Raw genomic sequence first — 72,089 nt, 5'->3', positions numbered from 1 at the left:
ACAAGATAAACGTACTTGTTCGCACCAATTTGTCAAGGTGTCATGTCGAATCTAATTCTCAATTCAAGCTTCTTATCGTCGAGTCTTAATCTAAGTAAGAGCCACATGAAATTTTCCACCACTCAAGTATAATGGAACTTAACGAGACCTCCCGCGATCAAGTTGACACTCCATTAATTGCTCGCTATAATAAATTTATGTGTTACCACTCCACATTTGTTCAACTTGAAACCGGTTTACGACTTATCAGATAGACATCCAATGTTAGTGCATCCCTCATTTTTTTAAACCCATTTCATAACTTACAGTTCAAAAATCTAAAAACCAGTTTTCTTATTTAAATACAGACACTACCGTCGGAAATTTTGATCAAAAAAAGTCAAAAAATTATGATTAATATTTACATGACAAAAAATGATCAGTCAAATGTATAAATCGTCGATTGAGGGCAGAAACACGCCAATTCAGGCGAATGTTGAGAAACATGACAATCTAAAAAATATTAGGGAAACCTGCCATTCTAGTGAAGATTTCAAAAACATACCATCTCAGATGTGAAATTTTTGTTGATTGTTTTAGGTTGGTAACATTTTCTTGAGAATGTTATATTATAGTTAACAAAATTTTATTCTTGAAATCAATATTAAAAATTAAGAAAAGTATAATTATTAATAATAAAATTATTAAAGGTTCTACCGACTTAGCCATCAATATTCAACAAAATATTAATTAATTTGACTCATCAATTTTTCGTTTACAGTGTTACCAATCTAAAACAATCAACAAAAATTTGACATCTGAGATGGCATGTTTTTGAAATCTTCACTGGAATGGCAGGTTTCCCTAATATTTTTTAGATTGTCATGTTTCTCAACATTCGACTGAATTAGCGTGTTTCTGCCCTCAATCGACGAAATCTTTTTAATTACATAAATCAGAGAAGTTGAAGGTTATCTATTTATTTGATTTTTAAAAATTACATTTTGTTGTAGAATTGAACTTTAATTTTTTGATTTTTTTCAGACAACTTTCACGGTTTGCATACGCAATGAAAGAATGTGTAAATGAATTGTTTTAAATAATTTGAATTGTATAACAAAATACGATTCCAATGTGCCCAAGAACGTTTAAAAATATTAATTTTTGACAGAGAAATGAAAAAAATAGTAAAAAGATTGAAAATTGGGTTTTTCTTAGATGTCTAATTGAAAAATTGACATATTCTCTTTGTCAAGGTGTCTTTTGTTTCAGAATTTTATTAGCTTTAATAAAATAAAGAGGAAAAAAATTTAGTTTTAATATTTTTGAAGATTTGAACAGTTGTATAGTTGTTGAAAAAGCAGAGGACGCAAAATTTCCGACGGTAGTGTAAAATTGCAATTATAATGCATCTTTGCAAATTAAAAAGTCATACATCTTTCTTCCTTCTTGGAAATATAAATACCAATAATAAAAAGGTACATTAAGATTGTCCTCATTTCAACAATTTTCGAATTGTGATATTTCCCGGACAAAATTTTGTTTCAAATGAAAAATAAATGTCCTGTGCAGAAATTGTCCTACTTTGCCTCACTTGAATAAGGGCATTGATGAGGTGTCAGTTAGGCCACCCAACACTAGTAATGTCGAGAAAGGCAACCATTAGGCGCTGAATAGAATGCTTTTTACTTTAACTAGAAAATATAGGCATGACCCCATTAAATAGTATAATTAGACAATTATTAAATTCCAACTATTGAATATTAATGCAGAAATTTTTAAGAAACATAACCTCGATTGTAATTTAAACCTTTTATTGACATGTGCATTGCGTGTGAATGTCTATAAAAAGTGATTAAAAATGGATAATAGAGAAAGAATAAAAATGCAGAATAGAATTCGATCAAAAGGACATCGTTCTTTAATCAGAATTAAGACAGGAAGAAGGCAAAGAAAAAGAAGAATCGTTACCACAAAATTCTGTTCCTTAAGAGTGTCGAACGGTCATTGATTTCAAAATACTTTTTTCTCGAAACGCGGACACTTTTTTCAAAATCGGACAAAATACCAAAGATCCTTATCTTATAAATTTCTTAAATCCGAAAGATTGTGTAAATCTATACAAAAACGCGTTTGTAAAATGAAAAGTAGGAAAGTAATATCATAACAGCTGCGACATTGTGCTCCCTGCATGCTTTTGCCACCTACCGGCTGTAGAACGTAATAAAGCTAAAATTATATTAAATTCCTACTTTTCATTTTACAATCGCGTTTTTATATTGATTTGCACAATCTTTTGGATTTAAGAAATTTATAAGATAAGGATCCTTGGTATTTTGTCCGATTTTGAAAAAAGTGGCTGCGTTTCGAGAAAAAAGTATTTTAAAACCAATGCCGAAGAATTTCAGAGACCGTTCGACACTCTTAATATGAGGTTATCGAATATTGAGAATCCACACCATGCCTGAACCAAAAAAAAGTTTGACTAAAATGGATCCAAAATCGGGTTTTTGGGGATCATTCCACATCATATCAGAAGTAAAAATCCGATTAGATCAAAATCTTAGCTGCTCCTTTTTTCGAGATATCGGTATTTTCGTTTATTTAATTTTGCGAATATTCTAAAAACACTCAGTTTGGAACTTGTAACTACATGTAGGCAAACAAATCTTACAAAAAGTATCTTAAATATATTTTTTATACGTAATTACATGTAAAAACCTTTAAAATAAAAACTCAATGAAGAAAATTGGTTAATATTTGTCAATATATTAGGTTTTTTTATATTGAGCTCAATTAAGAGTCGATTTTGAATTTTTTTGATATTTTAGGTCATACCTATTTCCAAAACCCTTTATATTTATGTTAAATATATTTTTTATATTTTAATACATTTTGCACAACAAATTAATTTTTATGATTTAGGAAGAACGAAACAAGTTTTTTTATTACAACTGGTAGAGAATGATATTCGTAAAATATCATAAGCAAAATAAGAAGTGGAATAATTTTCAAACTGAACAATAGATTTAAAATTTTAAAACAAAAATGTATATAAATGGTTATCTTGCATGAACTATAATAATAGTCAGTATAATACAACTCACTTAAAAGTAACGAAATAAAAATTCGACATTATTCGCATAAGTCTCAATGAATATTTTTAATTTTTGAATTCATTCCGTAGCGATTCCAACTTTTAAAAATCCACAATGGACCAATTCACTAATATGTTCAAAAGAATATAACATATTTAATAAAAATTTTTTTTTTTTAAATTCTATTAAAAAAATATGTTTTATTCTTTTGAACAGATTAGTGATTTGGTCCATTGTCAATTTATAAAAGTTAGAATCTCTACGGAATGAATTCAAAAATTAAAAATATTCATTAAGACTTATGTGAACAATTGTCGAATTTTTATTTCGTTACTTTGAAGTGAGTTGTATTATTCTGATTATTATAGTTCATGCAAGATAACCATTTATATACATTTTTGTTTTAAAATTTTAAATCTATTGTTTAGTTTGAAAATTATTCAACTTCTTATTTTGCTTATGATATTTTAGGAATATCATTCTCTACCAGTTGTAATAAAAAAATTTGTTTCGTTCTTCCTAAATCATAAAAATTAATTTATTGTGCAAAATGTATTAAAATATAAAAAATATATTTAACATAAATATAAAGGGTTTTGGAAATAGGTATGACCTAAAATATCAAAAAAATTCAAAATCGACTCTTAATTGAGCTCAATATAAAAAAACCTAATATATTGACAAATATTAACCAATTTTCTTCATTGAGTTTTTATTTTAAAGGTTTTTACATGTAATTACGTATAAAAAATATATTTAAGATACTTTTTGTAAGATTTGTTTGCCTACATGTAGTTACAAGTTCCAAACTGAGTGTTTTTAGAATATTCGCAAAATTAAATAAACGAAAATACCGATATCTCGAAAAAAGGAGCAGCTAAGATTTTGATCTAATCGGATTTTTACTTCTGATATGATGTGGAATGATCCCCAAAAACCCGATTTTGGATCCATTTTAGTCAAACTTTTTTTTGGTTCAGGCATGGTGTGAATCACCGAATATTTCTTTTGAATCTGTTGAAGGTAATAATAATTTATTTATAATGAAAAATAGAATTTTCTCTTCCAAATGTTTAATTTGGAAAGCAGTAGATTCGATCAATAGGAAGGTCAGAAACATAAAAACAAGTTTATGTCATTTTTTAAAGTTGCGACGTTTCGATGGTGTGGTTTACCATCCTCTTCAGGCTACTTTATTTAAAAACACCAAAAATTAACAAAATACACAGTACAAAAAGTAATAAAAACATAAGTAAATAAAATTAATAGTATAATACCTAAATATTAAAATATAGTTTACATTGCAACTACACAGAAAGAAACTGAACTTAGAATGAGTCGTGTAGTCAGATAATTTTGATGTGCAACAAAAATAAACAAGGTTGGTGGCGCCACTTTCTATGTCGTTAAGATTGGTTCATTTTGAGTTGCAACAAAAATGAGAGTAGCTTTTTTCTGTGTAATCAAAGATTTAAAAAAATTGTATAAATAAACGAAAAATTAAAATAAATAAACGCAACAAACACAAGTACACGAGGAAAGCTATCATTTTGATACAACGATCAAGTCAAAACTGAATATAGTATTAGAAAAGACCATCTTAGTTAAAATATGGAGTCAATGTACTCAAAGGTAAATACGTCAAATAATCACGTAGCATCTATTGTGAATTTAATTTCCTAATAAGGGGAAAATAAGTTTTATTAAAGAAACAAATATCTTTTTTCCTATTATAATAGTTAAATCATTGCTCAAAATATGTATAATTTCAGAAATAAAAGGTTTTGTATAATTTGATTACTGATCGAGTATACTGACATTACTTCAATCAAAGTCGGGTTTGAAATTTAATTGATGTGCACGTACCACAGGTGTGTCATTTTTGTAATTCTTATGTTCGTTAATACAAACTTTAAATGTACGCTTCGTCTGACCTATTTAATTCGCTGACTAATTTTTACAATTGAATTTATAAACCACATTCGTTTCTTGCCATTTCTCAATGGTATCTTAACCCAATTTTACAATTGACTTAAAATTTTTCATAACAATTGGGATGGAGTGATTATTATACAATCTCAAAGTTTTTGATAACTTAGTGAAATTATAATTATTAAATGGAAAGCAAATTTTAGGAATTTGTTTGTATAAATCTGAACGACTTTTTTTAGAAATGGAAGTCGAAAAAACGAGATTCAATAATCAAAAAACTGGATTTAGAGTTGGAGTAGTCAGAGTTGGACATAGTTTTAACTTTTCTCTATAACTTCCCCTGTAGGCCGAATTTCGAGATTTCTCGCATATGGTTCAAATGTTCTATTAAAATGCTTTGTTTTTGTTGAACATTGTAAAATTATTTAACAAAAAGTTTTGGAGTAGGCAATTAAAAAAACAAAAAAAGTAGTAGGGTTGAGCCACTGTAAAAAATCAATGAAATATGAAGATAAATGATAGAATGGCCCTCAAATAAACTTGGGAATAAGTAAAGGAACCACGAAATTGAAATATAAAGCCCTTATTGTGTAATTTTAAATTTTCACTTTTATCGCGAAGCTGGTCTGAAAAGTGAAAAAAAGTTATCAAAAATTTGTGTATTTCCTTTTTTTCAATGGAAATAAAGTTTTAGACACCTCTTTAAGTCGACAAATGAATTTCCATTGCAAGAATGTTTCATAATTGCAAAATTTTGGGCGGCTCAATCCTGACTCACGTGTCGGTTTTGCGTCACATATCACACACAAAATAAACGCTTCATGCTAACACCAAATCACACTCCATATTTTCATATAACATCTTTATGAACAATTTTAGTCAACTTACTTTGTCTTTGACATATTTTTTCTGCACTTAATTGTTTTATTTTGAAACAACAAAAAACTTTTTTTCAACGTATAGCACTGACTCGCATAATACGTCTTTATTGTCCGCACACTTCACTGCAACACATGTGAAAAGTTCCCTGACATTGCTAACGCAAGAGTTCCCTAAAAAAATGTATAGGACATTTTTTGTGAGTTAAAGAGTTTTTCAAGGAATCAAAATATCAATCGACACTTAGTTACGATGCATATGCACAATCTTCCAACTATTGGTATCAACCAGTTGAAAATACCATTTAAGAGATGAATGCATTTCGTTAGTCGTTAAATAATGCTAGTACTATAGATTATACTCAAGAATCAGAAATCATTGACTTATTAGATAATGATAAGCAGAGTGCCTGTCAGAGTTCAAATATTTACCCTTCATCTTCAGAAATTGTTCAGCCAAGTGATTCATTTTTTTAATGAAAATATAACTGACTGCAATAATTTTTAAAAGTAAAACGATTCCAAAATTACGATATTCTTCCGGCTTGTCAAAATTGTCGACTAAAATATATTGAAAGTGTATCTGAGCAAGAACGACAACAAGTTAATTCTGCATTTTGGAAACTGAATTTTTTAGAAAGAAGACATTTTATTTTTAAGCACGTTAAAAATATCCATGTTAAGCGACGGACAAGTAATTCAAAATCTCCACGAAATAACAATTTTAATTATTTCGTTTTCAGTAAGAAGTATAATTGCGAAAAATAAGTCTGTAAATCTTACTATTTAAAAACTTTAGGTTTGAGCAACAACTTTGTGATAAGAAGTGCATTAGCAAATGTTGATCCAGTCACTTTACAACCAAATTCAGATGGTCGAGGAAAGGCTACGAATCCAAAAAAAAAGTTGTTCGTCACGATTTGATAAGAAAACACATATACTCGTTTAATCCCAATGTCTCTCACTACTGACGCAAGCACGAGCCTAACCGACTGTACTTGCCAGACACGTTGACGTTAGTGGAAATCCACAAGGATTTAATAGAAACAAATCCATTAGTATCTCGCAGTTATGACTTATATAAGTTAGTTTTTCAAGAAATAAGCATTTCAAACTGGGTTATGAAGAATGCGAATTGTGCGAGAATTTTCGACATCATGACGAAAGTTACACGAAAGAGAGTTTAAATGCCGTCGGTTCTGTGTGCTGCAATTGGAGCATCCATCATAACAATTCTATTAAAGCTCGTGGAAAATACGCCAACCATGTAGAAAATTATTATACTCCGTCCGAGACTGTGTACTTTTCAGCAGACTTGGAAAAAGTTATTATGTTACCGAGGTTAGAACAATTCAAACTCGCTGCCTTCACTCGGAAAATAGTAGCTTTAAACCAAAGTTTCGTGCCGATCTGTTCAAATAAAAAAAGTCATGAACCTATAGCAGTTATCTGGCATGAGGAGATTTTAGGACGCAAAAAGGAGGATATTGTAACTGATAATAATTCTTTTTTCCTGAAACTTTGAGACACCAAAAAAATTTTCTTTGGCTCGTGAATTGTGCGGGCCAAAATAAAAACTGATGTTTGATAACGTTCCTTGTTTATATTGTCAATTCAACCGAGATCGAAACACAATCCATAGAGTTAAACTATTTCGAAACAGGACACACCTTTATGTCGGCAGACTCGTTCCATCACCAAGTAGAATTATCTCTAAAAAAATGAAAAAGTGTACGATTTTGAGCACTTTTCAAAGTTTTGAAGAACGGTATTTCTGTTCCTGAGCTGTACAATACTTGTAGTGTCATTCCGTAGAAAAAAAAGAAGACATTATTTAAAAATTGCTTCCTCATATGCTAAAAAGTAGGCATAAGTTTTGGAATAACTTAACGGTTTCTGACAGTCTAGATTTAATTGATAATTATGACAAAAAAGAATAAAAAATATTCTTATTCTGGAAGTTGTTCTTTTTCGAGTTATTTTGTTATCAATGAAAAGTTGTACATTGCTTTTTAGTAACTACAAAATATTTATTTAAGATCGACTACAGATAAATATTTTAAAACATATAGTTTTTTAAATCGTAAAAAGTTAAAAACGTCTCATATTTAAATTTAAAAAAAAAATTTCTGAAGAAAAATGCTACGAGGTGAAAGATAAATTCAACAGTATTCTGTGCATTTTTAAGGGGCTATACCAGTGTAATCCATGAAAAATTAGGCGATTTATGGGAATTCTTTTAAAAGAAAGTACCTGTGGGAATGTTTTGGAGTATTTTGGACATGATAAGGTATATTTTCAGTTATATTTTAAGTTAAAGGTATTTCTTATACAATCACCTACCTACGATTTTAGAAAAATATCAAAAATTAACAAAATGGCGTAGTTCTGAAAAAAGTGTCGTTTTTTTAATGCCAAATTGACAATTTTCAACCAATCAGAAAAATCGTAGGTTATTGTATAGTAAATATATTCAAGAACACTTAGTTTTAAATTGAAGTTGATCGGTCAATTTCTCGTTGAGTTATGAGCATTTGAACCTTCGTGACGTCACAAATCATGGCGCATGACACGCAAACTTCTCAGGTATGTGAAAAACACAATTTTTAATATTTTTTAAAAAAACCTTTTGGAAAATGTTCAGAATAACATAGACTCTGTCTGTTATGTGCGGAAAATTCAAAATTTTGCGTTTAAAACGTTTTTTAAACAATGTTTAAGTTGGTTGTCACAAGTAAGGAAAAATACACGAATTGCTTATATGTAGGCCATTTTTGGAACTTAAACATTGTTTAAAAAACGTTTTAAACGCAAAATTTTGAATTTTTCGCACATAACAGACAGAGTCTGTGTTATTCTGAATATTTTCCAAAAGGTTTTTTTAAAAAATATTCAAAATTGTGCTTTTCACATACCTGAGAAGTTTGCGTGTCATGCGCCATGATTTGATAACCAACTTAAACATTGTTTAAAAAACGTTTTAAACGCAAAATTTTGAATTTTCCGCACATAACAGACAGAGACTATGTTATTCTGAACATTTTCCAAAAGGTTTTTTTAAAAAATATTCAAAATTGTGCTTTTCACATACCTGAGAAGTTTGCGTGTCCTGCGCCATGATTTGTGACGTCACGAAGGTTCAAATGCTCTTATGATGTCAGCAATTTTCAAAAATGTCGTTTCGAGAAAAACGCTTTTAAAGTCAATCTATTGCGAGCGGTCGCTCTTTAAGGGCCGTCCATAAACTACGTTACCTATTTTAAGGGGGAGAGGCTCAAAAAGTCTAAAAAGATGCATTTAACACAATGGTAACGAGGGGGAGCGGGTTTAAAAAGAATGAAAAATTGGTAACGTAGTTTATGGACGGCCCCTTAGAACGCTACCTTCAAAAACTATTCGAGATACGACCTTACCGCTTTCACAGAATATTTTTGAAAGTATAAACTATCAAATAAGTCAAAAAATCGATTTTTTGAAAGTGTCACACTGGTATAGCCCCTTAATTAGTGCAAATTGTTCAATGCACTTTAAAATTTTTAAGATATTTATTCAAACTTAAATATTATTAATTATAGACAGCATAGACAACTGTTTGAAAATAAATAATTTTGTTAAAACAATGACAAATAAAAAATGTTTTATAATAATATTTTGTAAGAACAAAGATTCCCAAAAAATGCTGTGATTTAAAGTGATACAAATATAACTTACTGACAGTATTCTATACATTCTTACATAATAAACATTGTTTCATGAATTTTAGTATCTTAAAACGTTACAAAATAGAAATATTGTTTTGTAATAAATTTTTGTAAGAAAAAAGATTTTTAAAGGAAAATACTGCAATTTAAAGTAATATAAAAATAACAACAGTATTCTATGTTTTCTTATTTAATAAATATTCTTCATTGTATCATTATAGTAACTTAAAGGTGATTATGAAGGCTGGTAATAGGCAATAATTTTGAAACAAAAAATTTTGTTAAAATGTTAAAAAATAAAAATGTTCTCTTTATTGCGTTTCAGTGGTTTAAACATATATTATTTTTATTATTTAAAATTAACATTGTCTAATTGATTCTTAATACCAGAAAATTTATTATAGCAGTGTTCATGTACTTTTAAAATGATTAATAAAGTTCGGTTGTTCTAAGCGTTATATTTTATATTGATAAATAAATATATTACCGTAAAATGGGGTAAAGTCGGCGTTTGGGGGTAAAGTCGGCCGGCGCTTTAAATCATTTTAAAGTTTAACTATTACTTTTTTCCAGAAGAAATCCGAGTTTTATTAAAAATGTAGTTAGAATTAATGTAAATTAATAAATGAAATACAATATTTAAGTGTTAAAAGCGCCGGCCGACTTTACCCGCAAACGCCGACTTTACCCCATTTTACGGTACTTTAAGAATAACTAAAAATTTTAATTTGGTAATTTATCTTTATATTAAAAAAATATATAATCCATATTTTTCTTCTCGTAAAAGGAGTTTTTCTACTAATCTTATTTACACCTTTAATTATTTAAATATGATAATGATTATGATTTCCGTAACGTTATGTTAATAAATTATTAATATTATTAATAATTCCTTAATACAATACATTAAAACGAGATTACATTTTGCGATGTAACATTCAATTAATAACTTAAACTTAAAGGAAGACAAAACTAAGTTGCTACATTCGAGATGTAACCATTCCCAAAATAAAAGTGAACTTTTGAGACAGTTTAAATACTTTATTTTTTATTTAAATAATTTGTAAAATATCGCACATTGGAGAACGTAGTGTTTGCAATATTTTTTATTATTTGAATTGAGTTTTATCGATTGAATTCAAAGATATAATTCCAAGAAATTCCTTAGGTAAATGTCGTAAGAGTCAAACTGTTTACTTCGTATTGGCATTCGGAAAAACAAACAAGTGCATTTTTTCATATAATTTGTTTAAACAGTTAACAATTTATTGCATAATTAAACAGAGGACCCTCATTTTAATTAGTATGTGAAGTAAAATTGAATAATTTTTAAATTTATATTAGAGTTCTGGAAGCAAACAGTTTTTCCTTATTTTCTCCCTTATTGAAAATCCCTGTGCAAGATTTTGTACAAGAAAATATACATGTTCAGCAGCTGAACTTGTACCTGTTCTGGTGATAACATGTATAAGATCTTGTATAATTTCGGCATCAGAATTTGAAACAAGTTCTTGTATTCTGTTTGCAACCCGCTGCAGATCTATCCTGTTTATCAGCAAGTATTTTTCGAGTTAACTTTATAAAATACATTCCTGTTTCGTCTGCATTAAAAATTTAACATGGTAACAAATAATTGCTATTTATTATCTTAGGTGCATCAAAATTTTAAAATTTTTCAGATGCTTGAAATAAGATCTTAACACAAATAAATAAAATTTTGTATTCAAATTGTAAAATAAATTCTTTTATATCATTATTTGCACACTACAGGTATCAATGATATTTGGGTATTAAAAAACAAGTAAAAATCACGAATTTTTTTTTTATTCAGAGACCCCAAAAAACCTTTATATACTAAGTTTTATAAAAATTTGTCGACCAGAATTTATTGGGAATTTTAGGACCACAGCCTCAATTTTTTTTCTAACAGTGAAGGGGTTAAATATCTATCATCTTTTACAATTTTGAATATTTTTCATTAACAATTATTTCCACAACTTTTTTAATGATTCTTAACAATCTGTCGTATTTATTTTCAAAAATTTTAATAATTTCAAAAATAAAAAATTCTAAAATTGTCAAAAATTAAAATTTTGTTTTCTTGACCATTTTGTATGTTTTCAGGACCCAAAAGATGCAATAAAAAAATATAACTGCCAGCCATCATTAAAATTTAAAGGACTCAAAATAAAGGAGGTGCCTCCCCTTAACACAACGTGAAATAAAATATTCCTCATTATAATTTTTCACAATATGGAATGTTTTCAAAATCTATGAATGAGATAATTTATAATTTATTATTATGTTTAAGAATGACAGTAGTAGTATTGCAGTGTGTGTTTTTCGTTCAGTGTTCAATAAAGGAATACAACACTGATTCATGAACTTATATTTTTATTTTCTTCTTTGTATTTGCTCACACAGCACAATAACTTGCTGTAAGCTTCCCTTGAGTTTAAACCTAAGATTCGCCTAACGGTCCATCTATTGTTTCTTTTAAATTCCACTTTTTTATCATTTTAACATCTGTTTTTATTGCGGTAACAATTTTCCTTTCAGATACAAATAATGAAATTATATGTTTGTACGTCAAGGTCATGAAAAACTATTTGATTCTTTTACTCGTGATAGACAAAATAAACCATTTCCTACTTCGGTGTTATATAAAATGTTGCCCAATGGTGAAAAAGTGGAGTAAATGCAAAAGTGCCTTTTATTGTTTACCATGTCGTTTGTTGAGTGTGAATCCGACACGTTCTCGTTTGTGCAATTCTGATGGATATAAGGTAAATGCACTAGTAATCGTCAGGGCATTAGTTATCGGCAGCTAGTACATTATATTGTAAAAAAATAAGATCTATGTAACTTTTTTGTGTTATTAATTGTATGTTTTGATAAAATCAAACCTTTCGGCATCGAAAGGATACAAAGTAAAAGTGAATTTTTAATTAAAAAAGTATATTTGTTCGTGACAAGGCCATGTACTGACTAGATCAGCGACATTTCCTAAAGTTCTGGTTAGGCGAATGACAGATACAAAACAACTTGTGATTAGTAGTGCAAAGTAAATTGAAAGTTTAGCTTATGTTTTTATCATAAAGTAATGAAAGTACTATTGATGGTTTGAAAAAAAGTTAATATTTAAATTTTTATTTTATTATTAAGGAAAACGATAACTAAAACTCTAAATTCACCGTTTGTGAGTAATCGTCAGAGATGACGATAACTAAAAATTTAAAAGTACATAAACAACTGACTTTTTTTATAGAGTGATGTTAAAAACCTTTGTTTTCAATGTAAAAATAAATTTTGTATATTATAATATTAATAGATTTTAGTTATCATTATTAAATTTAATTAAAAAGTAAATTAAGAAAAATAGTTTTGTTAATGTTAAATATGTTTTATTATATTAAAAATTTGTTCATAATTTCATATTATGGATCTTTTATAATTTTTTTCTTTTTTTGAAGTTATTTATTTTTTAAGAATTTTATATTTATTTATTTATTATAGAAAAGTAAAGTGCATTAAGGTCATGTGACTGTTAGATCTGTAATGTTAAATAAATATTAAAAAAGGTATAAATATTGTTAGAAAATCAGACACTCCTAACTCACATTTTCTAATTATTTAGAATTATTTTATTCAAGTGTTTTATAACAATTATTTAACAATATATCAACATTTTCGCGCTTGACAACCATTCTTTTTATCATATTTGGAACTCCTCTATAAAATTTCAACTCAATCCATTCAGTATTTTACGAGAAAAGTTACCGAAAATTAACATTACATACCTAACAATCACATAACCTAAAATTAAATGTAAATGTTCCTTCTTATGAATTCACGTAGGCTGCTGTTGCGGTTCCCTCCTGATTTTTTAATTCTTATTTTCTTTCATTAAACATCAATGTTTTTCACATATAAAAACTCAGGGTAAATGGGGACAGCTTGTTATTATTAACCAAATTAACAAAAATCAAAAATTCAAGGGAATTTCTGTTATAGGAGTCATAAGGAATAAGAAAAAAATTTGGTATGATTTTTAAGCCTGTTTTCTTAGAAATGCTCGACAAAATACTAAAACAGTTTGACTTTGATTTTCAAGTTTTTATGCATTGAGCGATAACTTGAACTATCTTGCAGCCAATTGTCAAGATAAAAGCTCGGCAATACTCAAAACCTCTTGCAGGTGATCTGAGGTTAAAATATTGACGTTAAACTTAATTTTTAAAAAAACTCCCCATTTACCCCCTGTCCCCATATACCCCAACTGACCTTATATTTAAAAATTTTATTTTTTTGATGAAAAACTCATTAATGCCACTGTAAAAAGTATTAAAGGAATTTTCCCTGTTTGAAAGAGGGAACGATTATTTCCCACTTTTAATGTGTCACTTTTACATAAACAAGTGATTGTACCATATTAAAAATGTCAATATTCCTTGGTTTGGTAGAAGAAAAATTCCCATCTTCTGGATACTTGACATTTTCAACATGGTAAGGTTACGTTTCGGCAACAGAATTTTCCCATCTGTTGTAATTTCGCCGTCATTGGTCATTTTACCTCATTGAATGTGGGAACGATTATTACCCTCTTTAAAAGAAACAAATTTACCGTCAAGGAAAGGAAATTTACCGCTGAGTTGAAAATACCAATATTCAAAATATCAAAATTACAATATTCAGTATTTTTTCCATTTTTGCATATGTATTTTCCCCACATTAAAAGTAGTAATGTTACTAGAGATTTTAAAAGGAAAATTGCCGTCGCTGGAAAATTTTTTTTTAGACTTTTTACAGTGTGAGAATAATAAAATTTATTAAGCCCGCGAAGGTCATTCGGGCACCCTGTTTTATTCCAGGTAAAACTGGTAGGTAAGGCTGGTGGAGAGAGGGTACACCATTTCCTTTCACAAGAGTTAAACGACTGCTGACCGAGGTCAGATTATTTTAGACACCATTAATCACTTTTTTGGACAAAAAAATTAAATTTGTTGTGTAAAAAATTTTTTGGTTTAAAAGCAAATTTCGAATTTTTGAAAAAGTTACAAAAAAATTGTGTGGATATTTTTAGAAATTCTTCTGTCTGATTTTAGATATTGATAACTGCAATAAGCCTACAAAATTTCAAGACAATCTATCGAAGCGTGTTTGAGATGATTTGTACACAAAAATGCTTTTTATAAAAAGAATAAAAAAAGTAATAAAAATAAAAAACAAAAAAATAAAGGAGCACAAAATCCTAACACTGCAGCCTATTTGTGGCGTGCTCTGGGTGGGCAACATATTTTCCAGTGAATGCTGGTGGGTTATTGTCATGAAAACTGACATTAAATTTTGTAATCACTGACTCTAAAATCTCCGATTAAGACAATTCTATCAAATATAATCAATTTTTATCATTTTTCCGCCATATTGGATCCGCCATTTTAAATTTTGAAAAACTGATCTCGGATTCGTAATCAGCGACCCCAAAAACCCCCGAGTAACAAGTTTCATGTGAATTCATTGAACGCAGTGTTTAAGTTAATAATTTGATTATAACAATTTACTAACTTGTTCTGTAATACAATTTTACAAATCACAGTATTTAAGAAATATGTAAATAACATTTTCTACTAAAAAATTTTAAATTTATTGATTAATAGCTAAGCAAAAGTGAAACGCCATTGGCAGAAAAGTATTAAAAATGACAATTTGCAGTGTCCAAAAATCAATGAACATCTCAAAAAACAACATTTTTATCATCATTTTCGTTTTTCTTTGTACCCAAAATATAGAAATACACTGTTAAAGTAAATTAAAATTACTTAAACTCTTTAAAAAATCAAGAAATGTCGGAACGCCATTTTCACATTTTCACTACTTCTGGCCAGTGTAGTGGAACGCCAATTGGAACGCCTCACCACCGAAGTAGTTAATTAATTAATTAACTAATATCTCGAAAATAACAAAAAAGGACATCTCAGTATTCTTTTAGGTAAAAAGGAACATTTTTAACTTTAAAAAAAAAATAAAAATAAATTCAAAAAAAAGACCAAGCTTAAAAAAAAGTCAAAAAAAATTTTTAATTTTCAGAAAAAAGGGTCAAATTTTGAATTTTTTGAAATTTTTTTCTCACCAATCGCAAGAGCACAAAAAAAATTTTGGAAAACATATGTCAAAAATTATTTTTGTTTACTTACATAATATTTACAATTTTTAGTTAATTAATTAACTATTAAGGTTAATAAAAAAATGATATATTTTACAAACAAATAAAGTTATCGTAATTCTGACGTTACTAAATGAAAGTTGACATAATTCCGCATCCAACGAGCCCTATATGAAGTACTTTGGGTTAGTGGATTGTTAATAAACAATTGGCTAACATGGCAATTGTTTATAGAAAATCCTCTAATCCAAAATAGTCCATATAGGGCTCGTTGGATGCGGAATAACGTCAGCTTTCAATTGGTACCTTCAGGATTGCAATAACTTTATTTATTTGTGGAATATTTCATTTTTTATTAACATTACTTAATATCTCGAAAATAACAAAAAAGGACATCTCAATATTTTTTGTGGTGAAAGTACACATTTTTAGCTTTCAAAAAAAATAAATAAAAAAAATAAGAAGGACCAAACTTAAACAAAAATTCGAAAAAATGTTTCATTTTCAAAAAAAGGGTCAAAATTTGAATTTTTAAAAAATTTTTTTGCACCATTCAAAAGAGCAGGAAAAAACCTTTCGAAAACATGTAGGATAAATTTTTCTTCTTCTTTCTGTTTAAATGTTACAAGTCTTCAAATATTCACTGTTTAAATTTTTCAAAAAAATTCAACCCTCTCCCTCTTCGACAGTTTTTGAAAAAACCTAACAATCCTTCGTGGTTAAATTACTCACCCCTAGGACTAAACTATGTGTAAGTTACTGCCCGATCCGATCAACTTTTTTTTCACTTAGTTCGCTACAGGAATTTTACCCCATATATAAAATTGACATCACAAGAGAATAGTCTATATCATGTTAACTGTTATGTTAAATAATGTTCTTTAGAAGCTCGGATTCAAAATAAAATTTCAATTGCTAAATCAATTGATTCAAAATATTAAACTGGTTCTCTCCACAGTCTTCTAGAATTAAACCTTTTAAGCCATTTGGTTATGGGAAAAATTCGAATGTATTTTAATGGCTTTAATTTAGTTTAAGATTTTAACTATTATCAATCAAAGAACTGTTATTATGCAAGCTAAAAATGCTACAATAGACGTTGAAGATGCACATGTGGAAGGTCTATTTGCCTGATCTAAAGATGATACGAAATCAATGAGATGGAATTTTAAAAGAATGTAAAATAGTTCCAAGTGGAATTGATAACATTTACTTATTTTAATATAAATACATTCATAGTTATCCTTGATTCAGTGATAGGAGGAATAATCAATCGATTCAAAGCTGTAAAGAATTTAAATTCGACTTTTTCTTTTTTGTGTCAAGTTACAGAATTAAATGAAATTGATCTTGAAAAGACTGCTTGAAGTTTTGTTAAAAAATATGAAGTTAATGTATTTGAAGATTTAAATAATGAAGCAATTAAATTAAAACGAGTCTATGAATATACTTTTGAAGCGCGCCTTTCGCCTATTGAAATGCTGAATTTAATATCTTCTTGAAACCTTGAAATTATTTTTTCAAATCTTTCATAGCCTTGCGAATATTCACTACTATAGTCGTTAAAAAAATTCGTTTTATCGAGGTTGTTATTATAACTGGTCTACTAAGATTCAATATTTCTTGTATTTATAAACATTTATTTCAATGATTTATTTATTTATTTATTGAAAATATAGGGGCAAAGCCCATTCGTATAGAGTACTATAGAGATACATTGTATGTGGTTTGCATTAATTGGCTGCGTTGTTGTTAAGGTCATTGAAAATCAAAATTAGCAAATTTTTAATGAAAGTTGTGAGTGAATTACTGAAAAAATCAATGCTGTTGTTAAACTGGTTTGCCTCATTGCTCAGTCTGTTGATTACTGAATTTGTTATATAGTTTTCTTTAATAAAAGGTAGTTTAAATAATGCTGGGTTTTTAGATGACCTTTGCGGCACATAGAAATCGAATAAGAACAAAAGGTCTGAGCAGTTAATACGACCGTTGATGATTTTAAAATAAAAAAAGAAGATCAGCAAACAAAAATCTTTCAGACATAAACGGTATATTGAGTTTACTTCCAATTTTACTATATTCATGACTATTATAGTCTAATGGTAAACCAGTTTGCCTGACAGCAAAATGCAGAAATCTGTTTTGAACTCGCTCTATCAAAACTATATATTCGTTCTGGTGAGGTCGCCATATTATTGATGCAAATTCAAGTATCGGTCTGACCAACGAGAAGTTCAAGCATTTCAAAACATCGATGTTTTTGAAGCGCTTTGAATTTCTGATGATGAAGCCCAAGACTCTGGTGGCTTTATTTACAGTATATATGATTTGATTAGTAAAGGAGAATTTATAATCAATCAGCACACCCAGATCACGTATAGAAGTTACTCTGGCTAGCACCTCATTACACAGCCCCACAAAAAAAAGTGTCGTGCGCGGCAGACCAGACTAGTCATTTCCTATGTATTTTGACGCGCTGAACACGAATCCCAAGTCCGTTTTGCTCCATCACGTCAGGATTTTTTTCTAACCTCCAAAAACCTGTCGGATTTTGAGAGGTAGGCTATTTTTTTTTAAATTGATGGATTTACTTCAAACTTGGTATCTAGGGGTTTTTTGGGTCGCTGATGACGAATTTGAAGTTAGATTTTCAAAATTCAAAATGGCAGCTCCAATATGGCGGACGATATCGACCCTTCAAAGGTGATAATTCCGCCCTTACACACGAAACTAGGGGCAATTAAACAGTTTGTCAAAGCCTTAGATAAAAAAGGAAACTGTTTCAAATACCTGGTACAAAAGTTTCCAGAAATCTCTGATGCGAAACTAAAAGAAGGGGTTTTCGACGGACCACGTATTCGCAAATTGTTAAAAGATGAGCAGTTTATCACCAAGATGAATAAAAAGGAGAAAGCCGCATGGCTTAGTTTTAAAGCAGTTGTCGAAAATTTTCTGGGTAATCACAAGAGTGAAAATTGGGAGCAAATAGTTAGTGATATGATTAAAAACTTTGGTAAGTTAGGATGCTTAATGAGCATAAAGTTGCATTATTTAGACTCGCATCGGGATCAATTCCCTGAAAATTTGGGAGATTACAGTGAAGAACAAGGAGAACGATTCCATCAAGATCTGAAAGAATTTGAGCGTCGTTATCAAGAAAGATGGGATGTAAATATGATGGCCGACTACTGTTGGATGCTGAAAAGGGATATTGTACCTAGAGGCACCAATTTGAAAAGAAAACCATTACACAGATCCTTTGAGGACAAAAGAGTGCGCTACCATAAAAAGACGTGAATACCTTACTTATGTATATAAGAATTTCCATTTCTAGTTTTGAAAATCTAACTTCAGATTCGTAATCAGCGACCCAAAAAACCCCTAGATACCAAGTTTGAAGTAAATCCATCAATTTTTACAAAATTCGTCCGCCATATTGGAGCCGCCATTTTAAATTTTGAAAATCTAACTTTAGATTCGTAATCAGCGACCCAAAAAACCCCTAGATACAAAGTTTGAAGTAAATCCATCAATTTTTACAAAATTCGTCCGCCATATTGGAGCCGCCATTTTGAATTTTGAAAATCTAACTTCAAATTCGTCATCAGCGACCCAAAAAACCCCTAGATCCAAAGTTTGAAGTAAATCCATCAATTTTAAAAAAAAATAGCCTACCTCTCAAAATCCGACAGGTTTTTGGAGGTTAGAAAAAAATCCTGACGTGATGGAGCAAAACGGACTTCGGATTCGTGTTCAGCGCGTCAAAATACATAGGAAATGATTAATCTGGTCTGCCGCGCACGACACTTTTTTTTTGTGGGGCTGTGTTAGCAATGGAGTACCCACAATCAGAAAATTCAACCAGTCTTCAAAATGAAATAACACTACATTTATTTAACTACACTACATTTATATAAAAAATCGCATATATTTATTTACATGGGTTTAAAATAGTCTGTTATGCTTTTCTGTTCGCTAAAATTTCAAAATCAGGTGCAACTTCAGTTGCTTAGTTCGTAGTAGTCCGGTGTGTGGGGGTCTAAAATCGATTTTTTTATTGCATTTTCTAAAAGAAATACATATAAAAAATATATCCTTAAAATCCCAAACCAAATTTCGCAATACTTTTAATTTTATCGTGAAAAGAAGAAAGCGCGCCGACGTCAATATAGACGAGTATTGACGCGCTGACAGTAGCTGCTTCGACCAGACGCTCTTTTTTTTTTTTTAAAGCCGCTGAAAATGATAATTTTGAGGAAACAGAAGGCTTGTTTTGCAGAACAAAAATGTCTTTGGTTTTGTCATTTTTGGTGACTGCGGAAGGCCCTGGAGTGTATCGAAAAATTTCTGTCTTTTTCGAGGAGTCGACTTCGACGTTTAAAATTATTAACAAATTAACATTAATTATTGTAAAAAAAATTTTTTATATAGTTTAAGACAATAAAAACGTATCCAAATTTCGTAACGATCGCTTTTTATTTAGCCGCTTAAAAAAAATTCGTAAAACAGCATCGATTTTTGAGCGTCACACCGTACTACTACCTTAATTAAAGGTCTACTTAAAGGCACATTTTCTGATCGCATATGATTAAACCAGTATAATAACAAAATTTTAACGTCCTTATAATTAGCACTACTTATTCGTTACATTTTGCGGCTGGAAATATTTGTTCCTAATTTTTGATAATCGTAGAAAGTGTAGATTTCGGAATATCAAAGTTTTTTGCGATCTGAGATCTCTGATCTGTTACAATGAATCACTGGAATCAGAAATAAATTAAGAAAAGGCCTTTAAGTGCAAATCCCTTAACTTATTTGCTCCTATACAATGTAATTTAATATATTATTTAGAAATATAGTTCGCGTTAACCGAGCTGAAAAGGGAGTAAGGGCCTCAAATATTGTTCGATTTTCGTGTTAACCCAGGTGCGTTTAATGCAATTTACATAAGGCTTTGCCGAAACAGAAATTTTTGTTCGTATTAACCGGGTGTTCGTCTTATCCGATTCGGGTTAACGAGGATTTACTGTAATAATTAACTACACTATGTTCATTTTATTAACAAAAATTTATTATAAATATATATCGTCCCGAAAGTTTTAACTACCAGACCCAGTTTTTCTCTCCATTGATGATTCGAGAGGCTAAATTGGAATGTAGACTTCCAAAAGAAACAGTAAGGACTAATGAAACTGTAGCAGAAGTACGTTTACAATATTTTTTATATCAAACTGTGAAATGAAGTAGGAGAAGAAGAAGAAGAAATGTAGTCAGAAGTTGCATTTGCAAAGTATTCAAAAAACAGAATTAGAAGTCTTTTAATGTGCTCCTGGGGCTTTGTTTGTTTTAAACAATTTCACAGCAGAAAGAATAGCCGATTCAAGCACATGGAAGACGTTTTCTATCGAGCAATGGATACAGCGGACCCTAAAATATCTCCTAAAAGCCTTTATTCGTGACATAAGTTTAAAAAAACATTACCCATTCTTAAGGAAGTAAGAAATCTCCTTTCTGTTTATGAAGTATACCCAATAACAACATCTGAAGACAAAATTGATAAAAATGACTGTGAAGAAGAAAATGGATTCGGTATCACTGAAATTTTTACATTTCTTAATGACGTTGAATTAGCCTACCATAAAGAATAATCATAGTTTATAAAAGTCACATGAAATAATTTTTTACATTAAAAATCAGCCATATTGAAACTATTCATTTTAGTTTTAAATTTAGATGTCTTATTCATAATAATTAACGACTCTAAATACGGTTGCAGCCCATTCGCCCGATTTCATCCGCCCGACTGGATATTAACCCAATTTTTTCCCCGACTCCTACAGCCCGATTCTGTGCGCCCGACAAAAACTTTACGAATATTTTGAATATTGCAATCGTCTTTTTGTTTAAATAACTTCACAAACAAAATTGTCAGTTTATGTCATTCTCTAGCATCGTAGCAAACAAAATTATCAGTTTCTCTTATTATACATCTGTTAATTTTAAAATTTTTTAGTAAATATGGATAATATAGATTTAAATGTTTTGCGTCCATGAATCGTCAATAAGCATTTAATTTAAATGATAAAGAACTACAGAAGAACATCTCGAGATAGCACGGGCACAGATTAGACAATAATAAATTACTGTTACGTCTGACTGATGTCGACTTGTACTACTGACAAAATTATAGTATTTTCTATTTTTCTTTCAGATTTCCAGTGTGCGACTATTTCGATTATACTTATATAAGAGGTCGTCCACGTCGAGGTCGTGCAAGGGCTGTTCCACCAAGGTACGCTGTAGAATTATGGAACCACTACGAGTCCACCTTTCAAGGCCTCCATTGCACAGTGGCCGATTTCCCGAAAAACCTGGCCAAAAGTCAAAAATTTTTTTTAGAAATTTATACTTTTTATTGTTGAATATTATAAAGGAGGGTTCACTGCATAATTTTGCGAAAAAAAATTACACTTTTTTTATCACCAATTTATTATGTGAACAAGTAAAAGTGATCTTTGCCAGAGATTTACTCAGAACGTTTCATAACTATAAATTTTCGTCACAGTTAAAATAGTAAAAATATACTAATATACAGCAGATTTTTGAATATCTTTTTTTGGAAATTATTAACAAAGGTGTATGAAATATGTTGAATGTACTTATCATCACATTTAAAACGTACAGGTTTTAAAAAATGACATTAAACATCGCTATTCATGGCTACGATTTTTGTATTGTTTTATCAACGTAAATCATGAAAATAGTTGTGAAATCCACCGATATCCGCGCTCTACCTGGTATTATCATAAACAAGAATATATTTTTGATTCATTTTAATTGAAATCAGCTGCCCCTGCAGTTTTGGTATCACTTTTTATTTCACCCACCGTGGTTTACCGACAGCGCGTTGCACCGGCCGGCCGTGCAACTGAACGTGAAAGACTGACTTTTTCTTCATTCGCATTCGCTTTAAACTAAAATTTAAGCACTGTCTGTAATTTAAAAAAATAAACTCTAACACATATACGCAATTTTATAATACCAGCAAATATTTTGGATCCGCCATATTGAATTTGATAAAACAAATGTAAAATTTGATTTCAAAAAACCAGTAAACGTAAGCATACTAAGTTTGGTTAAAATCGTACCATTTTTTAATTTTTAGCAAAGTTTTTTAAAATCTAAGCGGACATTTTGGATCCGCCATTTTGAATTTGACACAACCAATGTAAAATTTGAATTCAGAAGCCCAAAAAACATGGGTATACCAATTTTGATTGAAATCGTATCATTTTTCGATTTTCAGCAAAGTTTTTTAAAATCTAAACGGCCATTTTGGATCCGTCATTTTGAATTTGACACAACCAATGTAAAATTTGAATTCAGAAGACCAAAAAACATGGGTATACCAATTTTTGTTGAAATCGTATCATTTTTCGATTTTTGGCCAGGTTTTTCGGGAAATCGGCCACTGTGCATTGTACAAATAATATCAGTGAAGGGTGGCATAATCGATTTAGAATTGTCATCGGAAAAAACCACCTGGACTTGTATTCATATCTGAAAGAATTTAAAAAAGCGCAGAGTGATAATGAGGCTTGTATCGTCGAAATGAATCTCGGGAAATGTGTGAAAGCTGCACCGAAAAAAAACTGGATTGCATACCAAGAGCGTATGAGCCGGGTTGCAATGGAGTACAAAAATTACAAGGACGAAGATAAAGTTTTAGCTTATTTAGAAAATATGTCTTACAATATATGGTCAAAAATGCGAGATTTCTAAAGTAACAGTCTTTTTAAAACATTTATAATTTTTAAATAACATCAACAGTTTTTCTGGTCATGATTTCTGATCATTACTTTTGACAAGTTACTGGCCAGAAGTTCTTATCACAATCGGGATAAGAACCTCGGTTTCTTAACCGATAGTTATGATAAATTACCATCTATTCACCGTGGCTGCGTAAACGGAGAAAAAATCAGGGCTTTGTAACACGGAAGTAGTTCGTGAATTTTTCGCCAGGCACTTTTCTTCCCCGTAAAGTATGAATTCATACCCTTTCTGCACGACGAATATCTGTACTACAAGTCCAAGTCAGATGTGCTTTGGTAGCAAGAAATCGTGCTGCATTCGTAGCGACGCCACGCGAATAACGCAAGCACTATCAAGGTGCTTCTTCTTCACGAGTTCCGCCCTATTTCGGTAAGGAGAGCTTCTTGCAAATACACTTTCGTGCAAACGTTTGAGAAAACGTATTTTAAAAATTCAATTTAAAGCCATTTAATGGATATAACTTCAAAATTGTTTCTAATAAATAAACTATAATGGGTAAAAGAAGTCTGATCAATTTAATGATTAAATAATATAATAATAGTATGATAAAAGTAAATAAAATAATGTTATAAAGTGAAATCTAAAAGAAACGTAATTTTAAAAAAAATAATTTTTAATAATTTTTTAAAAATTTTATTTTTTTTTTAAATTCATAAATGTTTTTATTTCTTGAATCACTAATTTATTAAAATTTTTAAAAAATTATTACGAATTATTTCGTTTAAAATTACATTTCCTTTACATTTCACTTTATAATATTATTTATAGTTTATTTATTAGAAACAATTTTGAAGTTATACCTATGCTTTAAATTGAATTTTTAAAATACGTTTTCTCAAACGTTTGCACGAAAATGTATTTGCAAGAAGCTCTTCTTACCGAAATAGGGCGGAACTCGTGGAAAAGAAGCACCTTGATCATGGTTGCGTTATTCGCGTTGCGTCGCTACGAATGCAGCATGCTTTCTTGCTACCAAAGCACATCTCACTTGGACTTGTAGTACAGATATTCGTCGCGCAGAAAGCGTATGAATTCATACTTTACGGCGAATAAATGCGAGTTGAAATTTCTACCTGGGAAGAGGGATAAATTGGCAGTAAGAAATACACGGATGAAATACTAACATTTTCAAATTATAGAAGCTTCTAGATATTGAGGGTAGAGACGAGACTTCATAAGCCCAGAAAATGCAACATTTATATTTACGGTCATTGTACCACGGGTTTGAACTCATTTGCTTTTCAAAATCGATTTGTAATAAGAAATTTAAAAAATAAAAGTAAAAAATAATAGTATATATTTTCAATCTCCGGTCTAAAAGATTATGAATGCTTTAGTGTGCAATTCCATATAAACAAAAAGTGTAAAACAAAGTAGAATTTCATAAACATCCTCTATCGAATATTTTCTTGCAATAAAACAGATATCCGATTTAATTATTTAACTATATCTATATTTGGGTCTGTCGAAATAAAATTAAGGTCTGAATTGGCCATATCGAAATTCGATAAAAGTTGGATTGCAATACAGTAGGTTTTTGACTTACTCGTGTAGCATTGTGAACATGAAAGGTGTTGCCATACGATATGATGATTGGGTAACATCAATTAATATATAAATCGAATATCGTTCTTTCACTCAATAATAACTGCTCCATATATTCAAAAAATAATTTTTTACTCAGCGCAAATCGCAACGACCACTTAAAAGTATATCAGAAAAGTGGAAAATTTAATTAAAAAAAATAATTATCCTAAAATCCACTGTCAAGCTTCAAACTTAAAATTTTAAACTTGTGTACAATATATCATTTTTAAAAATTTTCAAAAATAATTTTGAAAATTAACTTCTTGAACTAAAAGTTACAGGAAATCATTTTGTGTACTTGTAAATTTTTAATACAAAGGTTGAATAAACGCATAAGGGGAAATACGAAGACAATGACCTGATGCGATGCTGGTTGGCTGTCGTATTCTGGTACGCATACCGTCGTCCACTCTAATTTGAATGTAACAACGTACCGTTCGGCCGCAACCTGATAGCATCTCTTGACTCTTTGGTCTGAAAGGACTTCTACTCTTTTAAATGTTCTGTCTTTCTCTCAACTGCAGAGTAAAGTTCAACTATATACAAACACAACCGACGGAAACATGAGACAAAGGGAAATATTATTGGGGAGAGAGCAAGGTCTTTTCTTACTAATATTATTGCTCTTTGAGGCACCAGGTTAACTGGAGATTACATAATTTTATAATTATTATACCAGAAAAATTTAATTACATATAAACGATATACCATTCCAAAAGAATATATCGACACATCCTGTTGATAAAATTTATCATTATTATTGGATTTGTATACTGTGTGTCAGTATATATGTATATACAAATGTCTTTGCTTTGCTAATGAGGGTTCTCGGGTGTTTTTGCCTGCAATCTGTTTCGTCTAAACAGCTTTGGCTTCAGGGAAATTTTTTTTAGGTTTCCGTACCCGAAGGGGGAACCCTATTAATGAGACTAGTGAAGCAAGGCATGTACCCCCACCCTTAGCGGCCACACGAATTTATCTAGAGGGCTGAAATTTGGTATACATATGTATTTTGGCGTGTAGATTACAGGAAAAATATAGCGAATCTCATAGGAATTAATTATCATAGCGTTGTCAAGGAAAAACCATGAATTTTTACAAAAATCCCTAAAAATGACTATGTACCCCTCCCCCCTGGGTGCCACATCTTTTTACATAGAGAGCTCAAATTTGGTACACTTATGTATTTTTACGTGCAAATTACAGGAAAAATATAGCGAACATGATTCGGATTAATTTACATAGCGTTGTCAAGGAAAAATCAAAAATTTTGAAAAAAAGCGATTAATCCTCCTAGCGTACACAATATTTGACGAAGGCAGTTCATATTTGATATACTTACGTATTTTTGCGTGTAGATTACAGGAAAAATATAGAGAGCACAATTGGAGTTGATGTTCATATTGTTTTTAAGGAAAACTCATAATTTTAGAAAAAATCGGATTTTTCGAATAAAAAAAGAAGAAAATTTTATCCTAAGGGATCCAAATTTATACTTTTTTACGTATTTTTACATGTAGATTACAAAAAAAATATAGCGAGAACGATTATCATAGTGTTTTCAAGGAAAAACTGATAATTTTCGATAAAAATAATGAATTTTTTTCAAAAAACGAAGAAAAATTTATCTAAAGGGCTTTAAATTTATACATTTTTAGGTATTTTTACGTGTAGATTACAAGAAAAATATAATGAGCATGATTGGAGTTGATAATCATAGCGTTTTCAAGGAAAAACTGATAATTTTCGTTATATGTGACTATCTATGTGATTTTATGCTCACATTACAGGAAAAATTAAGCAAAATTGAAATTTTTCCACCTGCCTTGACACTTTAACCCCCTTAAATTTTAGGTTTAAGGGTACGAAACCCTCGGTGTAACTCGCACTTGTCCGATTTTTTTTTATTATTGTATAGGTAATATGGGCGATGACCGTTTGATTCCTATGATGCTGACTCTAGATTGGCTTATGTATACGTGGACGTGCTGACGTCACAAAAGTGGTGTTGACAACTGTCTGGGCAAAGCTTTCATAGCGCACCAGTTGTTTGGAAAGGACTTGAAAATTTTATTAAGTGTTATTTTTACTAATTAAACAATAATAATATAATTAATTAATTTTGTGTTTTATGTGTCTTTAAAAAGTGGAAAGTATCATGCAAGGTTATAGAGGTTAGTTGTTACAAAATTGTAAATAAAACACCAAATAAGAAAAAAATTGTTTGTAATTATGTGTAAAAATAAATAAATAATTCTTGCTGCGCAAATTAAATTTTTGTCGAAGTTGCAATAAAAATAAGAGATAAAATTATGAATGTGTTTATTTTCAGTTTCGTTAGTTTATGTTTTTATTGCAAACAGCTGCGAAAAAGGTGTTAGTTTTAAATTCAATAGAAAGATTAAATTGTTTCACATTTATGTCCCTTTACCTTGTAGAAGACTTAAAATCATAAAAGTTACTTTTCCTCAAAATCGCTGAAAAAACAAACTATAAACTTAGGGTTTGGAAAATCTCGAATACAGTAAAATTTTATTGCGGTTGAGGAGAGTGCACCACATTTTGTGGTGGCGTGGAATACATTTTTTTTCAATTAGAATTTTTATTAATCAACAATAATTAAAACAATCAATTAAAATTAATCAAAATGTCAATTTTAATTAAGTGGAACCTTCTATTATAATTTCAACAACATAGAATTATTCTCAGAGAGCATTCACACGCATACGATCAAACAACTTACATTTATTGCCGTCGAATTACAATGATATCACCATGCTGGGGATTCACAATAGTATATCATCCAATTTGTCCGCTGATTAATCGAGAAGTCTTCCTGGTCCTCCCAGAATCGTTGAGTGTGGCTGCGACCAAATCTTCCTTTAGGGTACAATTCTAGGCGTCCCTAGAATTGCAATCACTCGACCTTGGCTCGTGCACTTTTCACCAATATGTAATTGTCACTCGGGGTTTTCGGTTGCACCATTGGATTTTATAGAATAAAGTTAAACAAACAGATTAAAATAAACTACCATGGATTTAACTTTTATTAGAGACAGCACCAGCATAGGCTGACTGGTCTGCTCTCGCTCTGAGTCAGAACGAAACTCAGTTTGTTTTCGTAAGAGAACCTTTTCTCCTATTTTCCTTTCCGATTCCCCCTGACCTCACAAACAACACCCGATATGACACATTACACGGTCTAGGCTAAAATAAGTAGAATTAAATTTGTAAGCGTCTTCGAACTCGATCCCAATGTAAACTTAACCTGTAGTAATGGGGGTGTGTCAGTACCTAATATTACCTCCTCTCTTAAAATTGTCAACACATCGATGTCTAAGAGGGGGCCTTTTGAATACCAGGACGGTTTCCCGGCACCAGATCAATTTCTGACCGCCAGACGAAATCAGTTTAAAAAATATGTATAAGATTTAACGAAGTATAGTAAAATAAATTGTCTTATTGTAATGTATCAACATCATTGCTACCATTTTTATTTCATCCCATCAACTTTGGTAGTCTCATCAAAATCAATTTATTGAGATTACGTTTATGAATACATTTCAAGTATAGTCCATCATACCACACAACATTATTGTGCCGGATACCCCTTATGGATATACAGACTTAGCAAGTATTAAGGTTGTGAACAGTTCACTGATGTCTTCGAAGTTGTAAATCAATCAACTCATTCAACAAATGTTCAAGGTGAACATTTTTTAACATTCCAACAAATGTTCGGTGTGAACATTTTCAACGCTCCTACAAATGTTCGGTGTGAACATTTTATACATTCCAACAAATGTTCGGTGTGAACATTTCCTGTTTTCCAAACAAATTTTCGATATCAGAATTTTCTACATTCCAATGAATGTTCAGTGTGAACATTTCCTTATTCCAACAAATGTTCGGTGAACATTTTCTACAAACAACGATCGTTAATTTTTCATGTGCATCTGCAACATTAGTGTGTAAATGTATGTTACAATTTATAGATAAATCAGTAGTTAAAATTTGACTCATAGACTGCAAAAAATTCAGAAAATATATTGTGAGTGAATGCGTAAATTTAACTTCAACACTCCAGATTGGTAAGTCTCGCATGTTTTTTCTTGAACTATTATAATATTGTGACAGGAAGTATTCATTCCCCTTTTATTACACTTTTATCTCAGTTGTAAATAATAATGTCAACGTCCGATCAACTTACAAGCCTACATAGGCTACGCGGAGCTTTAAAAACTAAGTTAACGCGGTTTGAAAACTTTCTAAAGCAGCCAATTGATGATATCGATATAATACAGTTAAAGGTTAAATTAACGGAAGTGTCAACTTTGAATGAAAATTTCGAAATTAATCATACTGCTCTCTTTAATCCTTCTAATATCGCAAATTCTCTCGGTGGTAATGTAGAATCAGTTCAATGTTTTTAATCAGCTGTAATTGATAATCATATCAATGGAAAACTTCCAGTTCTAAATTTGCCTACCTTTAGTGGCTCGTATGAAAAATGGCCAAGTTTTTGCGATACATTTAAATCCTCAGTTCATAATGATAAAAGATATACTGATTCACAAAAGCTTATTTATTTGCGTTCATGTTTGTCAGGCAAGGCTGCCGACAAAATCGAGTCAAGTGAAACTACAGACGCGAATTACAATGTAGCGTGGCGAATCTTTAATAAATATTATGACGATATGCTAAATACCGTCACCATAGAAATGTGACAGATTTACCGACAATTTTAACATGTGAGTAGTACTCATATGGTAAATTTATCATATGAACACTACACACTTGATAAAATTTTCGGTGGATCTGTCACACTTCGCTTTTATTTCGTTTTAAAAAATTATATATTTCTTATTCCAAATCGGCTTTTTTGCACTTTAAAACATTTATTCTATTCATTTATAATGCAAACTAAAATAAACAAACGTCAATTCAAATGTTCAACAGAAAAGAATTCACGGTAAGAAAAAAATAATTCACCGTAACGTTCCAAATCAGTTTTTTCGCCAAACCGAATTCAGCTTAAGTTAACACCAATTCTTTTCGCTTACTCCCAATTATTTTTTTTACTGTGTTGGCCAACATTGGCAATAAGGGTATTTGGATTTTGAGGATAAAATTGGTATTGAATATATTTTGATATTGGAAAAAAATATTAACTACACAGCCCCACAAAAAAAACAAGTGTCATGTACTTTTGACCGGAATACCCTAACCCTATGTATTTTGACGCTCTGAACACGAATCCGAAGTCCGTTTTGCTCCATCACGTCAGGATTTTTTTCTAACCTCAAAAAACTTGTCGGATTTTGAGAAGTAAGCGATTTTTTTAAAAATTGATGTATTAACTTCAAACTTGGTATCTGGGGGTTTTTTGTGTCGCTGATTACGAATCTGAAGTTAGATTTTCAAAATCCAAAATTGCGGATCCAATATGGTGGATGAATTTTGAAAAAATTTTAAGATTTACTTCAAACTTGGTATCTAGGGTTTTTTTGGGTCGCTGATTACGAATCTGATGTCAGATTTCCGAAATTCGATATGTCTGATTCAATATTAAGGAATTATTTTTTAAAAATTGTCAGATTATTATGAAATTTGGTATCTACAGGTTTTCTAAGTTGCTGACAAGTAACACTAGGGAAGTGCCATACGCCGATTTTTCTGAAACTTGGCAGTTTAGTAGTTTTTTGAAAACAATTTGACACGTATGTCAAACTCGTCGTAGAAATTTCGGAAAATCGTATCCCCCCTTAACTTTTACAGTTTTGAAGCTAATAAGCTGAACCTTGGGACACATTTAATTTTACGTGTAGATTTTACGAAAAATATAGCTAACTTTTTTGAAATTGACTTAAATATTGGTTTGCCACAAAAACTTAAAATTCCTGAAAAAAGCTCAAAATTCCTTTTTATCTTAACTTTATCAACTTTTTAGCGAACCATCTTAAACTTTGCACATATGTATATACATATTTACAAGCAAATTGAAAGAAAATTACAGGAAAATTATTTTATTTAAACATATATAAATATTTAAATAATCGTGAACGGAACCCTAGGTAAGCAAGTGTAACTCCCACTTGACAAATTTTTTTCTTTAGTGATTCGATTGAAAATTGTTAAAACTTAACATATGGCTTACAGAATTTTTAATAATTTCAATCAATTTTATTATTTTTGTACAGATTACGGTAAAACCGTCATTAGTCCTTTTTGAGAGAATCACCCAAATAAATTTTTTAAAGCAGCAAAATGAAATGGAAGATTTGTTTTGAAAAGTGTCTTTACTAGAAGCTTGAAATTTGAAGAAGGTTTCCATGTCGAAGTAATAAAGATTTAAAAATTATTGAATATGTAAATGAAATTTTAAATTATATGCGTATGTATAAATTTTAAAAATGATTGAGAAAAGATACAAATTATTTTTTCATTATGCAAAGTACTTTGTATTTACAAATGCTTCATTTAATTTTTTCAATTAAAGAAGAAGTTAAACATATTCAAATAGTTTTTAGTGGTAATACGATTTTGGTTATTGGATTTGTGTCTATTACGATGGAATAAAACTTTATATTTTTGAAAGTCTTAATGCAGAGTGTTTTGAATGTTCTTCCAAGTAGAATATTTAATTAGATTGTTCCCTTTTTAACCAACAGTAGTTTTTGAAGCTCTTAATCAACAACCGATTGGTACAGTTAAGTGTGAAGTATATGAAATAGCATTTGCAACATCTGTATTGGTTAACAGTGTAAATTAAAAGATTAATTTATGAAACTGATAATAATATAATGAGCAAGCATTTGAAATCATTTTTTGAGAACAATTAATTTAATCATTTTCCGGCAGTTAGAATGTCTAATATTAGGATTACGATTTGTAGAGAATGATTGGAATTGTCTTTTCATAAATCGAGCTAAAGAACTTCAAAATGGTGGACTAAACCTTTCATATTTTTGTAAGACTTTTGCCGGTAAAAATGAGAACAGAGTTCTGTGTACTGAAACTGAAAATGAAAAGAAAATACCCAAAGAAAAAAATTTGTCATGTAAGATAAAGAAATTATCTACAGAAATTTAGGAGGGATTTACATGTCCATGTAAATTCAGTATGCACAATAGAAAATAATGAGAAAATAATTTCTAGTCTTATTGTTAGTAAAAATTTTGATCTCATGACATATCCTACAATGTTTCCTTATGGTGATCCTGGATGGACTGTTAACCTTAACCATACTCAAGGTACTTGTAATTTTATTCATTTACAATTTTATATGTATCGTCTTTCATAGAGAAGAAAAAAGCGGGGATTGCCACATGTGCGTTTAATTATATTTTTACGTACACAAACTTGCGATTCAGAAACTTTAAATAAAATGATATGTGTTGAAATCACAGACGAAATAAAGAATCTAGAACTTTTTAACATTGTAAAGCGATTTTAAGTTCATGGGCCTTGTGGTAAACAAAATAGGAATTCACCCTGCATGGATTCTGAGATGGGTGAATTAAATATATTGCTAACAATTCGATGATCGTATCATATAATCTTTATTTGAGTACAAAATTTAAAGGTCATATTGACTTTGCAATATTAGTTGTTATACTATTATAACACATAATGTTGAAACATTAATAAAGTAACGATTTCAAAAATAACATTATTAATTTTGTAAGATCAAAATTCCAATAATTTTTCGTCAAATAAAAATAAATTTTTAATTTTTCATAAAAAATTATAGATACCACGCGCGTTTCTTTTAGCTAGTGATTTAATATATTCAAAGAAACCAGATTTGAAGAATTTGTACATTTTGGATGCGACGCATATGTACAAATTCCTAAAGAACTACACCGAAAATTAGATAATAAAGTAGAGAAACTTACTTTAACCGGCTACTCTGAATAATCAAAGGCAGTTCAACTTCTGGATAAGAAGACGGACCGCATTAAAATAAGCAGAGATTAAATCAAGCTTTAAAATAAGCTCGACAAAAATCATCAACTAATGAATGCAGATGAAGCGGAAATGATCATCTCGAAAGAAAAATCCATCGAAACAACAGAAGAGGATGAAGCTGAAAACAATACAATTGAATCTGTGAGTTCAAGCATTGATGATCAAAATGACTCTCAACCTACGGAACTCAAGAGATCAAAAATAATCAACAAAGGTGTATCTCCTGAAAGATTTATGCCCTCTTCAAAGGGCATAGGGGGTTAAGTATGCAAAAATTGCCTTCGCACATTTTTGGCTCATATTGTCCCCATGTTTTGCTACCCATATGAGAATAAAATTTGAATTGTAAATTGGGAGGTATCAAAAAGCGTTACAGATCAAATTGATTCGAAAAAGAGATCAAAATGATCTAAAATTTGGATCATTTTATTGCAAAACTTTGACGTTAATTGTTTTTTTAACGTTAATTGACATCTGTTAGTATAGGTTATTGAGAGAATGTTAAATTCTCAAAACAAAAAGTTTGAAAGTAAATACGCGAGTTACTTGATTGTTGAAATCATCGTGATTATTTATTTCCGTTTCTGCTACCATTTTCCTTTAGTAGACAGGACTTATTAACAAATTTTTTAACCAAACAATTGTTTAAATATTTTTTGTATTTCTACAACAAAAATTTTGTTGTATTATAATTTTTTTTGATTTCCTGCGAATCTTGTTTCAAAATCTAATTACTCGTTGATATTACTAGTAATTAATAGTAACTTTAAAAAAAGTTTTAACACTTTTTAAATTTTTAAAATAATCTTATGAAATTAAAAAGCATTTCAAGGGATAGAGATTATTTATTCTTATTGAGAACCTGAATTATTATTTTGTTTTTTGAATAATTCAAAATTTAATGCAATTTTTCTGAAAATGTGCCATCTGGTGAATTTTTCAATTTATAGGAATATTTTAGATATTGTCGAAATTCCCATTGTTGGGAATTTTCTAAAATACGTTCCAATTTTTTAAATTGTTTTATTAAACTGGATTTTCAATCTTCAAGCTGTGTATGTAAATAAATAGATACAAAGAAATTCAACTTTCAGTAAAATTTATTTTAATTTAAATCAACATAATTATTTTTAACAATATTCTTACACGAAAAGTGAATGTATGTCAAATAATTGATAAATTCATAAGTTAACAATCATAAGTATAATAGAACATAATTTATCGTAGTTATGAAAAAGAAATGGGAAAAATGATTAAATTAAAGAAATTGTTTATATATAGCTCTTTTTCGACCCAATACTTTATTTTGAGTTATATTAAAAACTCTTTGTATTTTCGCATAACATATAGAAAAATAGATGATGATTATCTTTTTGACCTAAACAGTTTATTTTCAAAAGAAAACTCATCGTTGTAATGGAAAAAAACTCGAAGTAACAGATGAAAACTATTTGTTGTAGTGGTATTTAAACTGTAGCTTTTGGCATTTTATAAAAGTCTGTCAATTTTGCTCGGTCGAGAACATTTAATATACTTAAAAAATTTAAATTCCTTGGCGAAATTCGTTCAATATCACTTCTAAAAATCATGTGTTCCAAAAAAATAAATGTGAGCTTTTGCTCTTTTGCATAATTAATGTTAAAAATATAGTACGCCGCTAGCAATAGTAAAACGGCTTTGAACAGTTCGGTGCAGTGCAATGGCTCAGAATCGACGTAGCATTTTACTTGCTTGCACTCTGGATCGGCTGCTATCAGGCTCGGCGATTTATTTTTTGTTGGTGCCTCCTCCTATAAAAATTAATATTAAATAATAACAAAGTGCTTACCGAATAACTATTTTTAAAGGTCTGTAAATAGCCCAAAATTACTCGATCAGGTTTCGGACTTTTTGTACATCTCTAATTATTTTTAGATTCCAAACAAATTTAAAGTTTTCAAAAAATATTGAGCAATAATAGTAATGAACATATGGTTAACAAAAATTACCCTCAATTCCATTTCCAGAATGGAAATCGAACTCTTCTTCTTGTTCAAGTTGAATAACTGCGGCAGATAGGTCAAGAGATGAATCACTTTTTTGTTAATGTCATTGACATTATCATAAAGTTTTTCTTGTAGAATTGGCAAAACTTTGTCAATAGAATCGGTAAAATTTGTTCTCATAACATTCACTGAAATCTTGATTAATTGTCCGAACTCCCATAGAAACTGTTAAATATATCAATTTATTTTCTAGATATAATTAACAGATAATAAAGATATAAGATAATAAACAGATTAATTACATAATAACATAAAAAACTACTTTTTTATAATTTCTGTTAGAGCAAAATCTAACACTTAAACTCACAGGACTAAATAAAAGGGACACACAAATAAAAGATATAAGAATTAAGTTTATTCAGAAAGTTTTATATTAGACTAGTCCTCTCAAGAACACTATACTGAGATTATAGAGAGTAATTCGCCACTAATGGCCTAACAAAAGGTAACAATTCCGATAACTACAAATCCATGCACATGACTATCTTTGACCGACCAAAGCCAACTGCCACATTCAGCATCGGCGTAACGCTCGCCACACACGGCACTATTGCCAACCCAATTTACTAGGGACAAACCCGGCAATTGCGAAATCCCTAAACAATAATTCCAATTAGAAAAAGTTTTAATTCTACTTAAAGATGCGGGTCTAACTTTAAACCTTAAAAAATGCAAATTTGGTTTGAATCAGGTTGAATACTTGGGATTTGTTTTTGGAGGAAATGGAATGAGCCCCGGTACGCGAAAGTTGCGCGCAGTCGAGGAGTTTCCAACTCCAATTAACCTTCACGAGGCACGAAGATTTCACGGGTTGGCCAGTTATTTTCGGCGGTTCATTCCCCATTTCGCGGCGATCATGGCACCAATAATAGAATTATTTAAACACAATGGCAAATTCTCATGGAAAGAACGACAAACTAAAGCCTTTGAAAAAATTAAACAATTATTGACGTCCCGTCCAGTTCTAGCATATTATAACCCAAAAGCGACACATACAGAGTTACACAGATGCCTCGTCGGACGGGCTGGGCGCGATGCTCTTTCAGAAAAACGAGTCAGGCGAATTACATTTGGTCTATGCGATCAGCAGGCGAACTTCTGATGTAGAGCGAGCGTACCACTCGAGTAAACTCGAACTGACTGCTATTGTTTGGGCCATGGATCGTCTGAGACAATTTCTGATAGGATTACATTTCGTGGTTTTCACTGATTGCCAAGCATTAATCTATATTCGTACGATGAGCACAAAAAATCCCCAAATCATTCGTTGGCTAAATTCAATCTCTGAATTTGATTTTGACATTTTTCATCGCAAAGGAGAGCGGATGAAACACGTAAACGCATTGTCACGTGCTCCAGTCGAGAATGATGAAGACCTCGATATCGGTTCGGTTTTTAATGTGACAGTAAGAGAAGACGAAATATTAATGTTTCAGTATAGTGATGAAAATTTAGCGCGAAAAATTTCGATTTTGAAGAAACCAGTAAATGAACGTTCTCGAAGAGAAATTGGCGAAATTAAAGATTTCGTTTTACGCGATGGATTGTTGTTTACAAAAATCGACGATAATGAACGATATGTTATTCCAAAGGTCATGCGTAAAGCGGTCGTGATTAAAAACCATGACCTTGGCAGTCATTTCAGTGTAGAGAAAACAATGAACCGTATTGCTCAATTTTACTACTTTCCCGGTATGCGAAAATATATCAAACGACACATAGAGTCGTGCGTAGAATACCTCTTAGCTAAAAAGAGATCCGGTAAACAGGCAGGTGAACTCCACCCCATTCCACCAGGTTCAAGACCATTCGAGATCGTTAATATCGACCATTTAGGCCCTAATTTGTAATTTGACTAAATTTGTGCATTTGTTCCCAGTTCGTGACGAAAAATCATCGACAACTATTCGAAAAATTGACGAGTTTGTGGGACGTTTTGGAGCACCGAAACGTTTCATTACGGACCGAGGTACTTCTTTCACTTCGAAAGAGTTTGAAAAATTCTGTCAGCAAAACGGTATCAAGCACACCTTAAATTCTAGTCGCCATCCACAAGCGAACAGGCAAGTGGAGAGGCTAAATAGAACCATTCTTCCTGCGTTAATGTCAAATCTGTCGGATTTAGAGGGTCATCACTGGGACCTAGAAATAAAAGATTTAGAACGTGATTTAAATTCTGCCATTTGCAAAAGCACCGGTCGCACTCCATTTGAGATGGTTTTTGGTTATATTCCTCGATTCCGCGAGGGTCTTGCTAGGCAATTAACAGAGAACTCAGAAAGTTACCGTCTTCCAGAAGAACTCTGGATAGAAGCGCGAGAAAAAATTGAAACTGAACAACGATTGTCAAAAGATAGGTACGACGCAAACCGGTTAAAGAATATAAAATACAATGTAGGCGATATCGTATTTATGAACAAAAATTCAGAAAGCACAGGTCAGTCAACAAAATTACAGCCCCGTAATAAAGGGCCACTCGTAATCACACAAATCCTACCGTCGAATACTTATCGTGTTCAAGGATTGGCTTCTCAAGGCAGTGGGTCTCGGACCAAAACAACAGCGCACGTGAGTCAACTCCGAATCTGGAAAGGATATGAAAACAATGATAGCGACGAAGACAGTGAGGACCAGACGGAAGACGATAGCGAACTAGACAACCATAACGACGTTGTAAAAATAAATGAGAACGATTCTTCGATAAATAAAGACGAGAACATAGTTAGACGTAGCAATAGAATACGTCAGAAACCACAACGCTTCGACGAATTTTTTGTATAAAAATTGGGAGTACATTTAGCCAACTGTGAAAGTTAATTACTCCAAATAATTTTTTTTGTTAAGCTGAATTACAATTGTGTTTGTTTCTTTATGATGTGAGTTGATAACGTAATTTTTTTGTGTGTTTTGTGAACTGAATGATCACTTTAATTGATAATAACAATTTTTTTTTATTTTATTTTTTTTATATACGACTATGGATCTCAGAGCATTTTTGTTACTTGGAGACCAAGTAAAGCGTAGGATGGCCGAGTATTAGGAACATATGTAATTTGAATTATTGTTTAGGGATTTCGCAATTGCCGGGTTTGTCCCTAGTAAATTGGGTTGGCAATAGTGCCGTGTGTGGCGAGCGTTACGCCGATGCTGAATGTGGCAGTTGGCTTTGGTCGGTCAAAGATAGTCATGTGCATGGATTTGTAGTTATCGGAATTGTTACCTTTTGTTAGGCCATTAGTGGCGAATTACTCTCTATAATCTCAGTATAGTGTTCTTGAGAGGACTAGTCTAATATAAAACTTTCTGAATAAACTTAATTCTTATATCTTTTATTTGTGTGTCCCTTTTATTTAGTCCTGTGAGTTTAAGTGTTAGATTTTGCTCTAACATCACTTCACTAGTTTCTGTAATTAATCTTTAAAATTGAAAATGTTTAATATTTGAATATTTAATATTGAATATTTTTATATAAAAAATTAAATCACTATATAAAATTATTAAAACAAATATTTGTTTTCTATTAGAAATAAAATTTGTTTCAATTTAGAGAAACCAACTTTAGAAACTATACAAACTTGCAATCGAATTCTAATTCAAAATTACATTTAAAGTTAAAAAAAATTAGAAATAAAGATTAGTTAAATTACAGTGAAAATTTAAAATTTTGAGTATTAATCTCACCAAATCAGGATCATTTAAAGGTGGATATTTTTAGAGTAATTCTTTGACCGACAATTTTTTAAATTCTTTTACTCTTGTTGCACGTGTCTTCTTCAATAAATCTTTTAATTTTCTCGTATCTTTCTCTAAATTTGAATATTCTTCAATTATTTCACTCATAATGTTCTTTTCATTCCCTTGAATCGTTTTAACCTTAATGGAGGGATGATGGTGATCATCATGATCATGATGATCATCATCATTGGGATCATCATCATTATTTCTGGATGTGGATTTGGAACCACGAGCTCGTTTGTTCTTAATGCAATTGATCAATGCTATATTCATTCTGTCCTAAAATGTAATTATTTAAAAAGAAATATTTCTTATAAATAATGAAAAACCGGTATGAAACTTAGAATGTAACTTTGAATCTCCCTTTTAAAAATAAATTAATAAAATTAAAAAATATTTATTCGTTTAGATAATTTCAATTATATTATAAAGTTCAACATGTTTCACTTGCAAATTAGAATCCATGCAATCATAGAATTTAGATTCACCTAAAATGATTCATATTTTCAAAACGACTAATTATTTGAAAAGTTGTTAGCTATGCTTTTATTGAGCTATGCTTTAAAGAGTTCAATAAATTTGCAAGAACAAAAAATTGTTCAATTTTATTCATACGCTAAATAACTATTATACAAATCTTCAAAAAAATAAGTTTACTTACAACTAGATTTAAGACTTTTTCTTTTAACTCAGGAAACTTTTCGATCACCAATGAAGTCATTAGTGTAACGTCCTGCTTAGAAGTTCAATTTGCTCTATTCATTTTGTCGGCCAAAATTCGCATGATTTTATTAAATTCATTCCTTGGCAATTCTGCCGTCGTTGAATAAAGACCCATTTTTGTGTCAGTTTCACGATTTTTATAAAATGAATCCGGTATGAGACGAGCCAATTGATCCTACATAAGCTCAGCGGCTGACAGTAGTTGCCAGTACACAGCCTTTTACCAATCAGGGTCCACTTTCCTTTTAAAACTGTTTTTTGATTCGCTATAATTTGAATTAAGGGAAATCAGTATTTTATCATTTTGGCAGCAATGAAAATAAAAAAAGGAATCATAAGCTAAACAAACAACAACACGTGCAGGACGTCTGAGACGTATTTATCGTCGACATGACGCTTTTATTAATATATAACGTTTTGTAAGTGAGAAATGACGAAGAAATAGTGAAAGAAAATCATCACGTAAAATATTAATAGTTCTTTGTCATCAACTGCAGACATCAATGACTTATGTAGATGATAAAAAAATGCATGAATCTTGTACATACATAAATTTTATTGCTTGGTGGAAAACCATATACTATTTACGACGCAAAAGTCACCAAACGTATCGTTTTGTATAATTACTATAAAACATGTACCTTTTGGCGTAAAAAGTATAAAATCTCTATTTTTGAACATGTATAAAAACAGGTAACAAACTAAAATGTAAGTAATTACGTATTTTAATTATCGCCTCAACCAAATAATATGGTTCATCTCCAAAAATTATTTCATCAAACGAATAAGATGTAAATTTTATTTTTTATAAAAATATTAATTTTATTGTGTCATGAAAAATTTTGCAGAACTAACATATGGGTATCTTCACTTGTAAAATTTCGATTATTTTCTTTTGTGTTGACTAGTTTGTTTGTGAAATCTTGACTTGAAGTTTTATAGTATTTTATATTTCATTATACATTAGTTTGCCATGCTTGATATATTCTATTATTATAGGATTAAATTTAGAAATGTTTTTATTAAATACATGAAAATACTTTTTAACAGTTTGTCTTATAAACTGGAGTTTCGCCTTCTTCAATTGGATTGAATTATCGTGTTTAATACAATTTTGATGTATCTTATTCTACTTCAATGTCAAGGAGAGTTTGTCGAGGTGAGAAAAACAAACATTTAAATTTGTAAACAAGTTTGATTGATGCTAAAAATTTTGATAATTAGACATCTTTATAATATATCCCATGGAATATTTTGAAAAAAACATATTTCAGATTGGTCACTCAAATTTGAAAAATAAAAAAAAACGATAATAATGTCCAAAATATCAAATATTATTTTTCAGAATAATTACAATATAACGTTTTTAATATTTTATAAAAAACTGAATTATCTTAAAACAAACACTCTTTAATTTTTTTAGGCTTACATAAATAAATTCCGAAATTTTTATACCATTTTTCTTAAGAAATACCCTTTAGTAAAATAAAAAAAAATTTATATTCTTTAAAACTTTCCAGAAAAAATAGTATAAAATAAATATGAAGTTTAAGAATTGTTTTTCTGATTAAAATTGACTTTAAAGTTTTTAAAAAATTTTTTTGTGTCAAATTTGTTGGCTTGCATTTTACAAAATGAAATAGTGATTGTTTGTTAATACGGGGAAAATATGTTTCACTTTTCACTCAATTTCAAGTAAAAATGTTTTAGAACTGCTTTTAAAACTTTCAAAAAAAATCTGGCAGCCCCCTGCGGGGGCGGCCACATTCTCATCACGCGCTTCGCGCGTAGGGGCTCGCTTCGCTCGCTAGTTTGAGCGCGCCCCGGGGCGCGCGAAGGATGATCGTCCCGCTTCGCGGTCCGATATTATTACGCGCTTTGTTTGTTTATTACAATTCAAAACTTATTAGCATTAATTACTTTTTAACTACACTCTGTAATACAAAAATTTTCCTATTAAATTTAAAAATTGTATTAATTATACTACCAGAAAGCAGTTGAATGACCCAAGAATCTATTTGGTAGAATGAGATTTTGTAGTTGTTTCAGACTTTGTGGTTGATTTAATTAATTTTGAAGTAAAATGTCAAGAAGAAAGAAATTATCTTTATTAATTTTATTAAAAAGAGTAAAATTAATTACACACAGAGTTAAAATAAATAAAAAAGTAGTTATTTTAAAAGGGGATCATCATATAATCGACTTGTTTTGAAAAATTTATTAGAAACAACTCATAGTCTTTATTAAAATACGTTAAATTAAATTATAGAAATAGGTAAGGTTTAAAGGTATTAGAATAAATTTTTTATCGGGCAAAAAAAAGAGAATGACGGCACTGTAGCTGTTCAAACTTAGTTCATTAATATTGCGCCGTGGATTGGCCAGGTCTTTGTAGTTAACGAAAATCGACAAACCAAATTATTTACCTTAAATAAGATATTCCGCTTTGAGCTAATTTCAATTGAGTAAAAGAAAAAATTAATTGAAAATTTAAAAACACTAAAAAAAGAACTTTAAAGTAAATACATTTTTTAAAGCAACAAATTTATTATATGAGGTTTCGCTCTCATGTTTTTATTCATATTCATAAAAATTTTTTTGTACAATTTATATAAGTGAAATTTTTGGTTTTTATAAATTAAATTTCATCTTCTTAAAGTACTTTGACTTTAAGGATAACATTCTCATCACGGCACTCGCGTTTCACGCTCGAAAATTAGAAAGATACAATAGGAAAAGGAGGCGTGCATTAACCCATTAACGAAATTTTTACAGGTACGTTGAGGCTCTATCAAATAGTGTACTAAAAGAACCGAAAAATTTTAAATAAACAATTTACAAGCATTAAAAAAAAGATTTTTTTAGAAATTTTGTTCAGTTTTTATAATTTTTTCAAATCTTATCCCTTTAGAATACCTTTAAATGCTAAAAATCTCGCGTCAAAAATGTTTCAATACGCCATTTTGAATTTTTAAAAATTGACTTCAGAATCGTAATGAGCGACCTAAAAAACCAAGGAGTAGAAAGATTTATTTAAATTTGTTAAAAAGATTGTTGAAAAATGAATTTTCTCTTAAAAAATAGCAATGTTTATACTTAGTTAATTTATAATTCTTTATAATTTCGCCTGCTACACTTATTATTTTTGTTTCACTTCACAATGCTTTCGTTATAGTGAAAAAAATGTTTTAGGAATACTGCTTCAAAAACTTTAAATCTAGAGAGGAAAGTTGCTAAAAGAAAAGGTGGCAAAATAGGTTAAAACTGGTCCACAAAAAATTAATGAGTAAAATAACACATCGAAAATATTTTAAAATTTTTGTTACCTTAATCTTTATAGAACATAACTTTTTTAACTTTTTTGTTTTAATCTGTATCGGAAAGTGTTAAAGAAAAAAAAGTTTACAAATCTACAAATACATGAATTTTAACTAATTCAAAAGTAAATAATCGAAAAAATACGAAATTATAGTATAAACAGCGCAATATAAAGTATTCTAAAATAGAGGATTTTTTGAAAACAATAGCAATGTTTGGAAATGGAAAACAATAGTTGGACTTATAAAAAAAAAAGAATCGGAGCTTTATGAGTAAGTCACTGTTATTTGTGTTAATTTAAGGTGGTTTAAACAGAAATAATACATAGATGAACATAGTTTTTCAAAATGAAGTAATTTTGCTCTGCATTTTACCCATTTTTCATCCGATTTTGTCCTTTTTTTAAGAAAAGTGATATAACTTTTTTGTTTTAATAGCTATTGAAAATTATCAAAGGAAAAAAGTGTTTATTTTTACTCGCAATTTTCGAAAAAAAATTGAAAAAATTTTTTTTTTAAAAATGCGACGATTGGAAATTTTTAAAAACTACAAATTTGAATAATTTTGTTGTTTTTCAACGAAATCATCTGGCCAACGAACTCAAGCGAGATTTTGGTACACTTAAAGTGTATACCAAATTTGAAGTCGATTCATTAAAATTTGTTCGAGTTATCGTCGAGCAAACTTTTTTGTCTACAGACAGACATACATACATACATACATACATACATACATACATACATACATACATACATACATACATACATACATACATACATACATACATACATACATACATACATACATACATACATACATACATACATACATACATACATACATACATACATACATACATACATACATACATACATACATACATACATACATACATACATACATACATACATACATACATACATACATACATACATACATACATACATACATACATACATACATACATACATACATACATACATACATACATACATACATACATACATACATACATACATACATACATACATACATACATACATACATACATACATACATACATACATACATACATACATACATACATACATACATACATACATACATACATACATACATACATACATACATACATACATACATACATACATACATACATACATACATACATACATACATACATACATACATACATACATACATACATACATACATACATACATACATACATACATACATACATACATACATACATACATACATACATACATACATACATACATACATACATACATACATACATACATACATACATACATACATACATACATACATACATACATACATACATACATACATACATACATACATACATACATACATACATACATACATACATACATACATACATACATACATACATACATACATACATACATACATACATACATACATACATACATACATACATACATACATACATACATACATACATACATACATACATACATACATACATACATACATACATACATACATACATACATACATACATACATACATACATACATACATACATACATACATACATACATACATACATACATACATACATACATACATACATACATACATACATACATACATACATACATACATACATACATACATACATACATACATACATACATACATACATACATACATACATACATACATACATACATACATACATACATACATACATACATACATACATACATACATACATACATACATACATACATACATACATACATACATACATACATACATACATACATACATACATACATACATACATACATACATACATACATACATACATACATACATACATACATACATACATACATACATACATACATACATACATACATACATACATACATACATACATACATACATACATACATACATACATACATACATACATACATACATACATACATACATACATACATACATACATACATACATACATACATACATACATACATACATACATACATACATACATACATACATACATACATACATACATACATACATACATACATACATACATACATACATACATACATACATACATACATACATACATACATACATACATACATACATACATACATACATACATACATACATACATACATACATACATACATACATACATACATACATACATACATACATACATACATACATACATACATACATACATACATACATACATACATACATACATACATACATACATACATACATACATACATACATACATACATACATACATACATACATACATACATACATACATACATACATACATACATACATACATACATACATACATACATACATACATACATACATACATACATACATACATACATACATACATACATACATACATACATACATACATACATACATACATACATACATACATACATACATACATACATACATACATACATACATACATACATACATACATACATACATACATACATACATACATACATACATACATACATACATACATACATACATACATACATACATACATACATACATACATACATACATACATACATACATACATACATACATACATACATACATACATACATACATACATACATACATACATACATACATACATACATACATACATACATACATACATACATACATACATACATACATACATACATACATACATACATACATACATACATACATACATACATACATACATACATACATACATACATACATACATACATACATACATACATACATACATACATACATACATACATACATACATACATACATACATACATACATACATACATACATACATACATACATACATACATACATACATACATACATACATACATACATACATACATACATACATACATACATACATACATACATACATACATACATACATACATACATACATACATACATACATACATACATACATACATACATACATACATACATACATACATACATACATACATACATACATACATACATACATACATACATACATACATACATACATACATACATACATACATACATACATACATACATACATACATACATACATACATACATACATACATACATACATACATACATACATACATACATACATACATACATACATACATACATACATACATACATACATACATACATACATACATACATACATACATACATACATACATACATACATACATACATACATACATACATACATACATACATACATACATACATACATACATACATACATACATACATACATACATACATACATACATACATACATACATACATACATACATACATACATACATACATACATACATACATACATACATACATACATACATACATACATACATACATACATACATACATACATACATACATACATACATACATACATACATACATACATACATACATACATACATACATACATACATACATACATACATACATACATACATACATACATACATACATACATACATACATACATACATACATACATACATACATACATACATACATACATACATACATACATACATACATACATACATACATACATACATACATACATACATACATACATACATACATACATACATACATACATACATACATACATACATACATACATACATACATACATACATACATACATACATACATACATACATACATACATACATACATACATACATACATACATACATACATACATACATACATACATACATACATACATACATACATACATACATACATACATACATACATACATACATACATACATACATACATACATACATACATACATACATACATACATACATACATACATACATACATACATACATACATACATACATACATACATACATACATACATACATACATACATACATACATACATACATACATACATACATACATACATACATACATACATACATACATACATACATACATACATACATACATACATACATACATACATACATACATACATACATACATACATACATACATACATACATACATACATACATACATACATACATACATACATACATACATACATACATACATACATACATACATACATACATACATACATACATACATACATACATACATACATACATACATACATACATACATACATACATACATACATACATACATACATACATACATACATACATACATACATACATACATACATACATACATACATACATACATACATACATACATACATACATACATACATACATACATACATACATACATACATACATACATACATACATACATACATACATACATACATACATACATACATACATACATACATACATACATACATACATACATACATACATACATACATACATACATACATACATACATACATACATACATACATACATACATACATACATACATACATACATACATACATACATACATACATACATACATACATACATACATACATACATACATACAAACATTTGTTTAAAACCTATTTTTTGGCATTAGAAAGGCTTGAAACGTGGAGATTTACATGAATTAGAGGTTGGTCAAAATCGGGCAAATGTAATACTTTCTCATTATGATGAGAATGTAAAAACTTTAGGGTGGAGTTACATGTAAATGCAGAATGCAAAACCGAAAAGAATGAGAGTGAAAAGGATAGTGATATATCCTTGTCCTTTTCACTCTCATTATTTTCGGTTTTGCATTCTGCATTTACATTAACATGTAAATTCAACCTTATCATTTATGATGAGAATGTAAAAAAACTAGTGTGTTAAAAAAGTTTGACAAAACGTAACATCGTGGAATAAAAGTACCAGAAGTGATATTTACATGCTCGGTGGTATTTATAACATCCTCTACTAAAAAACGCATTTTTTCTCAGATTTTCCATGCGTCAAAAGTTAGGCTTTTTTATGCAAGTATTACATAAATTATTTTTTTTATAAAAGAATATCAAGGAAACCATATATAACACAGAAAATTAAAAGGCATTAAAATAAGTTGCAACGCTTATTATTTTAATCCAATTTTGCTTATTTTAATGCCTTTTAATTTTCTGTGAACAAAAATAAGTGAAGCTTTTGGAAAATAAATTCTGGTAAAGTGAATTTCTCATTTTTTAGGGTTCCGTACTCGGTTCGGAACCCTATTAATATCTGTTTTTTTGAAATCGTGTACCCCCCCCCTAGCGGCCACATAAATTTATCTGGAGGGCTGAAAATTAGTACACATATGTATTTTCGCGTGTAGATTACAGGAAAATTATAGCGAACTTGATTGGAATTGATTAACATAGCGTTGTCAAGGAAAAACCATGAATTTTTACGAAAAATGCCTAAAAATGACTATGTACCCCCCCCCCTAGCGGCCACATCTTTTGACATAAAGAGCTCAAATTTGACACACTTACGTATTTTTACGTGAAAATTACAGGAAAATTATAGCGAACTTGATTCGGATCAATTTACATAGCGTTGTCAAGGAAAAATCAAAAATTTCGAAAAAAATAATTTATTCTCCCTAGCGCACACAATATTCAACCCAGACAGATCATATTTAGTATACAAATGTATTTTTACGGGAAAAATACAGGGGAAAAAAAGCGGTCACGATTAGAGTTGATGATTAACTTTTTATCAAGTTTTTCAAGAAAAAATGACAATTTTAGGAAAAAAATGTATTTTTCCACCAAAAACGAACAAAATTTTATTTAAAGGAAATTAAATTTATATATTTTAACGTATTTTTACGTGTAGATTACAAAAAAAATATAGCGAGCATGATTGGAGTTGATTATCATAGCGTTGTCAAGGAAAAACCATGAATTTTTACGAAAAATACCTAAAAATGAGTATGTACCCCCCCCCTAGCGGCCACATCTTTTGACATAAAGAGCTCAAATTTGACACACTTACGTATTTTTACGTGAAAATTACAGGAAAATTAAAGCGAACTTGATTCGGATTAATTTACATAGCGTTGTCAAGGAAAAATCAAAAATTTCGAAAAAAATGATTTATTCTCCCTAGCGCACACAATATTCAATCCAGACTGTTCATACTTGCTGTAAAACTCAATTTTTGCGTGAAAAATACAGGGAAAAAATGTAAGCGCGATTGGAGTTGATGATCAATTTTTATCAAATTTTTGAAGAAAAATGATAAATTTAAGAAAAAAATGTATTTTTCTGCAAAAAACGAAAAAAGTTTATCTAAAGTGATTCAAATTTATATATTTTGACGTATTTTTACGTGTAGATTACAAAAAAAATATAGCGAGGATGATTGGAGTTGATTTTTCTGGAATTAATAAACAAATTTTATTTTTTAGATAATTTTCGATTTTTCCTTGACAAGCAGCTACTAGCCTTATATCAATATCTTAAGTTTTATCTCTTTTTAACTTAGAAAGATAAAATTTAATATTCAATATATTTTTAAAATGTAAATACAATAAAAATATTGCGAGTTGAAATAAAATTATGTTTCTTATATTTTTTTAGTAAAATATTTTTTAAAAAATAAAATCGGACAAGTGCGAGTTACACTCGCACTGAAATCGAGGGTTCCGTACTCGAAGCGATCTTATTTGGTATAAAAACAAATGTTTAAAAAATATGTGTTGTATGACAACTAATATAAGTGATACGAAGAGGAACAATTTTCTTGAATTTTACAAAATTGTTCCTTTTTGTATCACTTATATTAGTTGTCATACAACACATATTTTTTAAACATTTGTTTTTATACCAAATAAGTTCGCTTCGAGTACGGAACCCTCGATTTCAGTGCGAGTGTAACTCGCACTTGTCCGATTTTTTTAAATTTAATTAAATGAGAACATTCTCATAAAGTTTTAAGGACATCATTTTAAAATCTTTATAATTATTATCTTTTTAAAAAGTAGGTTCTTTTACTTTCAGTTCGTCTTTTTTTGTGTTATTAAAATTAAAAAATTAAGAATTTGAACCAACTTACCTGGAATAAAGTTCTTCAACTTTTTGTTTCTAAATTGAAATGTGAATGATATTATGTATCATGTAATCGCTATTTCAAAAATTTAAAATAGGATAGAAAGCACTTAGTAAAAATCGATTTTTATAACTGGATTTATTTCAAACTTCTAACTTTTAAACTTTTCTATTGACGAATCTAAAGTTGTATTTAAAAAAATAAAAAAGGCGGATTCAGAAATAGTAAAAGAATACAATCAGTAAGTTTTCAAAATTTCATATTGGCAGATCTAATATGGCGGGAACATTTTTTAAAAAGTGCTCGAATATTTTAAACTTTGGTATCTATGGGTTTTTAAGATCACTGATTACAAATCTATGATTCAAATTATGAAAATCAAAACCACGTTGTCATAATAACAATCATAAAATCGTTTACTAGTTCGTTTTCCTTTTTTTTAATTTTTAAAATTTATTAATTTTAGTAACTATAATATACATATAATGTTATATAAATTAATTAGTCAATTTGCGGAATTTTAAATATCTTTTATGCATGATATAAGACGAAGTAATTTTGGTTAGGTAATAGGTATAACAGTACTGAGCAAATGGTATAAGGCCTAAGCAGAATAGATTCTTGAACGGGAACGCAATCGTAAACGGAAACGTAAGAATTAGTAAGAGAAGGATAGCAAATATATTTATTCTTCTCTCACCCATTCTTACGTTTCCATTCACGATTGCGTTCCCGTTCAAGAATATATTCTGCTTTGGCTCATAGGCCCAAGAACTTTGTTTTTTATTTTGTTTTGTGCTGCAATGAGCACATCTTCTTTGTCAAGCGATTGGTTGAAGTATATGATTGGACTACCCTACTGAAAATTCTCATGTAGGATCTTATATTGGATTTCACATAAATTCATATATTAAAATCCACATAAAATCCTATGTGTCATGTAAGAAACAATATAGGATATTATGAAAAATCATATAGGAACTTGAGACATAATTTGAAGTGGGATTCATTGTAAAATCTTATAAACGTATTCTTAGGTAATAAATTATGTAAATTCCTATGTGAAATCCTACAATTTTTTCTGGTCCTATTTTTTCCTTCAATTTCTTATGTCAATTTCCTTCGTGTTTTCTCATTGAAAAACATACCAAAATTTATTGCTTAATCCTTAACCAGAAATTTTCCTATATCAAACCATACATCAAACCTTTTTTTGATTCTTGAATGAATAATTATTACAAAAAATCTGACATGAAATCATATTAAAAATCCTCACGTGGGATCATATATATGACTGATTTGAACGTAAGAAATCATATTCATGTAGATTCCGAAATATCTATATTTAAGATTTTACATAGCATTATATAAAGGAAACAATATAAGATTTCATATAGGAATTTTCAGTTGGCAGACGGCAGTTTATAAAAATTAAAAATCAAATAATATTACTGCAATTCATTAAATAAGAAAAAAAATGTGCTTTGCAATACACCTTCTGAGTTAGAGTCTCAGCTTTTATAGTATTCAAGACTGATCTCAACTGTGAGAAAAAAAATTATCACCATCTGGCGGCGTAAGAGTGGAACTATGATACCAGCATTTATACTCGCATTTTATAGGTTTTGCTGGCATGTATTGCTTTATGCTACTACGATCTTTAAATTTAATCATAGATTCGTCTATGCTTTGGAACTTGCTTTGTTTCCAGTATTTCTTAAATTTTTCATTTAGTAGATTTAGAAAAGGTTGTATTTTATACAATTTATCATAAATTGGATCACCTCTCAGTGGGCACACTTGTTCCAAAGACGTCTTGAAGATGTCTTTTTAAGGATGTCTTTTAGACTTTGTTTAAAGACGTCTTTTGGACGTCTTAAAGGTGTTTTTAATTTGGCCTCGTATGGTATAACTTAACAATGTAAATATAATGTCTAAATATATATATTGTCTCAAAAACCGCCGAGTAACGAGTTTCAAGTGTTTCCGATGAATTTTTAAAAAACTCATCTGCCCTATTAAATCCGCCATTTTGAATTTTTAATAACTGACTTAAGAATAGTAATAAGAATTTTAAAAACCCAAAATGTAGAAATATTCATTTGCTAAAAAGTTTGTTCAAAAATGAATTTTCTCCAAAAAAATATCAAATTTTATACTTTATTAATTTATAATTGTTTATAATTTTGCCTGAAACATTTATAATCATCATCATGTCTATTATTATAACCATTTTTGTTTCACTTCGCAATGATTTCTTTATAGTAGAAAAAATGTTGCATGGATAACACTGGGTTACAAAAAATGGTCAAGTCGCGTTTATTTAAATTTTTTGTGCTAATTGAAAGTTAAGGTGTCACTGAACAAGAATATACGAAAAAAAAATTTCATTCGGTCAGTTCCGTAAAAAACGAGATTAAAGTGTCAAAAAATATCTTTTGTAGCATATTTTGAAGAACTGTAAAATGGAATCGCAACATGATAAAAATCTTCACGAGGGCTTAAATGAAAGCTTAAACATTTAACTTTAAGATCCAAAACTGAAAACGAAATGATAATCGCGCGGAAACTTGTTTATCATGTATTCGCTATCTCAAATAGTCAAAATAGCTGGGATAGAGAGCACTTGGTACAAACCGATTTCCGTAACTGGATTTATTTGTAACTTGACACTTGGAAGTTCATAACGTATCTATTGACGTATCTGAAAAATTCTAGTGTTACCGAAAACTCCTGAGGACAATAAGAAGCAAAAAAATTCAATCTAATTTCGAATATTTAGAACACCATTTTGATTTTTTTTAAATCCAACTTTCGATACGTCAATAAAAACGTAATGAACTTCCAAGTGACAAAATCCAAATATATCCGGTTACAGAAATCGATTTTTACCAAGTGCTCTCTATCCTAGCTATTTTGACTGTTTGAAATAGCGATTACATGAAAAATAAGTTTCCGCGCAATTATCATTCAGTAATAAAAATTAAAGATAAAGATTTAAGCTTTCATTCAAGCACGCGTAGAGATTTTTATTATATAAAGTTTCCAATTTACAGTGCTTCAAAAAGTGCTAAAAAAGGGATTTTTTGACACTTTAATCTCGTTTTTTACGGAACTGACAGAATGAAAATAATTTAAAACTATTGTTACTTTCAATGTTATAAAACCCAAATGATACATAAAAAACTACCTACAATCATAAAATTTAATGAAGTAAATCAAAATTCATTTTACGTCAAGAAATGGAAAGAAATGTCAGGACTTATATAAAAAAAAAAAAAATTTTTGAGTTGATTTTTATTATTTTATGTTATTTAGATGTTATTCTAATAAGTATCTAAGTCAGAAAAAAATATATTCGATTTGTATTTTTGAATATTTTCTTCTATTTGCCATTGCTTCATTCACTATAAATTCAATTTTTTGTATTTTTTGATCTTAAAAAATTCGTAACTTTTTTATTGTAGCCTCTATTGAAATGTGTTAAAGAAAAAAAATGTGTCTTTTTAGGAGTATTTTTAGGGAAAAATAGTAGAAAATTTAAAAAAAGAAAAATTGAAAAATTTGAATTTTTTCAAAATTCAAAATTTGAATAACTTTTTTGTTTTAATCTCTATCGAAAAGTGTTGAAGGAAAAAAATGTTTATTTTTGGTAGTTTTTTTATGGAAAATTAAGAAAAAAATTTTTTTTTTAAATTTGAGAAAAATTAAATTTTTTGAAAATTCAAAATTTGAATAATTTTTGAATTTTTGGGCGGATAAGTCTGTCCGACGAACTCAGGCTTCATTTTTACATGTTGAAAGAGTATACCAAATTTCAAAGCGATTCGTTAAGATTTGTTAAAGTTATCGTGGGGACAAAAAAGTGTCTACAGACAGACTACAGACGACAGACTACAGACGACAGACAGACGGACAGGTTTTCAAAACCTATTTTTTTGGCATCAGGAGGTCTCAAAACGTGGAGATTTACATGAATTAGAAGTTGGTCAAAATCAACCAAAACGAATACTTTCTCATTTATGATGAGAATGTAAAAAAGTATATTTTTCAAGTATGAGTACATTCATCCAACCCAGTTAACTGATGCAATGCGTACCTTTGCTAAGCGTTAAAACTTATTCAGTTATTTGTCAGCATTTGTGGTCAATCCGACCTTACATAACCATTACTGGTTTAAGTCGTGATTTTTTTTTAATATTTGTAATTTTTCAAAATTGCGAAATTAATTATTTAATTACAAAGAATATTTTGATAAAGCTAAAACTATGATATAATCCTACCGAAAATAATTTTTTTCTGCTGCGGTATTTTTGTTTAGAGGTCGTCAAGTATTTAAAATATTTCAATATTTCAATCAGCTATTTATAGAAGGTTAAGTATTTTTCGTTTTAATATCTGGTTACAAATGGAAATTACGAAAATAATATAAAATTCTAAGTATGATTAAGGATTTATGAGAACAAGTTTTCCATATAACAAATTTTGGGGAAACTGACTTGGATAATTTCTTCAATGACCGATATATTTATTTATGTACCTTTTTTTAGAAATGGATGGCCTCCCAGTGAAATGCAATGTTTGCGAAGAGTATTTCCATTCTTTGGAGGAGATGAATGACCATCTGCAACGAAATCACGCACTAATAAACAGAAATAAAAGATTTCAATGTGATTTTGTGAACTGTAATGCTACATTTAACAATAGATCTTCTTTGCGGTCTCATAACTTTAGGAAACACAGAGTTAGAGTACCCTATCAAAATGTCCTTGTTGAACCAAATGTCGGTATGGATGGCGAGAATCAGAATGTCGATATTGAAGACCTACAACGAGGTAATGTTGATATGGAATCAAGAGATTGTGGCAACGAAGAAGATTTGAGTAACGGAAACTACAACATTAGAGAAGGAAATCAGAATGTGGACGTAAATGGAGCTGAACCAAATGTCAATATAGATGTACATAATAGTAATGATGTCATTGAGGACTTCCAAAGAGATAATATCAATTTGGAATCAAGAAACATGAGGACAGAAGATGATTCGCGCAACGAGAGTGATAGTGAAGAATTTTCGAGTAGCGACAGCGAAGCAGATGAATGGATCGAAGAAGATACCGAAGATGACGACGAAGTACACGCAGAGCAGAAAGATGATCCTAGAAAACGTACTATAGGATTACTTTTATTACAACTAAGAGCGACAACACACATGTCGGAAGAAAAAATTAGCAGTATTCTTCAAGCGATGCAAGACGCTGTCAAAAGTTTTAACAAATTTTTTTAACAATCCTACCTACTCGGACATTCTAGAGAAACATACTCCAAAACCAAACGTCATTACATCTTTTAGAGATGGTTTAAAATTTCAAACTCAAGTTTGGAGACATGACGCTACCCATCAAAGTATTGTTTTGTATATGGACGATGTTTACATGTGTGATGGGTTAGGATCGAAAAAAGCAGGTAGTAAAAAATTATTGATGATATATGCCTCAAATCTCCAAGTGCACCCGATGTATCGTTCATCTCTGGAACACATTCATCTAGTCGGAATTGCGAAATCACAAGATGTGAAGCGATACGGTTTAAATAGCGTGGTGAAACCTGTTGTTAAAAATTTTAAGAAAATCGAAAACGGATTAAATCTCGCCGATGGGAGACTTATTTCAGGTTCGCTTCTTGCAAATTCAGGAGACAATCTTATGCAACATTGTACTTGTGGTTTAAAGGAATCTTTTGGAAAAACAAAACACCCTTGTCGCTTCTGTCTCGCGGAATAGGCTAAGGTTAAAAAAATGGTCGAAGAGGACAAGAGTCTCTTGCGTAACAGAGAACAACATGATGAGCCAGTAGAGAGATCGAAAGAGCTGTTGGCCAAGAAAAAGAAAAACTAATGTCAGACTATGGAATCAACGGAAGAAGTATCTTTAATGAATTGCTTCAACATCACATAACTGAAGGAGCACCTCCTGATCTTATTCATGATACGATTTTGGGATCATTAATAAGAACCTTGTAAAACTTATGTCAAAGTGTTATTTTGAAGAAAATTACAATTGATGAACTAAATAAGAGAATAGCTGCTTTTGACTTTGGTTACTCTGAAGTTGACAAACGTCCGCTTACTCTAAAGGCTTCGCATCTGGTCCCAGGCGCTAGTATAAAATTATCCGCAGTTGAAATGTGGACCCTTGCGTATGCATTGCTATTTATTATACAAGATATTGTCGAAGCAGACTGTCCGTACTTTGCAAATTACATAAATTTGTTACAAATAATGTGTATTGTCTTTGGATACGAGATAAGCCGTGGAATGGTTGACGCTTTGGCTGACCTTATTGCGGAATATTTGCAAACCTATACGGAACTGTACGGTGCGCTAATTCCAAAGCAACATTTTATGCTTCATTATCCCAGGTTAATTCTATTTTTTGGACCGCTTGCTACATATATGACCTTGCGATTTGAAGCAAAGCATCAGTTTTTCAAACGGATCACTCAAGAAGAGTAAATTACAAGAATTTACCACTCACCTTATCTGTAAGACACCAACTGAGACAGGCTTTGGAATTGATGAAGCCAATGATCAAACAAGTGGAATTTGGCCCTCAGAAATTTGTTATGAATTACCGCTTACCATTTTCTCACTTGTTTCAGGAAGGAGAGCTATTTTGTACGTCATCGTGGGTAAATGTTAACAGCGTGAAATATGTTCCTAAAAAGTGTCTTCTTGCTGTTGGTTACTCAGAAGAAAATGAACCTAAATTTGCTGCATTGAAAGTAATCCTTAAATATTCGGAAGGGCCAATTTTCGTTTGCAAAAAAGTTAGAACTATTTCGATCGATAAGAACTTGTTGGCTTACGAAATATCCATTGAAAACGATTATAAAATTTTTAGACCCAGTGATTTCCAAAATCACGAAGTTTTTCATTCTCACAGGTTTAAAAATAAATCCTATGTCATAGTAAAAAGATGCTTCGGGGACTTGTATTGAAAAAATTTGTTTAATGATTAACCCTCTGATTACTTAAATGACCGTTATCAACGAAAATCGAAAATTCGAAACTCTGGTAATGATTATGGAAATTACGTGTTAGGGCGTTAGAGTGGGGATCAGCCAGCGTAGGCAGAGGGTTAAACAGTAATTTGTTGAATAAAAGAAATCATCGCATACTTTTCTGCATCTCATCAAAAAAAAAATTAAAACTTCGCTATATTGTATTGAAAAAGGGCACATGTAAATATTTGTAAATATTTTTTTCGACTTATTTTCCATCAAAACGATAAAGTAGTGTTGGAAAATCAATTGTTTACATCAAAGATAAAAATCGCCGTATAATTATGTACATCTCATTCAGAAAATTTTTCGAGAATTCGTTATAGTATTTATCGCAATGAGACATTATTTTAAAAAAGCCACATGTAAATATGTGTTTAGAATTAGATTTTTTTCACAACTTCCTTTCGATCTAAAGGATAAATTAGTTTTTAGAAATGGATTTATAAGTCTCTACATTTCATTCGAAAATATTGTTAAGATTTCGTAATATTAGGCCGAAAAAGGTTACACGTAAATTTATCCGTTTGACAAATTTTTTTGCATAATAAAAATAAATTGTTCATTATAAGTTACGGAATTAGCGTTTTATTCTCTACATCTTATCCGAAAATATTGTCGAAACTTGGCTATATTACTCGCCACAAGACGAAAACTCATGGAAATATTTTTCTCAAATTTAATCTCTTCTGGACTTTTTTTCCGTTGAAACTGATACTCTTAAAGTTTGAAAATATATTTTATAAACCTGATATAATTATTTATTTTTTTAGGAATAGTTATCACTAAGAAAATGAAAGTGCCAATGATGAAAACAACAATGCAAATAGTCAACGTATGAAATATTATGATATACACACTTAATGGATTCATTGGAGGATTTATTTTACGAAATGATCGATATTTTTTAAAAGTAGCTAAAAGTTTTAATTTTTTTATTGATGAAAAACACATTACAAAGTAGTTCACGTTGAGTAATGCGTTCGCCATAATTTTATCGTAATTATAAACAAGGAATAATCTTTTTAATTTTTCCTTAGTATGGAAAATAGAAGAACCGGTGGAATTTAATGCTATCGAAATTAATATTGTTATGAGATAACAATTTCAGTTCAAGAATTATTTAGCAATTAAAATTATTATATATTCTTAACATTTAAGAAAACAGTTTGTTCATTTTATAAAATTTTTTTTAAATTGAAATTTTTAAACTTGTGCAATTGATTTTTCAGAATAATGAAAAAAAACAAATAAAATTTCAACAATGAAAAATAATAAAAATTGTTACAAAAGTTAAGTATTTAAATTACCAGTAGAATTGAAAGCAATCAAAATTAATCTTGGGTAAGAATTTCTTTTTTACAAAAATTAATCACAAAAATGATTTCAACAATCAAGTAACTCGCGTATTTACTTTCAAACTTTTTGTTTTGAGAATTTAACATTCTCTCAATAACCTATACTAACAGATGTCAACTAACGTTAAAAAAAACAATTGATGTCAAAGTTTTGTAATAAAATGATCCAAATTGTAGATCATTTTGATCTCTTTTTCGAATGAATTTGATCTACAACGCTTTTTGATACCTCCCGATTTCTTTCCCCCTCCATATGGAGGGGGAAAGAAAAATCCAAAAACTAACTTTTTTCTAAAACTACTGAAGATTGACCGATTGCACAAGATAAAATAAATTTAGCCATGAACAGGATTACAAAGTTAATTCAAAGAAACAGCTTTCCTCAAGAATTTAAACAATTAGACGACAATAAAACGGTACAAAAAACAAGTTGTCTATAATTTCAACCCTTTTCTAGATAATACCCTGCTAAAAATAAAATCACAAAACGTCAAAAAATTAATCAGGATCTCTGACGTTTTGAGACTGTTTTTGTTACGATTGCAGTCACAGAACCCCACAATAAGTGAGGTTTAGTCAGAGGATCGTGACTATTAAAAGTATTTAATAGTATAGTCGTAGTCATTGTCGCTTTCCCTTTTATGTCCTTGTCTTACAAACGTGATGCCATATATAATACGTACGTCAGAAAAGGACAAAAAGAAATGTATAGGCCAGAAGGATCTTTTATGGTTTTATGGCTTTGCAATGGAAAATTAAAAATTGCTGCATTTAAAAAAAATAGTTTTTAAATATTATATTTGTAATTACATGTTAATACAATTACAACAATATATAATTTTTTGCAAATATTTTTAAATTATTGAAAATTAATGTTAATTAATGGAGTATACTCTGTTCCAGGAGAAATCGATATTTTTCTGCGCATCTTGTTGTAAAAGGGTGTACTTTTAAATGAAAAAGGCGTTTCCTAGATTTTTTTCAGAAAATTATAGCCAAATATATGAAAACGATTGTAATATGTGTTGATTTTCCTATGACTAAAATCAATCTTTAAAAAAATTGAAAGAGAAAGCTTATTTGCTGAAACAAATAATAATATACGCCTCCTTGTATAGTTTTCTGCGCGTAAAGAGCCCAAATTCGTCTTTAAAAATATCGATCTATCCTGAAACAGAGTATATATTGTTGTATAATCATTATGTAATTTTAAAGTTTTTACATAAAGTTTTATATCATTGGAATCGTTAAAATCTAAAAATTACAAATATTATTATTATTATTAATTACAAATTTAATCAATTTTTTATTTTGGGTACCTCTCTTGGAGCTTTTTTTACAAAAAAAATAAAATGTAGTGAGAAAAACTTTTCAGAAAACGTCAGGCCCATAAAAACCATTTAAGTCATAATTAGACAGCAGCATCACAAAACATCAAAATAGTCTCAAAACGTGAGGTATTTATGACGTTTTGAGACTGATTTCTGATTTTATTTTTAGCAGGGTAAGATAATAAAGGTAAGGGGGGGGGAGATTAGTATACGCAGAAATTCTAGAGTCTTAAAAATTTCCAATTATTCTCTCAAAAAGTAATCATGTTACAAAATTAATAATAATTAGAGATAAGCCGAAATGAATACCAGAATTATCAGCACCTTGTACAGAGTTCGACATCAATATTAGCTAATTAATGATCGAAATAATAAGTAAAGGTTAATTCAGTAATTGTCCAGTTATATGTTAAAAATTCCATAGCATCGAGAATTGGAACCGATCCTCGAGAAACAGGTACAAGACCATAGACAAATGCTGATTTTGCTCAATTGACATTTAAAAACAATTTTTATCTGACACTATACTTTATTTTAAGAAAATAAATATGAAATATTTAACATTATTAAATTCTTCGTCCAAGCGCACAAAATTCAAATTTTTAAGTATATTTAATTCTGGGAAAAAACAAATCAATGTCACATGTTGTCTAAAACCATCGACAATTGGTGCACCTACCTTATCCACATTTTTTACAATTTTTTCACAATTTGAAGAATGTATTTTTTTCAAAAAAAAATGTTTATTGTAAATTTAATATTGTTTTGTCAAGAAACTTAATTCTTGCATTAAAACGAATCGATTAACCTATATAAAGTTCATATTTTACTGAAATCTATAAATTAAATCATTTTTCTGAATTTTTGAAAGAAATCGTTTTTTGTATTTTTTTAAATAACTCTTTCAATTAAATTTTTAATTATTGTCAAAATTGTATTCCTCTCATCAAAACAAATCGATTGATGTATATTATAAAATTTAAATTTTAATTAACAAAAACAAAAAAAATAATTTTGAATTTTTTTAAAACTAGTAATATAAGTGTTTATTATGATGAGCAAGCTTACTGGTCATGAAAGGAACAACTTTTTTTATGCTGCATTCATGTCTAAATTTAGTGTTTAATCATCATTAAAAGCACAAAATCTTAGAATTTATCTCTCGTTAAAAACTGGGTTGAAACAAAGCTGGTTGCTACATTTTTTTAAGTATTTAATACGTTTTAAGTTTTTTAACATTTTTGTCTAGGTTAATGTTATTTAATGAACTTTCGGCTTTGGCGTACACAAAACAATGTATTAATTTTTTGGAAAATAACGGATTGGGTATATGGTCTGAGCAGGCAGGTGAATCGATCCATCACGAATTTTTTAAATTTTGGGGAAGATATAAGATGAACCTGATTGACGACCCCATGAATTTACAAAGGCTTAAAAAAAGCCGTAGTTGAATTTTTCTCGCGTCATATTTATGCTTTTCTTTAAATTTTTCCTTATTTCGTTTATTAGTGTCCCTATAAAAAATTTTATTTACATCATGTAAGAAACAAATAATGAAAATAAAAAACTTAAAAAGTATTTTAAACAGAAAATAAATAAAAAGCGAAAAAAAATAAAAAAAGGGACCAGTATATCACCACGTTCACGTCGTTGGTTCTGGGGGCAAGCAAAGAGTGAAATTTAATTGAAATAATGAAAGTTATTCATAGAAAACTGCGTTCTAAAACTATTTAAGGGGGAAATTCGTATAAATTCACGTTTTCTCAGGAATTTTTTTTAAAAAACTGGTAAAGTTTATTGAATAAAAGTAAAGCATACCTTAAAGTACACAATATAAGCTTTATAAAAAAAGTTTTTATTAAAAAATGTTACAAAATGGCGCCGTTACAGGCGTTTGAAGTCACAAATCTCAACTAAAATTAAAAATCAAAATTTTTACAGTTAAAATACGCAAATACGCTTTGCATGATGAAGAGAAAACTAAAAAAAAAATTTGTTGAAAATTTAATACCATTTTGAAAAAAAATCACTTTATTTTGTAAGCAATGTTCAAAAACAATTGTCAAAAGAAATTTAAATAAAGGAGCTCGTCATGCAATAGCCAGTAAGATAAAGAAGATTTGTGGTAAGTTTGATTAAAATCGGTTAAAAATTGGTTGAGCTACATTGCACGGCGCACGAAAAAACACGTTTCGAGAAAAACGCGTATAAAGTTTTTGATACATAACCCTATTGAAAAAAAACACGTATAATTGTACGTATAATAATACGTATAATTATACGTATTATTATACGTATAATTATACGTATAATTATACGCATAATTATACGTATTATTATACGTATAATTATATGTATTATTATACGTATAATTATACGTATAATAAGACATACGAATTTGAAACAAGAATTATACGTATAATTATACGTATAATAATACGTATAATTAATTATACGTATAATAATACGTATAATAATACGTATAATTATACGTATTATTATACGTATAATTATAATTCTATTAAAAATAGAATAATAGAATAGAATAGATTAATTAGTAGCAAAATTGCGCTGAAAATTTTTAGAAATTTTAAAATGCAAATTAAATTTCACGAAAAAAAATATCGTCGAATGTCAATTCAAGCAGTCACCCATCCAAGTACTAACCGCGTCCAACGTTGCTTAACTTCTGTGATCTGATGAGAACTTGTTCCTTCGCCTTGGTGTTTCCGCTGTCTTGTCTTGATTAATAACTTTGTCGTATAAGTATCACTAAAAGTGAGGTTAGGTGCGATACAATACTTATACGACAAAGTTATTAATCAAGACAAGACAGCGGAAACACCAAGGCGAAGGAACAAGTTCTCATCAGATCACAGAAGTTAAGCAACGTTGGACGCGGTTAGTACTTGGATGGGTGACTGCTTGAATTGACATTCGACGATATTTTTTTTCGTGAAATTTAATTTGCATTTTAAAATTTCTAAAAATTTTCAGCGCAATTTTGCTACTAATTAATCTATTCTATTCTATTATTCTATTTTTAATAGAATTATAATTATACGTATAATAATACGTATAATTATACGTATTATTATACGTATTATTATACGTATAATTAATTATACGTATTATTATACGTATTATTATACGTATAATTATACGTATAATTCTTGTTTCAAATTCGTATGTCTTATTATACGTATAATTGTACGTATAATAATACGTATAATTATACGTATAATAATACGTATAATTATACGTACAATTATACGTATAATTATACGTACAATTATACGTATAAGTATACGTATTATTATACGTATAATTATACGTGTTTTTTTTCAATAGGGAAAAGTAGTGTTTTAACTATTGCCTTGAAGACATTATGTATTCGAAAATAACTATTGCACTAAAACCAAGATTTACCTATCACTTGCTTATTGTGCTTGCTAATGACAATTTATAAAATTGTATTGACAAGAAACCGAAAGAATAGAGGGATCTCGTGCTCATAGGGTGTTTTCGTCATTAACTCTAAGTTAACTCTAGAGTTAACAGGGGTGCTCAATCAGTTTGAAATTCGAATTTTCAATTTGCGTTCGGTAAGTGGCCGAAAACGTAAATCCCTTACTTTGATTGAGGCAGAATTTGAAGTTAGTGACAACATTTGAAACCTGGATAAGGTTCTAGTAAATAAATGTCAAAAATAAAATATTTTCCCCAATTTAAATAAAATTCCCTAAAAAATTATTACCAGACGACTTAGAGTTACCTTAGTTTTTTCGCAAGAGTCAACAGAAAGAGTCATATCATAACCTATAATAATTGGTAAAAATTGACATGTGTTTTTTTGAACTTTCCATTGCAATTATTATTTTACTGTTATTCATTTAACATAAAAGAAAAAGTCGAAGATAAAAATCGATGAAAGTATGTATATGTCAAAGTAATTAAAATTTTTTTAAATTAATTAACATTTATGTTTTTACAATTAAATATTATGCTTCTTAACTTACTAAATTAGTTTATTGTATTGTTAAAAGAAAGAAATGTTTTTTGATGTAAACTTTATTGTTTTTAATATAAAATACAAATTGATTATAAAATATAATCAAGAGATAACTAATATTTTTTGTTTACTTTTATTTTGTACCTGTAATGAAATTTTGATTATCGTAATGATTAATCTATACCATGTATTGAAATATATTATCAGATAGAAAAATTTGAAAATTAACTTTGACTAGATACAATCTGTTTTTCTAAATTATTTTTTTGTCGAAAAAACTCATTTTTCAAGAAAATAATTTGTAATTTAATAATTTTTAAGTTCATATACTTTAAGGTAAAATATGATTATTTGTTTATTAAAAAGTGCAATTTTCGTAATATAAAGCGCATTTTTTGATAATAATCATATTTTTAAAACGGTGCATTTTTGGAAATTTGCTCCAGTGACATTTCTGGAACGAGAACGCTTTTTTCTATTAGAAATTGAGTTAATTCTTGTAGAATAATTCTTCATACTCTAGTAGTAGTTCAAATATATCTAACAAGTTACATAATCTTTCCAAGCAACTATTGGGAAAAATAAAAATTAGATTACCTAGATTATGGCCAATACTGGTTTTTCCATATAAGAAGTACACCAGATAAAGATAAAGTTACATGAAAATTAGGTTTAATATAAATTAGGCCAAGTAAGAATTATTATATAAGACAATTGTTTTTGTTTATAGATCGATCGCTGACCGATTTGGTGTTTCTAAATCAACAGCTTGGACATCTATGTTAGATATGGCGTCTGCTCTTTGTGCACGTGTCCAGGATTTTATTCAATGGCCTACAGGGGAAGCTGTTGCAAGAAACACACGAGAGTTTCAGGCATTTGCAGGATTTCCAGGTGTCATCGGAGTTGTGAATGGTTGCCACATTCAAATTAGGGCACCACACGAAAATCCTGCACGTTACGTAAATAGAAAAGGATACTCTTCTATCAACATACAGGGAATTTCTGATCCTAAAATGAAGTTTATTCACGTTTATGCGGGTTGTTGCGGCAGTGTTAATGATGCACGGGTATGGCAGATGAGCGATATTGCAGAAGAGAGTGGACAAAATTACAAAAATTACTTCCCTGCACAAACGCACATTTTAGGGGATAAATTATACCCTACGTTGTTTAATTTGTTGCCGCCGTACACAGATTATGGCAATTTGCTAAGAGTGCAAAGGTACTATAATCTGCTTCATGCTAGAACACGTCAAATAATTGTGAGGACTTTTGCCCTTCTTTTGGGTCATTTTCGAAGACTCAAATATTTATACCTCGAAATGTCGCGTACGCATCTCTTATTATTCTTGCTTGTTGCTGTCCTCATAATATTTGTAGATCTTTAAATGACCAACTTGATGACATTCCAGTAGTAGGGCTGTACCATTTCTAAAACACAGGTAATGCAGGTATCTACCTTACCGCGCGGGACTGTGGATGGTTGGGAGTGGGTGGCTGTTGGTGGCGCGCAGTGGATGACTCAAATGTGAAAGGTGCGCGGCAGATTTGCGCGTACGGTCACCGGGGCCTGTTGGTAGTCCATGCGTCAAGTGGGGATGGAGTTCAGTGGTGGGATGTTGTGTATGGTGGGAACTACATGTACCTCAGGCGATTCCCGTGGCAAGGAGAGTCATTCTGTTACAGCTTCCAGTATCAGCAGCAGCAGACCTTCAGCACTCGCAGCAGTAGTATTAAAATAGAGAATCCCACCCACATTCCTCCCACTTGGTCACCCTCTACCACCCAATCACGTCATTTTAAACTTCCCTCCCACTTTCCACCCACTAATTTGCATGCCGATTATATTTTTCATGGTATGTAACTCTTTTACCATATACTAATGTTGTTTTTTAGAAGAAGGCGGCACTTATTAAAACTTCTTTTTTCCATGGTAATTCCCTATTTTTCAATGGTAACTCTACTTTATCATAGATCGATGTTAGTGACTGTTGTCGCAAGATGGGGCTGTTTCTCGCGGGAATTTTTGAATTTTTAACCCCTTTGCATAAGTCCCTATTTTTCAGTGGTAACTCTACTTTACCATAGATCGGTGTTACCGACTGTTGTCGCAAGATGGCGCTGTTCCTCGCGGGAATTTTTAAACCTCTTTGCATAGGTATTTTTTGAAAATTCTACCCACTTTCCTCCCACTTGGTCACCCACTACCACCCACTCATTTGCTTATTTTTTTTTTTTAGCTACCCTCCCACTTTCCACCCTGTTGACAACCAGAGTGGGGTTTAGAGTATATGTTGAGCTGCATGCCCCCCCTTTCTCTTTCTCTCTCTCTTTTCATCAACTTGCGTGCGCATTATTATAAAAGAGTAGGGATACATAGTATATGGTGAGTTGCGTGCGCAGTTTATTTTTTTTAAGTGGGAGAAAAAAGAAGAGTGGGGCTGATGGCATATAATGCAGAACACAAGCCCGGAAATAGCATAACTGTTACAAATATACTGAAGCAACAACATCCACAGCATTAGCATCACTACTCCATCTTCTATAAGGTATATATTCTACTTTAACTCCTTTTTTTAACCCACTCCCCTCCCAGCTTAATTTTGATTTTTATATTAAAATTTTCCATTTACTTCTGCTTACAGATATAAAAAGAAATCATGGATTTACAAAAACTCAACGCTATTCGTCACATGGAAAGTTTCCTGCCAACAAAACCGCTTGCTGAGTTGACTCCAAATGCTTTATATACTGTAACCAAAATAAAGAGGGTGCAGACAAAATTCGGAGGTAGGATTGTAGCAGAACTATATATTACATTCAACACTTTCCTCCCAGCGGTTCCCAAGGTTCGCGAAGCTGTTCGAAGCTGAACCTGCATCATTCACAATGATGGAAGAAGCCGCGCAATCTCAAAAATTACAATTAAAATATTTCGGCGGCAAGTTTAATGTAACCGAATTTGAATATAAGTAATATTAAAAAATTATTAAAATATAAAATAAAAAAATAATTGTAATATAAAATTGTAAATATTCATAATGTGAGAAAAATAAATGTATTAATTTACATAAAAAATGGTTTTTTTTTTATTTTACCTTCATTATTAGTCTTAATACTAAGGGTATAGGTTCAAGTAATAAATAGACGTTTTTATATTTTTTAAAAACTAATAAATTTATTTATTCAGATAAAGTATTTAAAATTTATTATACATAAGATTCAGAATTTTTATAAAAAGATTTTAAAGTACTATAAGTACAATCCACTTCATCGACGCCATCTGATAAATTTCTCAATTCTTTCGAAACATGCAGAAACCAATTTCGGAGAATCATAACAATGTTTACAGCACAATGATTAGTTTGAGTAATATGATGTGTACATGTAGTTAACAATGATTCAGTTTTAATATTTTTAATCGCTGGACAGTCTATATCTTCTAAATTTTGTACATTTAACAAATATTTTTCTAACCACTGCTTTTTTCAACACCTTTCGTGTAGATAGTTTTTGCACCTCGTAATGTTTCTTGTATAATAGTACGCAGTTCATCATAAGATACATCTCCAGACATCCAGTGGATTCCATGAGAATAATTGTTTGTTAGCCAGAGATTTTCACTTTTATAACGTTCAGGTAGTGAATTCCAAGCACATGGAGGTTCAAAGAGGTAAACTCGAGGCTGAGCATCAGCTTCAAAAGGAAGTATAGCCAATTCATTGAAAATGAAATCGTTGCAGGGTTTCTTGAAGCCTTGAACGTCTACAATGAACTCCATCCTGGAATAAAAATAAATTTCTATCTCAGGAACGTGAGTTATATACCTCTCAGTTCAACCCCCCCTCTACTTTCATTTTACCCCCTCCACTGCTTTACATCTTCTTAACTATACAGCTGATTGGTTTATACTGTACAATGCGATCATGTATGATGAGGCAATAAGCAGTTGTTTCAGCATTGTAAATCGGATTTGTCTCGAGAAATTCATGTAATTCGCGTATCGACATGCTGCTCACTAGACACATAAGAAACGTTGCAAAACTTTTCCATTTCATTGGAAACTTCAGTCAAACCAACAGTAAATAAAACCCATTTTGCAGAAACACTGTCTGTAATTCCTCTACCGTGTGTCAACCCTCCGCTGCATTTCATCGATCTCATTAACTCGATTGTCATATCTGTCCACATTCCAGTCCAAAATTTTTCTATCCTTCTAACGGGAAAAATCCCGATTTACAAAATTTATCGTATTCAAATAAATCCATATCAAATGTAACATTCAATTTCCAGTCCGTTCGGCTTGAATAATTTTTTAACTATTGTTACCATCTCAAAGTACTGAACCTAAAGTTGACTTGTCAAACCATTTTTTTTTGTTTAAAACATGTTTGAAAAATTCAACTTCGGTTTCATTCAAGTTTAAATTATAAATGATCAAATCAGCCAAAGCTGCTTGTAGTAAAATGTGACCCCGAACAGCTCTGAAAAATGCATGTCCCGTTAACGCTTTGTCTGCTGAATTTTCTGCATAAATGGTACACAAGGATTCTTTTAAGGGGGGGGTAAGGTTAATTCCATGAAAAAAATGCATATTTTTACGAATTTTTTTTGGCTATACAGAAAGAGTTAATATATTTATTAAATTTTTATATAATAGTACAACATTTGAACAGTATTTCACCAAAGTTTCATTGCAAAATATTGAGAATTGATCGAGTGACAGTACATTTCCTCTGGCTCCCAAAAAAAAAGTTATTTTGCGGTATTCACTGTAACTAGCAATAGAATCATCTAAAACAAAAGAATCAAAATGGATTTGTTAAAGGAGATGTCTTTCTAGGGATCCCTGGGAGGGTTGTTTTTTTTTTTTTAATTTACTCACTCGATCAATGCTCAATATTTTGCAATGAAACTTTGGTGAAATACTGTTCAAATGTTGTACTATTATATAAAAATTTAATAAATATATTAACTCTTTCTGTATAGCCAAAAAAAATTCGTAAAAATATGCATTTTTTTCATGGAATTAACCTTACCCCCCCCCCCTTAAACCACTGCCGTCCATAATAAAGCCAATTGCGCCTAAAAACGACATAAGGGTGTGAAATCCACCGAGACCTAATAGTTAACTTTAACTTGTCCAAAAGTTAACTTTAACTTTTTAAATATTTACATGATTTTTACATATAACTTTGACAAAACTTAACTTTAACTTTTCAAATAGTTCACTTTAACTTTTCAAATAGTTAACTTTAACTTTTCCAAATGTTAACTTTAACTTTTCAAATAGTTAACTTTAACTTTTCAAATATTTACATGCTTTTTACATATAATATAGATAATATAGATAATAATATAAAAAATTTATTATTAGAAATTTCCCGTAGTCTAAAAGTAATTTATAACTACATGCAATATTTAAGCAGATCTAACTGCAACAATGATTTTACAAAGTAATTGAAGTTAAAGAGTTAGAAGAAAAATTATTAACATTTAATTAACTTTTAACTTGTTTTACGATTATGATTTTTGATGATTGTAAATGTTTTATCCTCATGGGTACAATGGTATCGAGGATTTTCATGTCCATGAGTGTGCAATACTTTTCGTCGCAACTGTGAAATGTAATCAAAATAGAAAAGTGTTATAAAATGTAAAAGCAAGTGATGTAAGAAACTAGTAAATTCCTTTGCATTTTAAGTGAAATATAGTTGTCAAAATTTATTATTACAATGGAATTCGAATCTGAATACGCCTCTTTTGTCGAAAAAAATTATTATTTATCAAACAGCGCTAATGAAAATGATACAGTCACGGTAAGTAATTATTTTATTAATCTCGATATAAACACTTGATTGATTGAAAATAAAAACATTTTTAATTATTATTAATAAATTAAATTTAAAAAAGTCTTACATTTATTAAATTGTAAAAATTTTTATTACTAAATTACTCTTTAAAAAATATAGTCAAAATTATTCATGCATATTTCTGGATTTTATGCTAATAATAGTATTAAAAAACTATAATATTTATATTTTTTTCATATAAGGTACAATTTTTATGAATTGAATATTCAAGTCGAAAAATTTTTATTTAACTGAATTCTTATTTAGCCGAATTTTTTAAAAATGAAACATGAAAAATTCAGATTAATTTAAATTTTACTTCATACAATTAATAAATTGACAATATTTTATAATAATAACACTTACAATTTGGAATTATAATTTTTGGAGAATATTCATGCATTCTCTTAAATTAATAATTGAATTATTTTAATTTCACAGATTTATAGTATTTTATCTTAAAACTGTATTTATTAATTTATTCAGTGTTTCAACAATAAATTGAAACTTTTAAACAAATATTTAATTTTTCTTTAGTGCTATAAAATATACATTGTAAAATAAATAATTATGTCAATAAAATTTTTATACAGCTTAAAGATTCCGAGGGTACAGAATTTTTGGAAAAAATGAATATCGATGAGGTTGACGAATTAGAAATAGAAGAATTTTATATCAAACCCTGCTGTGATTTAAAATGTAATAAAAAGATACCAAGGGAGGAAACAGTAAAGGGAAGGTTTGTAATTATTTTTTATTTACATATGGTATTATTAATTAAAATCATGGTTTTTATTAATATTTCATCTAATTTGAAAATGCATTTCATTTAATTTTGCAAAAATCGTATTTTTTTAAGCAATTGAAATATATTTTTTTAAAATTAACTTTCTAATAATAAAGCTCACACAGAAAACTTCTTTTTTTAATTATAAAAAAGTGTGAATTAATATGGGATTCAAGATAAATTTTTTTATTTTACAAAACTGTTATCATTTTATTATTTATTAAGTATACATTTTTATTTATTTATTAAGGTACATTTTATTATTGTTTTTCTATTGTATTTTTAATTAATATTAATTTATTAATATAATTTATTTTAAATTATTAAATATAATTTAATTTAATTAATATTCATTTATTTTTATCTATTATAATATTTTATTATTTAGTTGGCATTTTTTAAATTGATTGACTTTTCGATTGAAAAAAATTATTTTGCAGATTACAATTCATAGAATTAAATAAAGCTGAGCAAGATTTGATTATTCTGTCACATTTACAAATGCATCGCCATCTGCTGATATTGAAAAAAGAATACGTTGAAAAAAAAGTTATGTCAGAAATTATGGAACGGCAAAAAGTGACATATTATTTTGCTGGTTTAATCATTTACCGAAAAATGTTTTTTTTTCTTACACAAAATGGGCAAAACAAGATACGAGAATTTGATTAAACATTTCGACGAGAATGGTATTCTCTTACGAGAGCATAAAGCATTAAATAAATTATCAACGAGAAATGACGTTTTAACAGTTCGCGATATAGAAAATGTTGTGCATTTTATTAAAGCCTATGCATCTAAAGTGGGAATACCGTTACTGGTCCGATTACCTCAATTCCGCCTATTTGATAAAGTGATCAAACTACCGTCTTCTGACACCAAAGCAGAAGTGTATCGAAAATTTCAGGAAGCCACCGCAAACAATGAAGAAATTCGCGTTGTTGCTCGTTCCACTTTTTTTAAAATTTGGAATGACCATTGCTCTGAAATAATGACCATGAAGCCAGCTAGTGATTTATGCGCCACTTGCCGTGAAAACAATTCAAATCTATCTAATTTGGCAAACCTATCAACTGAGGAGCAAGTTAAATTAATAGAAACGGCGAGGAGTCATTTGGAAAGTGCAAGAGAACAACGCGAATATTACAACTTATCTCGAGAAAAAGCGAAAAATGAAATTGGTTCGTTACTCATAATTTCATTTACGATTCGTCTTAATTTAAGGCGAATCGTAAATGTCGGCTTTGGCTGATTTGATCATTTATAATTTAAACTTGAATGAAACCGAAGTTGAATTTTTCAAACATGTTTTAAACAAAAAAAAATGGTTTGACAAGTCAACTTTAGGTTCAGTACTTTGAGATGGTAACAATAGTTAAAAAATTATTCAAGCCGAACGGACTGGAAATTGAATGTTACATTTGATATGGATTTATTTGAATACGATAAATTTTGTAAATCGGGATTTTTGCCGTTAGAAGGATAGAAAAATTTTGGACTGGAATGTGGACAGATATGACAATCGAGTTAATGAGATCGATGAAATGCAGCGGAGGGTTGACACACGGTAGAGGAATTA

General features: G+C 29.6%; 2 protein-coding genes and 1 pseudogene across 3 annotated transcripts; 2 read left to right on the top strand and 1 right to left on the bottom strand.

Moving 5' to 3' along the window:
• Nucleotides 1-34,589: 34,589 nt before the first annotated feature.
• On the bottom strand, nt 34,590-39,815 carry LOC127282097 (uncharacterized). The gene is made up of 4 exons (XM_051306180.1): nt 39,584-39,815; nt 38,869-39,201; nt 35,131-35,352; nt 34,590-34,932 (listed from the first exon to the last, which is right to left on the bottom strand). The coding sequence occupies exons 3-4, from the start codon at nt 35,305-35,307 to the stop codon at nt 34,609-34,611; spliced, it is 501 nt and encodes a 166-aa protein (XP_051162137.1). The 5' UTR covers nt 35,308-35,352; nt 38,869-39,201; nt 39,584-39,815; the 3' UTR covers nt 34,590-34,608.
• A 38-nt stretch (nt 39,816-39,853) lies between these two features.
• On the top strand, nt 39,854-55,584 carry LOC127282096 (uncharacterized). Of its 2 annotated transcripts, none has more exons than XM_051306178.1 (3): nt 39,854-40,064; nt 40,696-40,804; nt 54,656-55,584. In XM_051306178.1, the coding sequence occupies exons 2-3, from the start codon at nt 40,783-40,785 to the stop codon at nt 55,390-55,392; spliced, it is 759 nt and encodes a 252-aa protein (XP_051162135.1). In that variant the 5' UTR covers nt 39,854-40,064; nt 40,696-40,782; the 3' UTR covers nt 55,393-55,584. The 2 variants fall into 2 exon arrangements, with proteins under 2 accessions (XP_051162135.1, XP_051162134.1); XM_051306177.1 differs by having other exon boundaries at nt 39,854-40,338.
• A 319-nt stretch (nt 55,585-55,903) lies between these two features.
• LOC127282112 (putative nuclease HARBI1) lies at nt 55,904-65,306 on the top strand (annotated as a pseudogene).
• Nucleotides 65,307-72,089: the final 6,783 nt, after the last annotated feature.

Source organism: Leptopilina boulardi, unplaced genomic scaffold (assembly GCF_019393585.1).
Source record: "Leptopilina boulardi isolate dan_hultmark-lab unplaced genomic scaffold, ZJU_Lbou_2.1 LbouV2_280, whole genome shotgun sequence".
Taxonomy (NCBI): Eukaryota; Metazoa; Arthropoda; class Insecta; order Hymenoptera; family Figitidae; genus Leptopilina; species Leptopilina boulardi.
This window is presented reverse-complemented; position numbering and strand designations above follow the sequence as displayed.

Coding starts and splice junctions, on each gene's coding strand:
- LOC127282097 (XM_051306180.1), bottom strand. CDS start 35,307: ATGAGAACAAATTTTACCGATTCTATTGACAAAGTTTTGCCAATTCTA. Junction 34,933..35,130: donor TTCTGGAAATGGAATTGAGG/GTAATTTTTGTT, acceptor TAATTTTTATAG/GAGGAGGCACCAACAAAAAA.
- LOC127282096 (XM_051306178.1), top strand. CDS start 40,783: ATGTCAAGGAGAGTTTGTCGAG. Junction 40,805..54,655: donor GTCAAGGAGAGTTTGTCGAG/GTGAGAAAAACA, acceptor ACCTTTTTTTAG/AAATGGATGGCCTCCCAGTG.